This window comes from Panicum hallii, chromosome 5, assembly GCF_002211085.1.
Source record: "Panicum hallii strain FIL2 chromosome 5, PHallii_v3.1, whole genome shotgun sequence".
Classification (NCBI taxonomy): Eukaryota; Viridiplantae; Streptophyta; class Magnoliopsida; order Poales; family Poaceae; genus Panicum; species Panicum hallii.
In genome coordinates, this window is record NC_038046.1 from 11,246,055 (window position 1) to 11,314,551 (window position 68,497).

At 45.5% G+C, this 68,497-nt stretch overlaps 8 protein-coding genes across 12 annotated transcripts; 4 read left to right on the forward strand and 4 right to left on the reverse strand.

The window, feature by feature from the left end:
- The first annotated feature begins 7,203 nt into the window (after positions 1-7,203).
- Positions 7,204-9,170, forward strand: LOC112894347. 4 transcript variants are annotated; one of them, XM_025962021.1, is made up of 3 exons: positions 7,204-7,553; positions 7,761-7,904; positions 8,426-9,170. In XM_025962021.1, exons 1-3 carry the CDS (start codon positions 7,320-7,322, stop codon positions 8,987-8,989), a joined length of 942 nt encoding a protein of 313 aa, XP_025817806.1. In that variant the 5' UTR covers positions 7,204-7,319; the 3' UTR covers positions 8,990-9,170. The 4 variants fall into 4 exon arrangements, with proteins under 4 accessions (XP_025817806.1, XP_025817807.1, XP_025817808.1 ...); XM_025962022.1 differs by having other exon boundaries at positions 7,761-7,892; XM_025962023.1 differs by having other exon boundaries at positions 7,204-7,532; positions 7,764-7,904.
- A 6,138-nt stretch (positions 9,171-15,308) lies between these two features.
- LOC112892411 lies at positions 15,309-16,332 on the forward strand. Its single transcript, XM_025959586.1, has 3 exons — positions 15,309-15,422; positions 15,508-15,837; positions 15,919-16,332. Exons 1-3 carry the CDS (start codon positions 15,309-15,311, stop codon positions 16,330-16,332), a joined length of 858 nt encoding a protein of 285 aa, XP_025815371.1.
- On the reverse strand, positions 16,233-21,243 carry LOC112894963 (mitochondrial carrier protein CoAc1-like). The gene is made up of 8 exons (XM_025962816.1): positions 20,851-21,243; positions 20,113-20,198; positions 19,811-20,018; positions 19,009-19,138; positions 18,656-18,840; positions 18,412-18,543; positions 16,980-17,745; positions 16,233-16,430 (listed from the first exon to the last, which is right to left on the reverse strand). Exons 1-7 carry the CDS (start codon positions 21,016-21,018, stop codon positions 17,665-17,667), a joined length of 990 nt encoding a protein of 329 aa, XP_025818601.1. The 5' UTR covers positions 21,019-21,243; the 3' UTR covers positions 16,233-16,430; positions 16,980-17,664.
- Positions 21,244-24,307: 3,064 nt separating this feature from the next.
- On the forward strand, positions 24,308-27,001 carry LOC112895006 (protein IQ-DOMAIN 1-like). The gene is made up of 4 exons (XM_025962864.1): positions 24,308-24,604; positions 24,719-24,946; positions 25,690-25,803; positions 25,887-27,001. The coding sequence occupies exons 1-4, from the start codon at positions 24,308-24,310 to the stop codon at positions 26,556-26,558; spliced, it is 1,311 nt and encodes a 436-aa protein (XP_025818649.1). The 3' UTR covers positions 26,559-27,001.
- Positions 27,002-29,511: 2,510 nt separating this feature from the next.
- LOC112895407 (probable cytokinin riboside 5'-monophosphate phosphoribohydrolase LOGL1) lies at positions 29,512-31,941 on the forward strand. The gene is made up of 7 exons (XM_025963354.1): positions 29,512-29,729; positions 29,844-29,941; positions 30,071-30,101; positions 30,956-31,055; positions 31,160-31,230; positions 31,307-31,450; positions 31,549-31,941. Exons 1-7 carry the CDS (start codon positions 29,601-29,603, stop codon positions 31,633-31,635), a joined length of 660 nt encoding a protein of 219 aa, XP_025819139.1. The 5' UTR covers positions 29,512-29,600; the 3' UTR covers positions 31,636-31,941.
- Positions 31,942-32,945: 1,004 nt separating this feature from the next.
- On the reverse strand, positions 32,946-38,181 carry LOC112892945 (casein kinase 1-like protein 2). Of its 2 annotated transcripts, none has more exons than XM_025960058.1 (14): positions 37,766-38,181; positions 37,611-37,651; positions 36,909-36,978; positions 36,682-36,830; positions 36,248-36,343; positions 36,073-36,143; positions 35,622-35,683; positions 35,440-35,503; positions 35,287-35,371; positions 35,086-35,212; positions 34,900-34,979; positions 34,740-34,797; positions 34,523-34,659; positions 32,946-33,668 (listed from the first exon to the last, which is right to left on the reverse strand). In XM_025960058.1, the coding sequence occupies exons 1-14, from the start codon at positions 37,839-37,841 to the stop codon at positions 33,366-33,368; spliced, it is 1,419 nt and encodes a 472-aa protein (XP_025815843.1). In that variant the 5' UTR covers positions 37,842-38,181; the 3' UTR covers positions 32,946-33,365. The 2 variants fall into 2 exon arrangements, with proteins under 2 accessions (XP_025815843.1, XP_025815842.1); XM_025960057.1 differs by having other exon boundaries at positions 34,897-34,979.
- A 3,474-nt stretch (positions 38,182-41,655) lies between these two features.
- LOC112892118 (probable magnesium transporter NIPA9) lies at positions 41,656-45,322 on the reverse strand. The gene is made up of 9 exons (XM_025959198.1): positions 44,904-45,322; positions 44,707-44,805; positions 44,487-44,616; positions 44,254-44,342; positions 43,989-44,045; positions 43,863-43,921; positions 43,587-43,707; positions 42,739-42,887; positions 41,656-42,156 (listed from the first exon to the last, which is right to left on the reverse strand). Exons 1-9 carry the CDS (start codon positions 45,012-45,014, stop codon positions 41,940-41,942), a joined length of 1,032 nt encoding a protein of 343 aa, XP_025814983.1. The 5' UTR covers positions 45,015-45,322; the 3' UTR covers positions 41,656-41,939.
- A 1,336-nt stretch (positions 45,323-46,658) lies between these two features.
- LOC112892412 (glycylpeptide N-tetradecanoyltransferase 1) lies at positions 46,659-55,728 on the reverse strand. The gene is made up of 9 exons (XM_025959587.1): positions 55,461-55,728; positions 52,752-52,945; positions 52,162-52,246; positions 50,417-50,500; positions 49,648-49,948; positions 49,508-49,550; positions 49,403-49,412; positions 47,078-48,563; positions 46,659-46,993 (listed from the first exon to the last, which is right to left on the reverse strand). The coding sequence occupies exons 1-8, from the start codon at positions 55,608-55,610 to the stop codon at positions 47,127-47,129; spliced, it is 2,304 nt and encodes a 767-aa protein (XP_025815372.1). The 5' UTR covers positions 55,611-55,728; the 3' UTR covers positions 46,659-46,993; positions 47,078-47,126.
- Between the last annotated feature and the right edge of the window lie 12,769 nt (positions 55,729-68,497).

Sequence of the window (68,497 nt, forward strand, 5' to 3'; positions counted from 1 at the left end):
CGGTGGAGGGAGGCACACGGCTTTAACTCGAACTTGGAGTCTCGTCGTGTCAACCTGCAGGGGACGACGTGCCCGGCGACCTACCTGCCTACTAGTACTGCGCATGATGATCTGACGGCTGAAGTGATCCTGCCGGTCCGGGGACGAGCGTGGACGGGCGTGCGACTTGTCGAATTCGCGAGATCGATGGCAACGCCCGATGGATGGAACGGAATCCCGGCCCGTGATCCGTGCGATCCTCGTCATCCCGCCGCGCGGCCCGCCGGCCAAAAGCCGAAAGAAACTGACGATGGAGTCGCTCGATAATCTCCGCGAAGCTTTCCCGATCGGCTGACCATGCGAGAGCCGGTGCGCGTACGGGGCGGGTCGCCATCTCCGTTCTCCGATGTGGCCCCCAGTGCCACATCGGATGTGGCCCGTTCTCCGATGTGGCCCGCGCGTGTGCGTCGCTTTTGAGGGGCCGGGGGAAGCCGCTGCCGTTACCCGGCTACCCGGCGCCGGGAAGAGGACAAGCCGAATCCCCCCCGATATCGCCGCCCGCGTCGCCACCCGGCCCGGCCGGACCGGCTGCATGCCCCTGCTGAAAAAGCACAGCACGTACGCGCGCGAGAGAGAGAGCGCTACACACATACCGCGCCATGCGCTCATCGAGCTCCAGACTCGAAGCAGCAACCCATCTGAGGCTTAGCTACCACACAATCCAGGAACGAAGCAACGGCGGCGCCCCGGGGGGGGGGGGGGGGGGGGGGGGTGGGGGCGGCGGCGTTAAGTAACAGAAACCTTGATGATCTCACATTCTCACTAGTCTTAAACCAAATGAAATTAAGGTAAAATGTTAAGCAACATACAAATAAGTATTCTGGATACATAAATACCAAATGGAGAAGATTTGTTCCATTGGAACATCATGACGGCATTACATGATTATACCATTTTGACAACCATCTGCATGGAAATATTAAAATTACTATAGTAGCTCACATATACAAGATATTATTATGCAAAATTAAGAAATACATAACATACCACTAATTTTGGTTACGGGATAATTTTATCTTTCAATTACCAATGGCTTGAAAACACTCCAAAATGACTTTGTCTTCTATGGACGCAAACAGCTCTCGCTCAATATAGCATAAATGCTATGATTCATCCAATCATCACCTATTTTGTTTCTTCACTCCGTCTTAATAATATTCATAACATAAAAGACTCGCTCAACAGTAGCTGTTGCCACAAGCAAAATCAATGCAAGTTCGATGCAAGTTCAATGAGGTGATACACCAAGTGGTAACTGTCGGTGTTTTATCGCACACCCACCGAGTGATACCCCCGAGGTGATGAGTTTGTAGGTAGGGTGTCGCCGAGATCAGAAACTCGAAGGTGCAAAGGAACATAAGATTTAGACAGGTTCGGGCCGCCGAGCGTAATACCCTACGTCCTGTATGATTTGTATTGCCTTTGGTGGTGATTGGGTGATCTCCTGGGTAATTCCCTGGACGATGGGTTCTCCCCTGGAGGGGGTTGTGTCGCCCTTATATAGTCCGGGGGGACAGGTTTACATAGAAATTCTAGTCGGATACATGCCGTATAGTCCTACCCAAATATTTTTTTGGTAGTTCTTTACTACTATAGGAGCAGTTCTACTAGGCTACAAGTAGTTACAACAAATATAGGACGTGGGACATGTCCCATCCCTCCTAGGAAAAGTACACCACGTGCACAGTCCCGTGTACCCGGGTCTGACAAGCCCCCGAGCTCTTCGTAGCCGAGTACTGCAGGCGTCCGAGTACTTCTGAAGGCGTCTTCGATTTCTCCCGAACTTCATCTTGAAGATATCCTTCGAGTACTTACTTGGCTGCGTCGAGGCTGTGAGGTGCTCATGCCCCAAGTAGTTGTCCAGTCTTTTTTATATGGGGTGTGATTAAACCCGCACTCCATATGGAGTAGCCCCTGAGCCTTAGGTTGACGCGTAGAATCTCGAGCCTTTCCTAGTACTCTTATCATAGGATGCAATATGAATATATATTCAAATGTCTCCATCCTTTCAATTAAACCGGATGCTTGTGTTTTCTTATCCCCATCATTTGCATCTTCACTAATAAATGTCTCCAATGCTAGCTTTAGTGAAGGTGATGTAGTATCAGAAACATGCTGAATGCCAAGGAACCTCTCAATCACATACCCTTTATCATTGACATACCTACAAGACAAAAGTCAAAAGGAATGCTATTAATAATTGATAATGGAAAGAGAAAAATGTATGAAACATGCAGATTAAATGATAATACAGACCTCAAAACCACAGCCATTTGTTCCTTTATTGACGCATCACGAGACTCATCAACAAGCACAGAAAAAAGACTATCTCTGATTTCAGCTTTAATTGCATCACTTGTCATCTCTGCACAAGCCCTAACCATATCTTTTTGTATTTCTGGGCAAGTCATTTGATTATTCCCGGGAGCATTTTCAACAGTCATACTAGCAACTTGAGGATCCTTTTTCTAGTACCATCGAGCATCTCTAAAAAATTTCCCTTATTGCTTGATGTTGCAGACTCATCGTGTCCACGGAAGGCAAGAGCTTGCAAAAGGAGAAATATAACAATACCTAACATGATGGTAATGCGAGCTTTATATTTCTCCTCATCCTCCGTGCTCCACGCTGACCACACATGAGCTACACTTTGCCTTTAATTTTTGAAATCAATGGCACGCTTTCTTGCAATATTGTGACAACCATCAATTGATTGTAAATGCTCCCTGAAAAACTTCTTTTCCATTCTTCCAGTTTCTAAATCCTACTTTGGTGAATGCATCATTACAAAAATTGTTGGCTCTTGGCGGCTTAAAGAGGTAGCAATAAAAACAGTAAGCTGCATCTTTGTTCACACTGTACTCTAGCCAATCAAATTGCTCAAACCATTTTTGAACAAAACCCCTAGTCTGACCTTTTCCTTGTGTCCGTGGAAACTTATGACCAGCTGGCTGAAATGGACCCATTTTCGAAAATGCTCTCTTGGCATCATCCCTAATGTCATGATGGAAGTCATCAACTGGCTTTCGAAGTCCCAAATCAGCAACTATGTCATTCACAATCAATTCAATACGTGGTCTTTTGGCCTGAGCACAACATTTTTTCCGCCATCAAGTGGGACTCATCATTTACTGGGTTTGAATTGAATTAGACAGTTCGCTGGAGGAAAAATATGGATGATCGTTCCCCACTTGGAGATATTATGAATACATGCAAAAATCGTAATAAACGAGCAAGCCGTGATGAGTCTAATCCATATAATGGTAATAAGTATCGTATTTTTTTCTTATTGTACCGTTACTATACTTTGTATACCTTGTATCATCAGCTTAATGTGATTCTGCTGAAGGAAATAATGATCTGAGGGAGGCGAAACGGTAAAGGGCAAGGGAAAAGTATGCGGCCATGCCAGCTGAGAAAAAAGCTGAGTTGAATGCTAAGAAGAGGGAAAAATACCATTGGAGAAAGGCTAAGAGAGAAGCTGTTAGCATGGTTGTGGAGATGCCAGGTAAAATTTGATATTTACCGCTCAAATTTCAGTATATATATATGTGAGGATGCTAATTGAAAATACACTGCATGTGGATGTCAACAGTTATCAACCAAACAGATGGAAACAGTATTGTTCTAAACACACAAGGTATTCAGTTGTAATCTATTTGGTAATTGTATGTTTTTCTATATTTTATGATCACCTTTTTTCTGAATGGCTTTTCATTAGTGACCATTGGAACAACGGCAACTCCTATCACAGGTTTGCATGTCACTTTTCTAGCAATTAGATGATATTTACCATATAATAATTTATCAATACATACAAATGGACCAGCAACAAACAATCTTGACGATAGTTGGCTGCACCGCAATTGTTCTTATCCAAGAACAGTAATGGATGATATCGATGCTACAAATGTCTTACATGGTATGAGTTTAACATTACCAGTGTATGTTATCATCACTACATTATTGCTATGCTAATTTGCATGCAGATACCAATCCTGAAATGTCTCTTTTAGAGCGTCGGAAGGATAAAGATAGGTAGAGGGCGATCAAAAAGTACCATGGGATGACTAATGAGCAGAAGGCTGATCAGAATGCTAGAAAACGAGCAAATAGATATCGAAGTATAACCGATACTGGTGCAACTATTGTTAACAATAAAGGTTTTTTTAATAACCAATCATCATATTGAACAATGTTGTCAGTTGAATTTTTTATAACTTTAAATTTTACAGATGCAGATACGATATGTGGTGTATACATTACATCTTTTGGTACTTGCACATCAGCAATTGAAGATGAAGTCACCCTAGAGGAGCAGAAAAGCGAGAATGAAAGGAAAAGATACTATGATATGGGCTGTTTGGCAAGGAATGAAAAGATAATTAAAATTATTGAATCCCGCAAGTAGAGAAACATAGAAAATCAAGGTATGATATGCTATCTTTACAAGTCTTGAATATAGTAATATTGAACATTGAAAGGACGTTGAATCTATTGAATGTCGTAAGACAAAAAATACCCAACCAAGGTACTCTGTGGCAGCATCACCCTGTTCTTATGAAAAAAGGATAATAAGTGCTTGTTTGCATTTGATCTATATAGAATAGACTATCACATTTGATCTAAAATTTCATGTAAACAGGTAGATACACCTGTCACAGGGATCTTACAATCTGCATTAACGCAGCAGCAATCACTTTGAGTAACTAGGGTGAACACAAGAAATGTGGATCAAGAAGACCAGTTTGACTCGGATTTATGGGAACCAGATGACCCGATGCATGGAGTTGAAGGTATGATTATTGCTTTAGCATGTATGTCTATTCTTATTTGACAGTTAATGAGCAATGAAGTGATTTACTATTTGTATTTATGTAACAGAAAATGATTTAGATCAACTGAACCTAGAAGATTATGGGCCGCTGATATAGAAGACGATGAGGCGCGTGTATTTCATCACCAGAGTTAGTTACTAATCCGAATGAACTAACTAATATTAACATATTTTGATTGATAAATAATAAATTCCCTCATTTCACTATACACACAGATTTTCAGTACGAGTATGTTGTGATCCTAATATTGGATATAAAGGTTCGGATCCTTATGATGCAGTGTACAAAGATCTTCCAAAGAAACATCATGTTTTGAAAAAGGTAAAAAACTGCGAATTCTACCATGCAAAGAGGTTCCCAGGTGAAGGGTCTACCTTCCGTTGCAAAGAGGTTCCCAGGTGAAAGTTCTACCTTCCGTTGCAGGAAAGGGAAGGTTAATATATATATTCCAAAGACTGCTGTCTATGGTGGGTCTGCTCCTGCACCAGGGCTGACGGAGGGTCCTCCGTGACGTTCGGATGAATGCTGTTGCACCTTAATATAACTCTGTACTCTACTTCCAAATTCCGATGTGATGCTATATACATTTCTTGCACCTTGTCATGCACCCAACAGACATGTTCGGAGCAGGTTATGTTAATCCTATCAGATTCAAATGCAGTAGAATACTAAGAGTCTAAGAGTTTTTTAGCGATGAAATTCTGAGATTCAGGTTATTGAAATTGTTTGTACTCTGGTTGAGGTAATTGATGTGTTTAATTGATTTGTACATCTGATACTGGATGATAAATCTATGGCTACTTCCAGGTTATATGCTCTAATCTGAAAGCGTACCCTTTTTTTTACACAGAAGGAGGCACTTCCATTAACCACTGGCTCTAGGCACATCGCCAAGCTAGTACAAAGTCTGGGGCCTGGCTCATATACTCATACGAGCCGGCCTGCAAATTACAAACCCCGTGAGCAGCTAAACTGTGTGATACGCAGTTGCACATTCTAGAGCAGATAGAAATGATACAATGCACAAAATGAGAAGACATATACTCTCATATCTGCTTAAACAGACAACCATTCATGCTTCGATCCATCTCTGTCGATATTAGAGCAGTCCCCAAGGTTGCTACATCTGTCTCCAACAAAATGACTCATGACATGCCCAGTTGCGCCGCCCGTTCCAGGCTGCGAAGGATCGCCAGCGTTTCTGCTTTGCAAAGTACATGAAACTTGATTGAAATTTCCTGCACCTGCTTCAAGGAACTCACCATTACATCCCTGGCCACGAATCACCATTCTCCTCGCATTGTGTCGGCATAAAAGGAGGCATCAACACCCACTTTCTAGTATCCTGCAGGAGGGTGCCTTCAATCTAGGAATCGGCCTCTCATGTGTCGGCTTTTCTGAATTGGCCAATTTTTTCAAACTCGATCAGGTGATAGTTAACTGAATTGCATATCTCTGCTGCTCTTGGCATTTTATTTTACGTGCATTTGCTTTGTTTCGCTCAGATCACCATCTCCATAGTAGCACCAAAACCTTTTCCTGTTCCTTCTGTTCTAGTTTCCAAATCTTCATGATGGTCTCCTTCCATAAACAGCATGACTCCAGAATCCATATCAGTCTGAATGCTGCCAATGTTCAGTGTCTCAAACATATTTGAATTTTTACATTTGAAAAAAAAAAGATGGCCGCAGTCCTCATCCAATCTTTTGCGCACCAGGGATGCAGTATCAACTTTGACCCCCTCTTCTCTTCAGATTCCGGCGCACCGGGAGACTGTTATGAGCGAGGCGCCGTACAAACATCTTTACTTTGTTTGGTACTTTGAGTTGCCGTATCTTGTGCCATCTGAAGGCGTTACTATAATTTGAGTTACTGAAGAATGCATCGTTGCCCATTATGTGATCTCTAATCTGGACAGCAAGCTTATAAGCTGACTTCACCGAAAATTTACCCGCAGGGTCATAGTGCAAAGGCCGGCCAATCATTTGAATTCTCGTCAGTTGGGATTGTGAGAATGATTTCAGCATCTTCCGGCCAAAAGGTGCCGGTTACCAATTGAGCATCCCAATTACCGGTGGCAGGATATGGTTATGCTCTTATCTGAAAGCCAACAAGAAATATGTCTTCTTTTTTCGAACTGGAAAAGAAATATGTCATTTGCCTCTCTTCTTTCCCGTAGGGCCATAGTTGGTCCATGGCCCATGATTCTCAAGAGACGATTGCAGGCTTTTAGCCCAAATATAGCACGATCGAGTTCACCGGCCCATATTCTCCCAAATATAGTAAGAGGGCTTCTCAACACATAACAGGTCGTTGCTTCGTCCTCATCGCTCCTGTTTTGGCGAGTAATTCGTGTTGTGTTATACAATAATACTTTATTCCCCATTCTATTTGTTTCACGGATTTAGGGTTTGGAGGCCGACGGTCGCGCTCTCGTAACTCATGGCGGACGACGTCTTCGACGGGCTTCCCATGTACGTTGAGGAGGACCAGGAGGAGAATGAGGCGGAGAAGCCGAAGCGTCGGCAGCAGAGCCGGAAGCCGCCGCCGCCGCGCGTTACGCCGGAGGAATTGGCAAGGAGGGAGTTCAATGAAGCTATGGGCCGTAAGCTTTTTGAGTACGACCCCAAGTTGGGAGGCAGCTACTACACCCGAGTTTGGTTCCTCGACTCCACCACCCCACCCCCAATTTAGATATGTCCATTAAATGTCTGAAATAACAATCTTTTGTCAATATTCGTCCTTCTGGTAGCATATTGTTACTTTTTGCTATGAAATAACACCATCCCCTATTTCCCAGCACAATATTGTCCGATGCGTTATACCGATTCACTTATCAGAGAGGGCCATGAGTTGACTGACTCATTAAACATGCTCTGTGTGAAGATAATCTCCTCAGATGTTGGATCTCCAATCGGTGTGTATGGGACTGTGATAATCAGAGACAGCCTGGATATGAAATGTAACTACATCTTCCGCCGTGACAGAGACAACTGCCAACACATCAGCTCACATGTATGTGCAAGGGTAAATGGCTTCAAATGTTACATCCCCCTTTTTGCATATGCAAATAATTTCTGCACCAGCCCTCCCTATTGGAATCCTGTTGTTAAAAGGTGTTATAATGTTTGATCATGTAGTTTCTTTTATATGCAATGTTGCCATTTTGTATCTGTATGACTAGATGTCAATGTTACTAATGCTTCTATCACGTTATTTACTCATTGTTTGCGTGACTTAATGTAGTACTAAGGAATACATTGCTGATACTACCTACAAACCTGTAGGAATTTCTGGTTCTGACTGGCCCTAACATGTGATGCTATATTTTATTTCTGACACATGAGACCTACTATGTTCTTCCACTGAGTTATCATTTGTTGCGACTTGCTGTAGTATGTAGGATTATATTGCTGAAATTCTGTGTAACTTGTAGAGTGAATCTTTGATTCTGACTGGCCCGAGTAGAGCAGTTTGTTTTTTCTGTGTTGCTATATGTTATTTCGGACACATGAGACCTATGTTTGACATTCTCTTTAAACTTGTAGGGTGAATCGCTGATTCTGACTGGCCCGAGTAGAGGGGTTGTTTTTCTTGGTAATGCCTTTTTCGAGATAGATCTGAAGATCAGGGAAGGCAGAGAGTGTGATGACAAGCAGTTCAACGAAGCATTGATTGATGTGGTTGGAAGCAGAATTAGCTCTGTAGTTCAAAGGGAAACTGTTGATAGCTGGCGTAGTGAAGTGGAGCTGATATTTGCATATGTTGAGAAAGCATTGGAGGGCACTATTGAGATAAAGATTTTGTCAGGGCCTGAATCTTTTTGTGGGAAAATAACTGCTCGCACAACCGATGTTTCGAGTCATATGCTGTTATATGACAGTGATGTTCATGGTGCCATTACTGTTGGTGATGACAGGGTTATCCAACTACTTCGTCGTGTGGTTTCAGTCTCAGAGGATAAAATGCTGGAGTTCAATATCTGGACTACCAGCAGTGATCAGAATGCCAACACCACCCATCGCCACATTGAGTTCACTCCACTTATGAAAGGTTCAGAGAGGGATGCTATTACCTGTGGTCTTTACAATCTGCAAATCAAGGTCGTTTAGTCGACAATGTTTAAATGATGTTCTTGTTCACTTTTCAAGCACCTGCTATGTCGGTTATGCTGGTACATACGTTTCAAGCACCTGTTAGGTTATGTTAGTACCTATGCATGTAAACTTGGGATGTCTCTGTGTTTAAGCATGTACCTTATGCTTAAGTTATATGACCAGTGCTCGTTTTCTTTGTTTCGTTACTGTATACATTCCGGTGATTGCTGGTGCATTCGAAGTATGCACCACACAGAAGCTTTTCTTCAGCCTGCCCCTTTGGTCACCTTGAGCGAGAAGATCTCCAAGGCGCTGTCGGGGATGCCGCCGCAGCAAGGCGGCCCTGAATCCATGTAGCGCATGGGGCCGACGTCCGGCTCGGCTGCAGTGGAGAAACACGGGACTCACCGATGGAGATTGGGGTTGGGAAGGGGGGGGGGGGGGTGATTATATGTCACTTTAGGTGATAAAATCGCGCGTCGTCATTTGAAGCGAGCGGCCCATGACCGAGGGAGCTTCGTCTTCTTCTCCCACGCCACCGGCCACCTCCGCCTCCGGTCCTGCCGCCACCACTGATGTTCCTGCTTGCCCCCGCGCCGTCTCTAATCTGCTGCCGTTGAATCTGCCACCACGAATCCTGCTGCCGTAACCGAAGTTCGCCGGACGTCAAGAGCTCTCTATGAATCCCCCTCTGCCTCCATAGGCCACCGGTTGTCTTCCACAACCCGCGGCCAGCGACGTCTCACTGCCCCGCCCACAACCCGCCTCCAGCGCCCGCTACCTTGCTTCGCCGGACGTCAAGAGCTCGCCGCGAATCCCCCTTCGCCTCCATAGGCCACCGGTTGTCTTGCACAACCCGCGGCCAGCACCGTATTGCTGCTCCGCCCACAACCCACCTTCAGCGCCCGCTACCTTGCTGCCGGCGACCTCCCTCTATATCCGGCCACGCCAGAGCAACCCCACCTGGCAACCCAGAACCCCGAAGCCCCAAAGCGGTGGCGGCGACGCCGCGGCGCAAGGTGGAGGAGGAAGACGGTGCGTGGGCTGGACCGTAAAAGGTCGGAATGAACTCGGGGCACGCTTCAGGTGATGCATCACGTGCTTTGTTGTGTGCATGATGTATAGTCTCCCTGTTGGGAACATGACGCGCACCTGCCACCTGCGTAGAGCAGGTTGGTGTCCTCTAGGAACCGAGGAACGGGGACATGTTCTCGATCCAGACCTTCGAGTTCTTGCTCCTCATCTTCTACGTGCAGCCTCTTCGCCGTGATGTCCTCTTCCTCCTCCCACTTATCGGTGCCACGGCCCTCGTCTTCCCTAGCGGATGAGGGCTCCATTTGCCGCCGCCGCTATTGCTGCAGCCGGCAGAAAAAGAGTAAGGCCCTGTTTGTTTCCGATCATAATCGGCTTATTGGTGAAAATAAGCGATAATCCCACCAAATGTCCCGCTTATTTTCGCTTTTGTGATAAGCCGCTTCAGAGATTTGAACTACAAAAAGCGAAAAGCTATAAGCGAGAAAATTTTTACTTAGCTTATAATCTAAGCGTGACTGAGAGAAGTGGAAACAAACAGGGCCTAACTCGTGCCAATGATGGATCGGTTCGTTTATAGGGCCGGCTGGACGGTTTATGGGCCTAAGTAGTTCCAGCCTTTTGGCACAACCATCGGTTGTGTAGTTTGCGACAGAAAATTGAAATATTATTTGAATTTATTTTAATTGTGGAAATTTCTAATACTCTATGGACGTCATAAACTATTTCAAAATTGAAATATTTGAATTTTCATTCTAGCATTTTTTGTTTCTATCATAATTTTGAACTAATTAGTTCAACTTATGACGTTATGAACCTTATTACCATATTTGTATTATACTTCCTGCAAATTTGTACTCGTGTACAGAATTTATGGTATTATGAAAATTCATTGTGTCGAATGGGCACACGCCCAACGTTAAAATGTTGGTTACGCACCTATGCCTCTGCTCATATGTGGAAATTTCAGCTCCATTCAGTGCTAGGCTACTTGCTCGACTCTGCAAGTCTGAACTTACAATTCATAGCCAAAACACGGCAATGAATTAGTATGTGTTTGGATGGTGCATCGAAGTGGGTTGGGACGGATTCGACCCACTTCAACCCGTGTTTGGTTGGAGTTTCGTCTAGGTTGGGATGGACCCAGGTCGGAATAGTCCCTTAGATGCTGGTTGGGATGATTCCACCAAAACGCAGGGACCATCCAACCCATTTCGTCCCCATATGCTTCTGTCAATGTGGGCAAAAAGACAATGCAGGCTGGTGGCGCGAGCACCGGGCGGTGCGAGCAGGGGGGCGGGGGGGTGGAGGGGGGGCCAGCGGCCAGCTGCAGGCGGGGTGAGGCCCGCGGCGGTGGCGGGTGGTGCGGAGCCTAGGCACGTAGGCTGGGGGCGCGTGACGCCAAGCCTTGGCGCGCAGGGCGGGGGCACATGTGTCAGGCAATGGTAGGCCTGGTAGTATTCTTTAGAAGAATTGAGTCATCAGAGGAGAATCGGCGACAAAGGAGGCAATTGGATGACTTCAACTAACGGCATCGATCTACCATCCAACGATCGTCATTCAATAAAGGGGTTGTTTAGCACCTAAGTCATGTTGTCAAGTATTAAATAGTATATTACTGAATGTTAAACTGATCTTGTAACTTAATCGTTTTGGCCATGGGTTATAGGCGTTGGACCAAGTCTGGTCAGGTCATTCAGATCTTGATCTCCTCAAAGACCTAGCTAGGGAGTAGTTTAGCTGTAGTTGGCCATCTCATTGTTGGTCGAGGAGATCGAGCTGTATCTGAATCTCAGTTTATCCCTAGTAATACAGCTACATGTTCCCTGCTATTGCTGTTCTTGCTTGTTTCTTTCCCTTTTTGCCTCGAGCTTGTTCTGTTCCTCACGATTGGTACTCAGAGCAAGTTTTTCTTCCTTGGAATACCTTCAATCCAGAGCCAAACTCCCAGGTTCAGTCCGATCGGCATGGTGGTTGGTGGCTGCAGCTCACCTGCGTGAAATCCCACCCACCCACCAGGATCTGTGGAGAACACCCCTTTTCTTCCCCAAAATTAGCGGAGGAAACGACAGCGGCTAAGGTTGCAAGGCAGTGTTCTTGCGTAAAATTCCGGCAACCAAAGCTGATTTGGATCCGTGGTGGCGCAGGAGGAAGTTCACTATTTGGTTCGGGTTATATGACATTCCAAGACCAATCCGTGAACTTGGCGGCGGTAGACAGGTTTGTGGATCTATTGGGGAAGGTTTTCCCAAACCGAATTCACAAACAAAAGGATGATGAATGTTGATGATGAATTGGGAGGAGAGATTCAGTATGCAACACCTGTCGAAGTGGATGGAATTAGAAGAACACATGATTCTTTTACGAAGAAGCAAGACGAGAAAAATAAAATGATCTGTTGGCCACAAGCTTGGACCAGATTACGACCTATACGACTAAGGTTGGAAGTCGAGTGTGAGTTGCTCCAATAGAAGACCAGGGCTCCAATGTTAAAGGTAAAAACATTCCCACTGAGACACCTCCTTTACATGAGCATGACATTCCTGGCAAGGTTTATAAATCAGTTTATGAGGGTTTTAGTTCTTATATGGCAAACAATCAGTTTTACACACCTCCACCAGTGGGTAGAGTACACCATAATCACCAGAATCTCATGAATTGGAGTAGAGAAGCTCACTTTTCTCACAGTCAAATGCCTGAATATTATTTCAATGAGGATGATTGGGCTGGATGCCCTTAGGATTTCAATGCTTATGATTACTGTGTTGAGCCACCACATTGGAGCAAAGAGAAGATAACAAATTTAGAAGACAGGACACTTCCAGGGAACAATCCAAACAATGGCAACAAGAGGGTGACAGGCCACAATGCCCAAGAAATATGGGTCCGCCACCCAGGGATCAGCAGCCTTATTTCAGTAACCACATTTATCTTTGAATGTGACACCCTTTCAAGCTTTATATGGTTTCCCCCCTCCATCGGTGGCTGAGGTTATTTTGCCGGATTGCACTAATGACAGACCTAGGGATATTCTGGAAAACAGACAATTGGCCCAGTAAATTATTAAAGATAATCTTCTCAAAGCTCAAGCAAGAATTAAACATCAAGCTGATAAAAATAGGTCGGAGAGAATATTACAGGTGGAAGATATGGTATACTTGAAGGTCCAACCTTATAGACACACGTCTCTCAGCATTCATCATTCTCTGAAACTACATTCAAAGTTTTATGGCCCTTTCAGAATCTTGGAGAAGATTGGCAAAGTAGCATACAAACTCTTGTTACCTGAGGGTTGTCAACTGCACCCTGTTTTTCATGTGAGCTAATTGTAAAAGCATCTTGGTCCAACTGCTGTTCCAACTCGTGACTTACCATTAATTGATGAAAAGGGTAACATCAAAGTAGCACCTGAAGCTATACTAAACAAGAGGCTCATTCCACGTAATAATGAGCAATGGTACAATGGCTTAATGGATGAATCTACCTGCATCCGAAGCAAGTTGGGAAGATGCAGATTTCATAAGAAAAGTTTTTCCTTCATTTCATCCTTGAGGGCAAGGATCTCAAGAGGGGGGCATTGTTAGGCAATGATAGGCGTGGTAGTATTTTTCAGAAGAAGGGAGTCATCAGAGCAGAATTGGCGACAAGGGAGGTGATTGGATGACTTCAACTAACGGTGTCGATCTGCCATCCAATGATCGTCATTCAATAAGGGGCTGTTTAGCACCTAAGTCATGTTGTTGGGTATTAAACAATATATTACTGAATGTTAAACTGATCTTGTAACTTAATCGTTTTGGCCATCACGTTATAGGCGTTGGACTGAGTCTGGTTGGGCCATTCATCTTGATCTCGTCAAAGACCTAGCTAGGGAGTAGTCTAGGGAGTCATTTAGCTGTAGTTGGCCATCTCGTTGTTAATCGAGGAGATCGAACTGTATCTGAATCTCAGTTTATCCCTAATAATACAGCTATCTGTTCCCTGCTATTGTTCCCTGCTATTTCTCGTTTCTTTCCCTTTTTGCCTCGAGCTTGTTATGTTCCTCGCAGCGTGGCGGGTAGCGCCGAGCCTTGGCAGTTGGCGTGCAGGCCGGTGGCGCATGGCGAGCCGGGGCAGATGCGCGTCCTGGAGAAGGAAGAGTTAAGGAAAAAAATGAGAATAACTACATGGGACATTGACATTCGGGTCCCACATGTAAGACCAGCGAAGACGGTCATCAATCCAGATTCATGTTCCTTGAACCAAACAAAAAATTAGATTGGACCCGACCTCTCAACCAAACACCAGGTGGCTTGAACCCGGACTGAACCCAACCCAAAAAATAGAGATAGATATAACCCATCTCCAAACCAAACACATGTGGACAGATAGCCTAGCTGTAAGCTATAAGAACCCCTATACGCTTAATTCAGTTCCCACTACCGGCAGGCACGCGTTGACAAGATGCACGGTCTAGCGAATAGCTTAGACTGACTCCAACAGGTGATCTATTTGATCCTTTAGACCTAAAATGGGCCGAGAAACAAGTTTGTAGGCCTCCAACAGCTGACCGAAACACGCGATCCAAAAATAGAGCAGCTCCCGGCGCGACCCAGAAATAGATCGCCTTCGGCCGCGACCCAGTACCAACGGCCCACCCTCGGAATAGAGAGAGAAAGTGGATCGAGCGGCACCAACACCGACGGGTGAGCTCTGGCGGCGACGACCGCCCCTATCCTGCGTTTGCGTCGGCGGCGAGGTACCTCCAGACTTGATTCCTCTTTCCTGATTCGATCCCCTCGTCTTGTCTGAGTTGACCTGGTGATGAGGAGAGATTCACGGGCAGGGGCGGACTCAGGGCCGTAGTCGCCGGGCGGCCAGGCTGGTGCCCCGGCGCTCCGCCCCCAGGTAGCTCACTTGCCTCTCAACTACTTCGGTTCTCCGATGTCTCTACAGACCGGCACCGCTTCTGCAGATTAACTCTAGTCCCGGCGAGCCCCCAACCAATCCTGCAGCAGCAGGCAGTGGGCAGTGACCACCGCGGATGGCCACCGCCCGGCCAGGCTGCAGCGTGCGTGTGCCAAGTTTGTTCTGAACTTTAGGCTATGCCAGCGACAAAGCATGAGTGACAAAAACTACGGATTACTTTTATTGGTTTGCATGACTAATGACTTCTTGTTTAAATTGCAAAATTGTTACGTTTATGCAGTTTAAATGGCTTCTTGTTTACTTGCATCCTTTAGTGAGCCAATGATACGGTCTATGCAGTTTAGGCTGGATTTTTTTTGTTTGTTTGATTCAAAGTTTATTTGCTATGATTAGAATGGAGTATGGTCAGTCAGGAGAGGAGGATTTACAAGAATTGTTTCACCACAATGATGGAGCCTCCTCACATGGTGTTCCAATGGATGATGTAGATATTGCTACTGCTGCACAGGTAGGATTGTGAGGCTATTTGTTAGTTAATCTTCTTGTCCTGATCTTGCATTTGCTAGAAATTACTAGTGCTCTTGCCTATGCAGTGCAACAACATGCAAAAAGGGAAGAAACGAGTTGTGCAGAAAAATGTTGCTCGGAGGGGGTTTGCATTCACAAAGGAAGAGGACGCCGTTCTTTGTTCGGCCTACCTGAACATAAGTGAGGATGCTATTGTAGGTGTTAATCAAAATATGGGTGCCTACTGGAAGAGAATATATGATTATTATTCTGAGCACAAACCAAATGGCTCAATAAGAAGTCAGATTGGTTTACAAAAAAGATGGGGTGCCATACAGAAGGCTGTTTCTACATTTTCTGCATGCAAAAGTAAAGTGGATAGGAGAAACGAAAGTGGAAAGAATGAATATGATAGGGTAAGTACTTTGTTGATTTCTACAAAACTGTTTGTTGTTTGGGTATACGATCTAAAAAAATGTACCATTTTTAAATTTCAGATTGAGGATGCTGTGAAGATGTATGAGCAAAAGGAACCATTTCAGTTTATGCATTGTTGGAAGATTCTTCGCTACGAGGCAAAATGGAACGATAAACTGCTGGAAGTGAACAGCACGCGAAATGTTCGTAAAGAACCTGCAGCATCCGAGCCAGTAGTTACACAAGGTGCAAATGATCCAGTAGGTGATCAAGGTGCAAATGATCCACTGGGTCAACAAGGTGCAAGTGATCCAAGAAGAAGGGCCAAGGAAGAATCTGCATCCTCAAATGCAGCTGTTGAAGTGTTGCTCGGCATTGAACAATGGCCTCTCAATAAAGTAATCATTGTTCAATTGAATGTTGCCACCAATACGGTCACGATTTTTTGTCTTGTGGCCAACAACAGAGCCTCCCCAGCGCCGTTTCTTCCTTAATGTTGAAACGACAACAGCACATGCTTCGATTTCATCATAATTAGTAGTAGCGGCAGCAGATCCACACCATGTGCGTTGATAGTAGTTAAAGGCCATGGCTGCATGAAAAATCATATCAAATTGTCACAGAGCAGCAGACAGAGTCATACACAGAGCATGAGGCGCAAGTAGGGCGCTCAGCAACAGCACATAAGGGAATAAAAGAAAGAAAGAAAAAACAGATAACACGCTTAGGAGCAAACAAGGATAGCTGAACTGATAAGAGAAAAGAAAGGCAACTCGGACGACGCACGGCCCGCTCTGCACCAAAGCACTACTTCACCTTTCAATCTTGCCAAGAGCTAAGTAGTTGATTTTCTGTAGAATTGAAATCTTCTTCTGCAATACTAACAAATAGGATGACTAATTTGATTGATCAATCCTTGTGTCTCATTTACTCAGGTAGGGTAGTAAAAATAATGGATCTGTACAGATAATGGAGTTGAGAGCAGAAACAGCATGCCATGTGTTCTCTCAAACACTAACCTACTCCTAATTTGGTTGTTTTTTGGCTGTGCGTGCCCTCAAAAAGACCCAAGTCCAGAGAGTTGCTGGACGGAGAGATGAACAACAACATTGCCTTGAAGGAGAGGAGAAAACAAAGGTACCTTCAAGCAGCTGGATGAGTGGGCGACCAGGCTGACAGCGATCGGTGCCGGGCGAGGGGCGAGGAGCGATCGGTGCCGAGCGAGGGGCGAGGAGCGATCGGTGCCGGGCGAGGGGCGACGGGTTCCTCGTTTCTGGGCGGGAGGAGACGGGACAGAATATTGGCTTCCCGCCTCTTGACGCTAAAACAGTTGACGGAGGCCCATTCTCTTCCGTCTGTTGGAGAAGCGAGCTTTTGGGTCTTGTTTCCATGAGCCCGTTATGACCGATTTCGGGTATTGGTCGTGGATTTGAGTCTCCATTGTTGGAGTCAGTCTTAGAAGCACAAGCCAAGGTGCACATAGGAAACAAAATTTATGCAAAAAAAATGGAACACCTCTTCTGCAATCAAAGTAATTGTTTGCCATTACAGGGAACTCAAGCAGAAGACTACAAGTAATGGTTAAGGCTAAGCTTCTGTAATCATGTTACCAGATGTAAATGAATGGGGAACATTAGAATGAAAGAATATATCGGGTAGCTGTTACGTGAAACAATTAGTATTTGGTAACAGAGTTGCGGACGAGGCTGCTTCATTGGGTTGCAGCTTCATACGGCATTTCCAAGCCTCGGAAATAGTCCTTGTTCTGCTAGATGTCCGCCTGGAGAAGAGATCAACCAAAACTAAGCAGGGCCATGGCCAGAGCTTCACTTCTCTCGCGGAGGTATCTTCAGAAAATGCTTCACGGTGTCATATGCGGTGAAACCAATAGCCACTGAGGGCACCACCTATAAAAGGACCCATGTTTTAAGATTACACATAATAACATGACGATCATAGTAACCATCTAAATATAAGTCGGAAGCAGTATTCAAGTAAACAGACGAATTCTCTACATCTGACACCACCAAGATAAAGCACTAAAATATTCTCTTCAGTAGGGAGAATATAGTTATTTCAGTTTAACAAGATGAATTTGCTGCATCCAACACAGATACAAGCAAACTCGCAAATTACTAACAAGAACCAGGTCTACTAATAAAAGGTGTTCAAGCTCCAAATAAGGTTATAGAGGATTCCTGACTAAGGGTTTTTAAAAAGAACATAAAGCACCAAAACGAAAAGGTACAAACTGATAAGGATCCCACAGAAATAAGAAGTTGCTAGTCTACTTTTGCTTTCCAATCACGGATATTAAAAGAAATGTCTTACAATTTCATGCAGACAGGAAAAATATGCAGCAGTATTAACAACGAAGGAACTGAATACAAGTTCTTCAAACCAAGAATGCAAGACTTTCACACTGTTATAGTGGCCCCAGTTGCAATAGGTTTTGTTCAGTGTTTTTGTAATCATGCCACTTAGGAGTTGGGATAGAACAATCAAGGTAAACAACTAAGCATGCCAAGTCAAAACATCTGAACCTAAATATCAAGGATTATCTTCATAAATACCTTGATGTAATTGAGGCTCAAGCCAGCAAATAATTGTCTCCATCCCTGTGTTTGTTTAATGGCTATAAGACCCTGGAATGTGCCTGTTATTCGTGGGCCGCCAAATTGTCCATGTTGTTGCTGATTTTGAACCTACAAAAAGGGAAGCAAATACAAAACAGTCAGAATGCTAAAAATAACAATCAGGAAAAGTAATATCTTCTTACAATGATAATCATAAACATAGACTGTCCAAATATTGTACCTGCATCTGTCTCCTGACAACATCTAACGGATAGGTCAGAGTCTGTCCAAATAAACCAGCAGCAGCACCACATGACAGCTTCAATGTTACCGAATTTTTGTAATCATCTGGTACATGTGCCTTCAGTCCTTCATATATGTAGAATTTAAGACCAGCATAAGGAAGTATTCCCATGAGCGTTGGACCTGATGGAGAATATTTCACATGAGCCCCGACACTAAACAGAATCCAGACAATAATTAAAATATGGCTGGGCCCAAATCTAAACTGCTTAGCACTTTAATGACCTCACCTGACTAGAGATCTTCCAAGTGCTTGAATAGGCATTAATGATAATATGAATGAAAACATACCTACACCTCGGTAAAGAGCTCGCACTCCACCTTCTGAGTAAACACCTCTAAAGACATCCATTATTCCTCCATATGTTGGCTGAGGACTTGCTCTTTTCAAAGCTCTGTTGAGTTGGTCTGAACTATTGACCTATGATCAAAGATAATCATACCATTATTCAGCGCTGAAAGCTGCTTCTGTTTGGTGTCCGGAATAGATACCACAGGCAATTCTAAGAACTTTGATGTCGAAGATGATCTAATAGGATGGTGGGTACCAGAGTGAGAATTTCAGTTACCCACCAGTTTAGCCAAAAGAACTACAGTTACCGCCAGTTACATTACATGAACCCAATACGGTCCTAACAAGGATCTTGGACACAGTTTTGAGTTTAGCTAGCATTTACATGCAGTACGGGTGTAAATATTACTACCTTATTTGACAAATTAGTCTTACTATGGACATTGACATGAACTTTGACATAAAAATTTAAGCAGCAATGTGTCTTAGAAAAATAGAAAAAGACACACATCACAAATAATCTAACATCTCACATCACAAATAATCTAACATCTTTTTTATTTAACCAATTCAGATGCTCACATAAAAATTAATCATGATGCAATGTGATTGTCAGAGATTAAAATTTAGTTGAGCAATTTACCCATCACTGCTACATGAAGCAACTTATCTTATCACTAAATCCTTGCTCCAAAATGAAGTATAGATGTTGTAAATACTTAGACAGTAATCCAGAATGACAAAAGCATGGTAATATAGGAGTTGCCATCAAGAAGGCATAATAACTGGTGAAGTAAAAACCTGGAAAGCAAGCTTAGTCCGGGCCAAATCCAAGGGATAAGTACACAACACAGCAGTTCCCCCTGATGCTGAGCCAGCTAAAAGATCTACTAAAGGCCCTGTCCCCAGTGAGGGACAGTTAATCAAGATCCAACACCGGTACCGCTCATATGCCATGAAATGTAGTGCAGCATAAGGAATAATTCTCAGCACACTGGCACCATTTCCCCTGAAGGTAGCATCAGTACAAGGTTAGCAAACAACATTATATCATACCTCAATGATTCAACCCAAATACTATATTGGTTCGAATTGCTACGTACTTGTAAAATCCCTTGATTCCATCATGTTGTCTCACTTTCTTCAATGATTTGAGAACTCCAAGAGATCCAAACTCATTTGTTCTAGTCTACAAAAGCAGAATAATATGACTGAGAACCAACAAGCACTAGCCTCAAAATAACATCAGACCTAGAACAAATGTTCAAAACTAATCATGCAATTGGGTAATTTCCATAGCATGCAGCATCTACAAGGGCACAACAAGAAGAATTTTCACTGAACACCATCAATATCAGGGCACAAATATAATCTTCTATATGATATTAATTATCTCCTGGTGGCACCAATTTCATTGATACAGAATACATGGTTATGCTCCAGCATCCTAAAACTATCAGCACTGAGTGCTTACGCGGCAAAATCAATCTAACTCTTCACAAAGGGAGCTGCGATTACCATAGTTTCAGACTAAGAAAAAGCACCTCGTTCTCAACATTTAAGACTGAGATGTGACAGGATTCGAAATAATATTTTGACTAGGAATCTCGAAACCAAGTCCTGTCTAAAGCCGCTCACATTCAGCGACTACATCGGCAAACTAGTTTTAGTTGCGCATACAAACATTTTTTTAGGATCCCCACATCATTAGGAAATAAAAAATCTAAACCCAGGAAATTTATCTACTAAACGATGCGCTCACGCAGCGAGACGACAAACCGACGTACTAGTATTACGCGGGTTTATCCATTCCAGGGTACGAGCGAGAGGACCGCACGAACCTGCAGCAGTATCTTGACGCGCTCGAGTGGCGCGATGGCGGTCTTGGAGAAGGCTCCGGCGACGCCGCCGGCGATCATCTCCTTAGCGAAGACGGGCATGAGGTCGAGCGCGCAGAGGTCGACCCGGGCCGCCGCCACGGCCGTCGAGCCCTGCGAGGAGGAGCCCATCCCGCCGCCGGCCTCCTCTCATCCAAATCGAAACACCCCCCCGCGCGGGAATCTGCGGAGGTCCGAAGGGATCCCACCAGACCGGGCGCGCCCCGCGGCCCGGCCACCCCGCCGGCCCCCGCCGCCGACGAATTTGACCGCGCGAGCCGGCGACGACCTGCGCGAGGCGGCTTGCGGGTTTCTCTTTGCTTGTGCGTGTTTTCCTCCCGAGGGAAGGGCGCGGTCGCGGACGAGTAATATTAATATGCGGGGGAATCTTCGTTATCCTTAAATATCCCGACCACGTTGCTAGGGAAGCATGAGATCGCGGAACTTCACCCGACGCCGGAACGGACTCGGCTTGAGGTCGTGTGAGTGTGACTCCAATGTTCGCTTTCACTTTTTTCACACCTCAACCGGAAAATCAACTTACGTGTCTGGTCGATACTTCTTCTATGGATAAATGCCAGAACAAATGAATGAGTTTTGCGGATGGAACTATGAAATTTATAGGTGCAACGTAAATATGGTAAAAAATGGCCTGTGTTGTTTTTGTAACTGAGAGTAAACTAAAAATGTAGCTCTTAATTCCAAATAATCCTTTGATGCAATGTCATTTCAGGAAATCTGCTGGCCAAACTTTTCTAACTTTCAAAAATTTGTAATTACCTTTCTTTGAAATGTCATATTTCTATAAAAAAATTATTGGTCAAATCTTCAGCTTGCAGAGCATTCTCTAAATGTAAGACTCTTCTAGGTTTTCTAGGCTTATATATAAGACTCTTTCTATTTTTCCTTTTTGTCCTGCTTAATAAATGTTGCCACTATCACATCTTTACGAAAGTATCACTCCCTCTAGTCACAAATAAGTGGCATTTTTAGAGCTGTTTAAGTCAACCAATTCAAATTTATTCAAATATATCCTATCACCATTGTTGTCTTCGGCCCTGAGGTTGTCTAAGTTCTTACTCCTTTTAAAAATCAACCCTTAAACTTGATTTTAGTTGAATCACACCTCAAGGCAAAAATGGTACACTACGCCATGGGTTTGAACCACACATATGCCTCCTTTCGAGTAAATGGTTTGATCCTCTCTTATTTTTAGTTATGTAACATAAAGAAAACCACTCAATTCACGAAGAAAATCTATGTTGCACGAGCGGTCCGTAAAAAACTGAAGAGGATGTTGGTTCGTAGTTTTCTTTCTACTCAAGCCCTGTTTGTTTCAGCTTATTTTGGATTTTGAAGCCTCGATTTTAAAAAATCCAAAAGTCGGATGACTCCCAGAATCGAGAATCCATAATCAGTTGGGAGTCTCGATTCTCGATTCTGGGAGTCATCCAACTTTTGGATTTTTTAAAATCAAGCCTTCAAAATCCAAAATAATCGGAACCAAACAGGGCCTCAATGGTGTAGCGGTCGTTGGTTGCGTCCAAGGCCAAGGTTTGAACCTGGTATTTGCACCAAAAAAAATCCCCCTTGCTGTGCTGGCTGGCTTGGGCTGCCGCGTCACCAGCCCAGGTTACAGTGCGCTGCGCCAGCCTGCGTGTTACAGTGGTCGCCGGCCCAAATTCACTTTGGCCCTTGTGGGCATGAACTAGGGTTCGGAGGTTTTCTCGACTGGGATCATACGGTCCCTTCTTAATGCAATGCCGTGAGGGCGGTTCTTCCCCTACCGGCCGAGTTTTTTTTGTATGATCTTAATAATTGTTCTTATAAGGTTCCAACATTAGCAATTTGCCCTACATGGGGAAGAGAATGAATGGAGAGAGAGAGCAAGCTAGCTATCAATAATAATTCTATAATTCATTCCCATAAATACTTAACATGTTTATATGGTTAGCTTTAGGAGGTCAGACACACTTATGATTGTGGTGGCAATGGATTAGGCCAAGTTGATTAATGGAGGCCCTAAGGATAAGATGTTGGATTGGAGCTGCACCTAGAAGAGAACAAGCGTGAAACTAGGAGGAATAGAATTCGGTCAATACTTTTATCCATATGGTTGCATGCTATGTAAAAATATATACAGTGCATGGCAAACACATTCCAGCTTGTAGGCCCGCATCAGTCTCCGGCCATCTTGGGCTGCCGCCGTGCCATCGTGCTGGGCAAGTGGGCATAGCTGGGCTCGGGCGGCTGTCGGCCTGGGGTGCTGCGCCCCCGCCGGTTTTGCAAGGTGCCCAAGCAAGAGATGTGCTCAGTGCACCAGACAGAAAACCGAGCAGCCGCACGGTCATCCGCAGAGTCGCGGAACTGCCCAGTCCGCTCTCAGTCTGTCCTCACAAGTCAGGCACGATCGCTGAATCACGCCATGCTCGTTACGGCCGTTTCACCGGTGTCTCCACTGTTTTCGCATGATCAGAGTGCACAACTTTTTAAACAGCTTTAAAAACAGTTTCCAGCAACTTCATCCGTGAAATATCTGATAAAACTATTTCCAGCAGCTTATACTGAGAAGGAGAAACTGGAGATAGTAGTTTTGTGCAGCTTGTCATACAGCTCCACATTTTGTTAAATGATTTTAAAAACAGTTTCAGCTTTATTATAAAGCTGCTTTAGAAATTATTTTAGAAGAAACTGCACTTATAGTACACACGGAACCTCAATCACCGCCGGTCCGACGCGCTGCCGCCTGCCCCCGTGCTCTCCAGTGCTACACTCGAGTCTGGAGTGACCGCTGACCAAGGCACCGAGCTGCCGACGGACGAAAATGCGTTCGGACAGAAGCCGAAATTTTGAGCAATCACACGTCCTCCGGCGCCGCGCCCGCCTTTTCGAGAAAAGCCCGGCCAGCAGTCGTGCCCGTCCCGCGAGAAAAGCCCCGACCCGTCTTTCTCGAAGCCCGACACGACGAGGGGGGAAACGTCAGCGCGCGAGCCGCAAATTTCGCCTTTTCGACGGCGCGCCTGCGCTGTTTGCCCTTCCTTTGGCTGGCCGCCTCGGCACAACTGCCCGTGACATGACACAGCCCACCGCTCGCTGGGGCCACACGCCAGCGTCATAGACGGGGAGGAAAGCCTGACAGGGTGGGGCCCCAGTGTCCACTCGGCAAAGGCTCTCTCTCTCTCTCCGGCTTCGTGTGTTCGTCCCGGTTTCAAAATTTGAACCGCGCGTGCCCCAAACGGCTCTCCTCCCCGCCCCGGGACTCGTAACCGAAGCGCACAACGGCCAAGGCACGCCGCCCGGCCTCACGTTCCCTACGTCTCCTCGAGTCCTCGCCCATTTGGCCGTTTCCCCCCGGCCTCGTCGTGGGAGTAGCGAGAGAGTCAGAGAGGGGAAAAGTTTGGAGTTTGGCGTCGCGGCGTCGATGGGGGCGTCGGGCAAGTGGATCCGGACGCTGGTGGGGCTCCGGCCGGCGGCGGAGAGGGAGAGGCCCGGCGGCGCCGGCAAGGGGCGGAAGTGGAGCCGGCTGTGGCGGAGCTCGTCGTCGCAGCGGGGGAGCAGCGCGGCGCCGTCGGAGGCGCCGTCCGAGGCGTCCTCCGCCGCCGACGCGCTCACCAGCTCCGTCGTCGCGGCCGTCGTGCGCGCGCCGCCCAGGGACTTCCGCGTCATCAGGCAGGAGTGGGCCGCCGTACGCATCCAGTCCGCCTTCCGCGCCTTCCTGGTACGTAGGCTAACCCGCCGCCGCCGCCGCGCGCGCGGCGTGATTCTTGGTGCTAAAAGGAAAAATGTTGCCTTCTCCCCCTCACTGTTTCTTGTCGGTGCTCGCGCGGCGCAGGCACGGAGGGCGTTGAGGGCGCTGCGGGGGATCGTGCGGCTGCAGGCGCTGGTGCGCGGCCGCCGCGTGCGCAAGCAGCTCGCCGTCACGCTCAAGTGCATGAACGCACTCGTCCGGGTGCAGGAGCGCGCCCGGGACCGCCGTGCCAGGATCTCGGCGGACGGCCGTGACTCGCAGGACATCCTCGACGACCGGACCGGCCGCGCCGATCCCGTCAAGGAAGCCGAGGTATAAACTGGAAGTCCTTCAGAACTTGCTTTATGCGGGCTTAAGAGATCTTGCACGTTTCTTTCGTGCGCCAGTTTTGCGAGTGCAGCAGGGTTGCCTTGTGCATTTTGCTTAGTTCTTAGTATTGACTATAAACTGCAAAACCTACAGAAATTGCTTTAGACTGACCTAAGCGGACCTGCACGTTTGTTTTATACGTGAATTTTGCGAGTGCGGCCTGGTTGCCTTGTGCCGTTGTGCTTAGTTCTAAGTATTGACTATGGAGTCGATTTGCCCTATACCTGCATTATGCGTCATATTCTTATGCAGTTGTACAAATGCTCATATTACTTGCATCAGCAAAATTAGAATTTGTCATTTGGTGTAGTCGGTTGGTTTTGCTGCAGGTTTGCAGCAGTAAAATCACTATCTCCATGATGTAGGAATGATTTTGATATTGAGCTCTCATTTAGTAATGATGATGATTTGATATATTGTTTGCTATTGACCAGATATGTTTGAATTAATCTTGGTAGTGTCATTCCTAGGTAAGCCTTCCTAGGATGATGCCACCATTTATGCATCCCTGCAACTTTGTTTATGCCATGCTTGATGACCAACAAACTTTTAGTTCATTGCAGAGCATTAACTAGGACAATGGGCCTGCACACTTGTTTAGTTTCAAACATTTAAATCATAGTACAGTCCTGCAAAAGATAAGATAATATGTGATGATGATGTATGGACGTTTGGATGACATGCAGGCTGGATGGTGTAATAGTCAAGGCACTGTGGATGACTTAAAATCAAAGCTACATATGAGGCATGAGGGTGCAGTAAAGAGAGAAAGGGCAATTGCTTATGCTCTCTCTCACCAGGTATAATTTCTTGCAGCAATAATCTGGATTTGAAAAAAAATCATTGATTTTCCTCTTGTATGTCCTAATATTTGTTTCTGCAGCGGAGTTCAAGCCACAGTGATAGGCCTAGCTCTCCAGCTGTATCTCTCAGAAATCATGGAAGTAACAGGACCAATCAAAATTGGAGCTATTTTGATGGGTGGACGACAGCAAAACCGTGGGAGAGCCGCCTTATGGAGCAAACCCATACTGAACACTCCACCAATTCTCGGTGTTCAGAGAGCAATGAGGAGATGAATGCAGTCAGTTCAAAACTTTTAGATGTAAGCTCAGTCAAGATCAGAAGAAACAATATGACGACCAGGGTGGCAGCTAGACCTCCTTCCACAATATCTGCTTCTTCATCAGATTTTGTTTGTGATGCAAGCTCTCCATCGACTTCCTCAGTCACCCCAGTGTCTGGCACTAATTTCATGACATCAGAGAGAAGATCTGATTGTGGACACGGAGGTGGACCAAACTACATGAACTGGACTAAATCGGCCAAAGCAAAGTTGAATGGTTCTGGCACCCATAAGCCACCGCTTCAAAGGCAACGTTCTTCTGATCTGCATTGTAACAGCAGGACAGCATTATCTTCCGTAGATGTTCAAAGCACAGCTGGCTCCGAAGTTTCAGTTACTTCAAAGAGGTTGAACAGTTTGACCTTGAAAGGTCGAGGCACTAGAAGTTTGGACAAGGAGAATGATGGCCAGCCTATTGCCTTGTTTTAGAACTTAGGGTGTGTTCGTTTCCCCTCAGAGGGCTCTAAAAAATATTAGAGTGCTCGCTCTCTCTAAAGAATCGCGGTCTCTAAACGAAGGACACTCGCGCGATTAGAGGCCGGACACTCGCGCGATTAGAGGCCGGTTCAGTGCCGGGCCTCTAAACTTTAGATGTTTCAGGCTTTAGACCCCGGAAACGAATGGACCCTTAGTACTTTTATTTTCCATAATGCTATATTTTAGGCATATTGATGTTGACTTGTATGTATGCTCTGATTTCAATGCCTCGTTGCTCGTTTTGGCACCATCTGCATTTCTGATGTACAAAAGGCTGAACTGCCTCTACCTGCTACTTCGGGGGTTCTAAACCACTGTTTTGGAGTCATGCAGGATGGTGATAACTAGTTAACGTACTTTTGTGCTGGATCAGCAGCAATGAATTGACAATTTCAGATGGGATAAGTCATAAGTGATGCAAACTTCTTTCTTGTTTGCTTTAAAAAAGCATAAGTCCTCTTGCCTTGCAGATTTCAAATATTTTCTTTTGGAAATAATATATATTTGAGACTTGTCAAATTGCTTCTTTGTCCACTCCTCTCGTTCAAAATACCTAACTAGACCAAATTTCAGATTAAAGATACAGAATTTGTTAGCGACTATTTTGACATATATATTACTGCTGTTCTGGTGAATCGTTGACTTGTTTAACTGTAATCACTTGATAGCAGAATATTTTTTTCTGAATTAGATATCCACAAACCTTCGGAGCGCATGATGCATGTCAGAGTTTATGCTTTTGTAAAGCATTACTATAGAGGATCCAATCTGCTGGGTATCATAGAATACGGTAAAGATATCTTTGGAGAATATTTTGTAGAGTGGCTGCAATCAGGATGCAGGAAGAGAAGCAGAAAAATGAAGAATGCAGAGTGCAGTCAATCTGATATATTCTTTGATCCACCCCCAGTTTGCTATCATCCACTGACCTGCGCTCTAGTGCTCTACGCGCACGGCACTAGTGGCATTTTTCTCTGATCGAGTGGCAGTACAGCAGTTACCATCACTTTGCCAAAAATACCGAATCATTTTATCTTCTGCAGACTGCAATACCTTACCTGGTGTCGGCAGACGGCGACACATGTCTCTAGATCCACCGCAGAATCCTTCAGAATCTCCCATGGCCAATACTGTAATGGTGCCTGTGCGTGGTGCTTGGAGACAGAGGGCATCTACCATTTGGTGGACCTGGATCCTACGGTGTATTCAGGTCGGAAGATGTGTGTGTGCTCCGTGTGCTCGCGAGTCGCAACATCTCCAGCCATGATGAGCCCCTAGCGACTAAACAATTCACTGATGGCCTCCCTAATCCCTCGCAACCCCAGGCCGCTCGCAGTATGTTAATCTGACTGACGCGTTCCGCCTCTTGTCTTGTGCCGGCGCCCGGCCCCTGTACGCATCAGGAAGAAAGAGCGCCGCGGCGTCGTCGGACACCCTCGTGCTAAACAAAAACGGGGCGGTCGGTCCCGTGCTACGAGGACGAAGACGACAACGTCTCGTCCCAGAACAAGCTGCGATCCGTGTCAGGACGTGCCGTCTCCGGCACCCGCAGCACGGCAGGTTCGCCGAAGCTTCACCGGTGCCGTGCCGGTGGCGTCAGGCAACGACCGCCGCCGCCGTGTCGCGCTCATGCCAGCAGGGACTGCAGGAATGTGGAGTGGATTTTGTGCAGCAGGCTGCTAGAGCATGTTTGATTAAGCAGCGGTGTCGGGAGGACGAGCCGAGGCTGAGAAGCGCGCGGAGAGCCTGCCCCAGGAAGGCAGGAACAGTCGTGGTCGGCCAAGCCAAGGCTCGAGGCAGATGCGGCAGGTTTGATGAACAACTCGATCGGGCCGGTGAAACTGCCTGCTGGTCCGAGTCTTCGTGTTCCGACTGGTGATTGCTGCTGATGAAACCCTGGCACCACACTTGACAAATGAAAACATAAGCTCGCTCGACCTGTTGCCATGGTCAAGGTCATCAACAGGCTGATGTCAGTGACGGGGCCCTCGCATCCTTGTTCCTGAATAATAAGCAATCGCAGGATAAGCAGCAGGTAAGAATTTACAGTGGCAAGTTTACTACGGGGTATGCCAAACATCTTTCAGCGAGGAAGAACTTTTCTAGAGCATCTCCATTAGATTATTCATCTCTCATACTCTATATATTTTCTCTCTCCATCAGCAATAACACCTTTTGTATTTTTGACAGTTAATGCTATAGCAGATTACTCAATGGATAGAGTGGAGGAATGAATCTCCGGAAGAGGGAGGTATGTTTTGATGATCACCAAAAATATTTCGGTATTAGCGATGGATTTGGTAATATGTTGGAGCATCATCTACTACCAAAAGGATAATTTTTTATATTAGGGAGAGACATAATTAATCTGCTCTTACATATCTGATCTCGAGTGCACCAGTCAATCCTCCGGGATATATGCTTCCATTAAAGAAAGTCACCGCATGTAATTTCGGATGCCTCTATCATAGTGTGGCACTTGGCTCTTATCCTAGAAATTGCTGTTGTGTTGTGCCGGTTCTATCCAGGGGGAAAGCATTCAAGATTCCCTTTGAATGCTTTCACGCGCACCATGCTGTATGTAGAGTGTGCTTGGAGCACAGCACATTGACGTATTCGTGGATGAAAGAACCTGCCAAAGCCCGATTTTTCCTAAGCGAAAAGAGGAAGACAACTTGTGAAGCCCAAGGACTCCGTTCTGAGAGGGGGCAGGTGGCAGGGACCAAACTGCAAGATCTGCACCCTGACATGTGGGCTCCCCGTGGTGCAATCTGTGGCCCGTTCGGGTTGACCCGGCAAATTAATTACGCGATTAATAAACAGCCGCGATCGCGTCGCGTGACAACTGACAAGAGAAGCCTCGATGGATGCCGCCTTCATTTGAAGCTCACCCCCCCCCCCCCCCCCCAAAAGCGGATAGCACGCGCACGCAGAGGCGAAGCCGAACACCCCTTCCCCGCCCCGCCGCCGCCGCCCGCCCCGCGCTTCTACGCCATGGGCGACACCAGCGCGGCGGACGCGCCGGCGGCGAGCAGGTTCGGCAGGATCTGCGTCTTCTGCGGCAGCAACCCCGGCAACCGCGCGGTCTTCGGGGACGCCGCGCTCGGCCTCGGGAAAGAGCTGGTAATGCGCCGCCAGTGGCGACCGCGGCCGGTTCAGAATTTCGATTGCTTCGCTTGCTTCCTTTCTAGCTCACGCTCGCCGTGGCGGGATTCCGCGGGTTCATTCCCTTTGCAGGTGGCGAGGGGGATCGATTTGGTCTACGGCGGCGGCAGCGTCGGGCTCATGGGCCTGATCGCGCAGACGGTTCTTGATGGAGGCTGCAGTGTCCTCGGGTACCCACTTACCTGCTGCACCTTGAGAATTCTGCCTCTCTTCAGTTCTCCAACACCAACACATGAATACTTCATGTTCGAATCTGTAATCTGTCTCACGTGCTGCTGTTCTGTTTGATCCGTTTGCAGGGTGATTCCAAGAGCACTCATGCCGCTTGAGGTGTGAATTAAATATTAACCGTCCCTTTTGGTTGTTCTTTCTTTGTGGACGCCTAGAAATATCAATTCCAGTATAATTCTGCTCTAGCGGCTAACTGGTTCATAAGATTGAATGATCTTTAACTAACTGCAAAACAATTCTCAGTTAAGAAACAGAGTTTGTTTCGCGTTCGGTTTTGTACTTGCTGACAGATGGTTCATTTGAATCATATCTATGCATTTGACCGTGGATGCCTGTTTTACGAAATTTTCGTCAATCTGCTGTAGCAGCTCATGTAGTGCTATGTCAGTAGTGCTCTCCAAGTCACCATTTGATTCCTGAGGTTTGTTGGCCCAGATTGATTCACCTTTGCTTCGGGGGTTAGCAATAGGTGAATAGGTGATCACTAAGGAGATGGAACTAGGATTTAGGGGAGGCGAGTTGGAGTTGCAGCCGATCAATTTAGACTTTAGAGCTGTACAACTTAGAATTTTAATGTCTGCCACTGGGTAGATGTAATTATAGAATGTGTAACTTGCCAACAAAACATCTCAAGTTGAGAGGGGGAAAAGTGAGAGGCATAAAATTTCTTTTAGGCGGTAGAGGATAGGTTTTGAATGATTGTCTATATGTAGCTCAAAAACTAAACACTGGAGTTAGGAACTTGGCAAAGGCAATTAGGCAAACAAGCACGCTATTTCTAGGTTCTTGTTCCAACTTGAACCTGGAGTCCTGGACAGCATTTTTAAACATGTCTTGCTGTGGAAGTGCTAGATATACCTGAGGAATGGAGATAGAAGAGATCTGAAACTATGGCCTACTTTCAGTACTCTGTATAACCCATTTGGAACAACAAATTTTCCCCCTCAAACTAGATATCCGGTGCTAGCGTTGGAGAAGTAAAGATTGTCTCCGACATGCACGAAAGGAAAGCTGAGATGGCACGGCAAGCTGATGCCTTCATTGCTCTTCCTGGTACACAATTTTCATCTTTTTCTCTAGTACATACTGACAGAGTGACAGGGACTTCAATTTAATTTGATATGTTCACATGACAATGACAACTTTCTGGACATCAGGAGGGTATGGAACAATGGAAGAGTTGTTAGAGATGATAACATGGTCACAACTTGGAATTCATGACAAACCAGTGAGTATTACTACATGGCTGTGAACAAATAACTTAAGGGCCACTGAACAAGTTAACTTATCTTGACATACTGCAGGTTGGATTGCTAAATGTTGACGGTTACTATGACCCATTGCTCATGCTATTTGATAAAGGGGCGACGGAAGGTTTTATTAAGCAAGATTGCAGAGATATAATTGTCTCAGCGCCGACCGCCCATGAATTGCTGAAGAAAATGGAGGTGAAGTGACCTCATCTGCTTATTATACAGTTTGAACACTCGCTATTGTGCCTCATTGACTTAATCAGTGTTTCGATGATTCCATTGTTTGTGCTCAGCAATATACTCGATCACACCAGGAGGTCGCCCCGCGGACAAGCTGGGAGATGTCAGAGCTGGGCTATGGAAAAGCACCGGAGTCGTAGCATACACTTGCCCAAGATGACATCGTTCTTGAAGGATGTTCTTCGTCTAGCGTTTAGTGTTACTGGGCATTGGCTCTCAAGTATCATCTTTTGACATATCTTTTTAGTAGCCATTCATGCTACTTGTGCGCTCAAAATTCTTATTTCATCTGGGAAAAAGAGTATAAGAATTATATGTTCTTCAACAGTAACAGTGTTGGCGAATGGATAGGTGGCTACAATAGTACTTTGTTCGCGGTGGTTACAATAATACACGTTGTACAATGAGAAATATAATGTTACTGTTGTTATGTGTGGTTACCATTACGTTTTGTTCAAGAATCCGAAACATTTCCTTCATTCGATGAACTAGATGAATTCCTTTATTTTACATCGCTTAAGTTTGATCTGATGAAGAAACAGAACGACGTGTTTTCCTTTCAAAATTTTCACTGTCTTGGAATGCAACCTGTTGCGGCTATACTTTGCTTTATGGGTACAGGTTGCCCCACTTGCACTTGTATCCACACATCCCTAGACCCTAGTGATTGTTGAGAGAATTTACACTTTCACAGGGCTTCCCTTCCTCAAGTTGTGTTGAGTGCTGCAGTAACATGGTAAGAGCACAGTGCACAAACACTTCTCCATCAAAACATGGTCCTGCTTTGATGCAATTAAGTGCTAAATTTTGCAAAGCAGAGGGTGAAGAAATTTTGCAGAAGTTATTCGGAACACCACAATGCTGAACTGCTGATCACCATTTAACAGATAAAGATAGAAAAAGCAGACTCAGAACCCTGATAGATCAACCTACTGCTGATCCACATGCGACGATCAGAATTCATAACTATATGAGCAAAGAGGGCACGGGGCCATGACCATTTCGAGCACGAGGAGCAGCAGCGCGGACCAGAGACGGATCTCCAATCGGAGGACCCGCTCCCGATCTTGCACCCAGCACCTGGCCCTATGAGGCTATGACATTGCCAGCTTTACACTGCCTGGGCAATGCTATACTTGCCAGCTTGGAAGACTTCCAATATTCCTTTGGCTTCCAGGAATTTTAGGGTTTATTTAGATTTTGGACCAGATCACACGAATTTGGGTCGATGTCCCTACCACTAAAAACTATAGTAAATCAATGTAGCTGCAGACTTAGGCCCCATCACTGAACATGGATGCTCCTGCAGTAATCCGGGCGAATGCTACAATATTTTATCAAACAGGCCGTGAAGAAATGGATGAATTGTTAAGCGCCAGCATTGAGACTCTAAATGGTGATTGCTCTTTAGAGCACACAGATGCAAATAACATTTGTCTTCACAGATCAATTTACTAGTCAGAAACATGATCAGACAAATTTGCTCAATTGAGTGATTAGAATTCTACATGCTCGAATTTCAGTTTTCCAAATACAAGTTCTACCAGTGGAGTTTTCCTTGTCCCAAGACTCAGCAAGTCGAAATGGAACATCCAAAGGAATAGAATAATAAAACAGACTGATGAACTCATAGGGGCGCCTGACAGACCAACTATAAGACATTTACATAACATTATGAGCTAGGTTTCAAGCGCCTCAAGACAGACCATTTATTTACCTTGCCCAGAAGACCACCTGATAAACCACACTTCACGTGATCACATCCTCCTCCCAGCACTTTATTTCCTGTTGATCCAAAACTCAACAGGAAATGCAATGCTAACCACCTGATTATGATTTTTACAGAGTGGATGTAGAATTTCTTGCAGCTCTAGTACTGAACCCTCTCGTCACCATCAAAGTTAAGACCTTCAATGCCTTTGAGGGTAGAATCATAGTTCTTCACATTAGATGGATGCCGGCCTGATGATGACCGCTTTTGTTCTGCAGAATGAACAGGTGAGCTTCTCTGAGGACCTGAGGCTCTGCGGAGCGCCCCAGGGCTTGCATCAGTTGTACGTGCTCGAGAAGGCTCAGAACTATCAGTGGCCACCGCATCGCGGCTACTCGAAACAACAGGTCTCCTTGAAGATCCACTTGACCTTCCCAAAAAGTTTATTCCCGATGCTGATATCTAAAAAGAAGCAGAGACCAAAGTTAGTCCAAAAATGAGGAGCATCTTTTCTGCTGTTTAATTTTTTAGAAAAGACTGTTAATTATGCTTAAAAGTTATGAATCAAAGAAATACAACGTGAAGAAGCAAATGCAAAATCAATGTGGTTATACTACTTTTACCAAATCAAAACAACAACAATGAGCATTCATCTAAACCAGCATTGGTTGACCAAGAAAGTAGTTGAGTACTCAGCACACACTGATATACAGGGCTGAATAAAATTGGAAATAGCAGGTTATATTCCCTCGTGGCTGCAAAATTTCAGAAAACAGGTAAACAGAGCTCTCCTAGTCTTCATATTCTTGTTCAAGATAACTTATCCAAAATTTCAGACAACTTTCAGAGAACTGACCAGGATCTTGTAATGGTAACTAGGTCATGTGTATATGAATGCCGCTATAAAATTTCCCATCCCAAAGACCTCAACAACCACCACATTAAGCTTTTGTAGTGGCTTCGGCACTGACAACGATTTTCAAGCCAGTTTTGACAATGCCCTCCAGTCACACAAGAGAGCCGTCATGCAGTTTGACTGCCAGTTTCTATTATAATGTTTATAAAACCTTGTATAATATCATGAAAATACTGTCCACAATAAATGTACCATATGATTTTCATATGTTCATTATCGAATACACAAAGAAAAGTTTAGACAAACTAAAAAGTTTGATTATTCGCACCCCAAAAGAACAGTTTGTGTACATTGTGCAATGGAAGAACTATATCACACTAGGTCTAGAGGATGAAAATCTTATCTTGCACACATTTTTTAAGTCCCATTACAAACAACGGACAATATGCTGACAACTTACCACAGCACCATTAGAAGTAGTAACATCATTCCCCACAGGTGCTTTCTGCTTAGATAGTGTCCCCACGCTTGTGATGGGGGGTGGGGTACGACGTCGATCCATTGATGACCAACCACTAGTCCTTGCTTCCTCATGGCCTGAAAGATAAACGATGAGCCTAACTTGATCAAATGCTAAAATACGAACATAGCAAATTAAGGAGAGTGCACCAAATTACCTGATTGCCTGTCATTCTGTAATGCAGGTGCCAATCCAGAAGGTCCCGCACCATGACCCTGTACCAAAGGCAAGGCATCAGAATTCCCCTACAGATGGTTACATAACATGTGCATGTTTGGTGGGTAAGTCATGAAGGGAGAGTTGGAGAGGCTTACTACCGCACGGGGTGGAGCAGTGGCAATTTGAGATTGTTGGTACTTCAATATTGTCCAGTCAAAAACATAGTCAAACTGAAAACCTGCAAAACAGAGTTTAATAATGAACATGGACACACAATACAATTTTTTTCCTCAAAAAGGGTATTAATATTTCCTTAAAACTTAAAGCAAAGCAAACAAACTGACCTTCGCGAATAAAAAGGTCACGGAACAGTCGCTTAAGGTATGAATAGTCAGGCTTGTCATCAAACCGCAGTGAGCGGCAATAATGGAAATATGATGCAAACTCAGTAGGATAACCACGGCATAGAGCCTGAAATAGATCAACAATTTAATGACATTCCCAGGGAGAAGTTCCAATTCCAGCTAAAGATGTACCAAACATACCTCAATTGATGTTGCAACTTTCTTCTCGCTGATTTTCTCATACTTTTGCTTCTTTGTTCCTGCTTTAAGACCTTGCCAAGGAAGGCTGCAAAGAAAAGAAATGTTAACTGAAGTAAGGGCACATAGAAGGAGCAGATGACCAATCAAACTCACCTGCCCCTCAGGAAGTACATAAGTACATATCCAAGAGATTCCAGATCATCTCTTCGGCTTTGTTCTGGCCATTAAAACAAGAGCAAAATTTAGCCGACAATATGCATCAGTGCATGGATTAAAGAACAGTGTAAGGTATACCAAGAAAAAAAGAACATGAACTGACACACTATAATTCTCACCAATGCCAAGATGGGTGTTCACACTAGCATATCTTGCAGTTCCTGTCAAGTTCTTGTTCTCCCTGCAGCATTTACTAGCTAGTTAAGATTTCATGTAAGTAGCCCAAGAAAAAGGTAAAGAAACAACTAAAGATGTCTGCATGATACAACTATCAGATTGGTGTGGCTGGCATGTGTTCATTAATCAGTTTTTTCTTCCATTCAAACTCATGTGAGGACTGGGATGTGACTATTCACTATTATAATTACATTCATTAAGCATTATAGTACTAGCCAGATACAACTTATGCTACCAACGAGTTAAGTCAGGATGAAAATTTCCGGCTCTAGCTCAACAAATGATAGAAGACAAAAATGGGAAGTTTGAGCTGATTAGAAGAACACTAAACATGATTATTCCAGGAAGAACAGAAAGCATATACATCTCAGAAATGCTTAGATTATTATATACCTGTATGGGATGTGCTGATGAGTTGAGGTATCCCTGTATTTTTTAGCAAGGCCAAAGTCTATAATGTAGACCTGGATGAAAACACAGAAGAAAACAGGAAGCTTCCTGTTTAATAATCCAACAAAAATTTAAAAAGCAATTGAAAGCACACACTAAAGATGGCATTGCCACTCACCTGATTAGCTCGCCTGCCAAGACCCATGAGGAAATTATCTGGCTTGATGTCTCGATGTAGGAAAGACTTGGAGTGGACAAATTCCACTCGGTTTATCTACAAGTGGGGAGGGCAGATTACACATCTGTTATAGGTGGAAAAAAAAAAGAATAATGCATACAAACAAGAAAAACAGAGGTGCTCAGCACTCAGGAGGTAGAGGGTTTAATGTGGGAACCACACAGGCACACTATATAAATGATTAACAAGGATTTGTGTGCCTGTGTGCAAGTGCAAGGGGCCAATGTGCTATTGGATAGCACACAGTATGGGGTCATAGGCCATCAAAAAGGTCAATCGCAGACACATCTCATGAGTTGATTCATCAAAATATGGAAAAATAAATGTTTCTAATACTTTGAGAAGTAAGCATTCAACGATGGCACCGTGCATACCATCTGATCAGCGAGCATAAGTACAGTCTTCAGAGATAATTTCCTGCTGCAGAAATTAAATAGATCTTCAAGGCTTGGCCCAAGCAAATCCATAACCAAGACATTGTAGTCTCCTTCTACACCAAACCATCTGACGTTTGGGATTCCAGCTGTCAGAACGAAGAGTGTCAATCCACACATGCCCCAACACACATTCTTACATCACAAAGAGTCAAAAGCTTCCATACTTCCTCCTTGCAGAATCCTATAGATCTTTGATTCATAGAGCAACTGAGGATGCTTTGTCTTCACATTTTCCTGCAAATATAAACAAAGGCAATCAAAAGTCGAGTTCATAAGCTGATGCTACCAATCAAGCCTAATAGCCTAGCATTTATGAAGTAAATAATTCATGAAAGCACTGATCACTGCAAGTAACTCTACATTGCATATCTAAGGACTGTAATCTATTCCTTGACTTCATACTCCAAAGTATAAAATTGAAGGGACCAACTCCCAATTCTCATTTATACCAGTTAATTTGCAGAGTGCTCAAAGATGCAAACATTTTCCAAGTCCTACCAAGTGAGCCACAAGTCCACTCAAAGCCACAATAACCAGCAAACTACTACCCCAGAAGATTGATCCATTGAGAAGCAGAGCATCTAGTGCGAGCAGTTGCAAGCAGACCCAAAATTGAAAGCCAAATCAGAGAGCTCGAATTGTTCCTACATGGCTACAGTAACATGGTATAACTACTAATTGACACACACAAGGTCCCGAACCCAAACCTCAGCTAACAACTAGAACTAAACATGCTGCTGTACCCAACAGTGGTCGCAGGATAAGATGCACTACAAAGAGCTGCACTACACAGCAGGAAGCATCGCAGCGAAACTGGAGTGTAACAAAGATCCGAGCAGTCAATCCAGCAGGGAGAGAGCACGGACCAGCTTAATCGCGACCTCCTCGTTCGTCTGGATATTGGTGCCTGCATCCACAAGCGGCACACACAGAACAATCTCATCATCACTCATTAGCGAGAAGAAAGCACGGACGCAACCAAAAAAAAAAACTCCTCCGAGCACGAGCCGCGGCTGCTCACCGAGGTAGATCTCTCCGAAGGAGCCGCTCCCGATCTTGCGGCCGAGCCGGAACTTGTTCCCGACCCTGGGCTCCATTACTCCAGCCCTCTCCTTCCCAAAACCGACCGAATGAAAAGAAGAAGAAAAAACTGCTGAAAAAACGCGCCCTTTTCGCCGCGGAAATCTAGCTAGGAAGCTCAGATCGGCGCGGGACTCGGGGATCTGGCGGCGTGGGGCTCTCGTGCTACCTAGGGCTTGTGGATAGGGGCGGGGACGAGGAGGTGGCGGCGGCGGCGGCGGCTGCTGCCATGGCCGTGCGGGGGCGGGCAGGCGCGCGTGCGTACACACGCTTCGGGGGTGGAGCGAGTCCAATCCTCTTCGGTTTTTCAGGGGGGGAGTTGGGAAGTAGACGAAGCTAAGCAACCAGGCGAAGCGAGAGGAGGGCGAATGCGAAAGGGAAAAAATAAAAGAAACTGTGGCAGTTTGGCCTTCGATTCCATCCACGTCGGCTATCTGCGGGGGTTTGGCCGTTTTGCCTTTTGGTCCCTCCATTTCGTCGCTTTCGCTGCCCCCATCGACCATGGTGTACTGTTCCTCGAGGGTTATTGCTCGGTGCACGCAACGGGGTGCCGTACTATATTATCCTGGCCGGCTCATGAGGTGGCAGCACTCTTGCTGCTACTCTAATAAACCTTGGTGTGAGATTTTTTTTTATCTCCTCTGGATTTATTTTTTCGTAGAAACGTGCGGTGGATTTATTTCGGTTCGTGAATATACCTGGCACCTGGGCGATGATTGAAATTTGGTCGGCGGATTTTTGTATTTGACTCATTTAAACGGAAGAGTTTTAGATTCGCTCTTAGTCTTAGTTGTGTTTACCAAAAAAAAAATGTGCCATGCCAAGTTAGCCAGCAAGAACAATTTTGCTTGGAAACCTTATCGCTTCACCATAAAGCTTGTATATTTATTTTCTTTTTATAACCAATAAAGCCAAATGCTATCTTTTGTATTTAGTCCTTTCATTTCCTTCTAGTGCTTTCATATTTTTTGCATTTCTTGCGTACACGAGCTAGTGCTATATATGGAAAAAGTATGATATGCCTCTACCAATTCATCATTACACCTACACATCATTAGTATGCGAGACTTCTTTTGATTTTCGACGGAGCTGTTGTCATTGACAGCTACACAGGCTAGTATGTCTGCGAGGATTCTGGTCAACACCAAATTATTTGTCCACTAGGGAAAAAAAATATGATCTTATAGTATTACCACCTCACGCTTCGGAAGCTAGCACGACTGTGTAGACAACCTAAATAGCATGATGATGACAAAACAATGCTAAGCTGGAAATTAAAGATAACGTTCCTGGTAGGAAACCTATAATTCCCATGAATATTGAATAAGCTGAATCTTGCGGATGGAGCGAAATATTTATGTGCAGTCGTCACATCACTCTACTTGTATGCAGAGAAGGTTCGGCGCGCGCCCTACAGCCCTAGTGCCCTACCAGATGGAAGATGAATAACAATACAAGTTTTTTTTCTTTGGAAACCCATAATAACAATACGAGTTTGGTCAGAAAAATTAAACATTTATTAGTGTTCACTAATAATGAAAAAACACATGACAAAGTCTGGCTTAACCATGAAGTCAGAGAAAAGAGAGATTTGGCTCGGCAACCTTATCGCTTCACCGTAAAGCATGCAAGCACACCTTTCAATTTTCCTTCTTAACACAGTACAGCCTGCCTAAAGGCCATCTCTTGGATTTTGTTTCTTTGGTTCTAATCCCTCGCTTTTCATCAATTTCCTTGTTTTTTGGTGTAGGATAATTTTCTTGCTCAACTAACTGATAACCGTCACCAAATACGATTAGTCGATCTTTAACTAGCAATTTTCCTTTCTGTAGTACTATCTAACGTGACAAAGATATTGCCATATTTGAATGAGTCTTTTTCCCGAGAAAATGAAATCACGAGCTTCTTTCAAGAGGGAGCTCTGTTCCCACTACACTGGCCTGGTCAAAACATCATGATGGGCATTATTTGACCTTTTTGTTACTACTTTTCATAAACCAAAGCAAACCAGGGACATCCATATCATATTTTATGCATGACATTTCAGCGTCCGGTCCATGATATCTTCAAATGCTAATCTAAGGAAATACAAGTAGTGACAAGCTTATAATAAAGTTGTTTACTCAAGAGTATTCACTTGAAGTAGTATGAAGCGGTGATGTGAACGTTCCTGCAGCCTTTGGCAGCATTGCCGTAGTAGCCGGTTTTCGGGGCTAGTAGATTAAAAAGAAGAAAAAACTCTGCAAGTTTGCTGCTCCAGAGTTATACCTGCCGCATACTCGCATGTCCTGTGCAGCTAGAGGGAGCCTTAATTTGGGGTCTTTTCTCAGTCCTGTATATGTTTTTTAATATCGAGCGGCGATACCACGAGACTTTGTCAGTGAAAATGTTAGTCAACACAATGGTGCTTTGTCCACCAAGAAAAAAAAAAGTTTGTAGTGTTGCCACCGCACTCTTAAGAGCCGGTACCATGACTATGCAAGCAACCAAGACAGCATAAAAGTGGCAAAGCAATGCTAGCTGGAAACACTACGTTAGGAGAACCACGCAATTCCCATCAATAATACGAATCTTGATCAAATGAAATCCTGTGGTACGGTCACATCACAAAGAAGGTTTGGCGCCCTACCAGGCTGAAGACGAGTAATATAAGCTGCACGAGGCTTAGTCCAAGCCCAGAACCTTTTACCCTTCTAGCCCTGGACGGCAGAAACGTCGTAGCGTTCTAGATGCTGGCCAAGGCGATGGGTACGCATGACGTGCACTGACACCAGTCCATCACCACGTGACAGGCGTCTATTTGCTGATCCAACTGAATTAGATAAACAAAAATGCCTGGACAAACAAAACCATGTTTGTTATCTAGCATATACTACCTAACCCAACACAAGGAACGCCCTTATTCAATTGTGATAGGCCTGGGCAGTTTCAGGATAACGCTTGTAGCTTATGTCACAAGGGGAACAAGAAGGAAGCATCTGCAAGCTAATCCCTTTTTTTTATAAAGCATCTTCTTCAGGTTGATCCGAAATTCCTAACACACTTGTAATGCATTCGGATTTGGACCAAGTCGCCATTGGCCACTTTGTTTGGCAGCATGGAAAATGGAGACGCTGAGAGCAACCATTCAACTTTTACTACTCCGTCCACTTGTTCTTTTTTTAGTTGATGGTTTAGGACCAGGAAAATATCTTTTCTATAGATTATTAAAGGTCGTTGGTTACAAACTTACAATACAACACAGTGGTTATTTGAGGCAAACAAAAATCTTATGCTTCGTTTTTTTTTCTCCTCGGTGAATTCAATCCTGAAAACTCAAAAGAGGGTGAATGAAGAGAGTGGTATAGAACCTTTGTAATGAGGACTCGTCGAAATCGGCCAACGCTCACATGCACCGTGAAAGTTTTACGCTGAAATGGTTAGACAGAGCATCAAATGCCCCATACAGATTTTGTTTTTATGCAAACATGGACGACAGCCTGGTTCCCTCTGGTTCAAGGCACCATCCAGGAACCGGCTGGTTTGCCGCTGGTTTTTGGCCAAGCTGGTGGGACTGTGGGAGTTTGGGACGTGGAGTGGCCAAGTGGGGTAGTAGTTACTCGGCCACTTCGTCCTCAAAAGGCTCCCGTAAGATTCTCTCCCTTATCACAATACTTCTAATTTGCAGCCCAAATTGAAATCAGAAAAATTCTAAATTCAAATTTTGAAGCAAAAGGGGGCAGCCGGACAGGGACCCTGGAGCTGTTGAAAAATGAAGGGTTAGTGCTCATTGATTCAATATTCTGCCAAATTTGCCAAATCCAACGCGTACAAAGTGATTTGACAAAGAGATGATGCTTCCAATCGGTAATCTTTTAGGAGAATAGGTAGTACTGAACAGAACCAGCCATGAATTTAGCACTGGGCAACCAGACAAACGACGAGATGAGACGTGATAAAAATTTGCGGCAATTTTTTTTTTCCAAACTTCTGTTAGACCTATAAAGGGCAGTACGATGAGTAACCGACCCAAACTTTAAATGCTACTCTAGATTTATAAATTCACGTAACCATTCAATCAATGACATGACACATGTGAGGTGCTGAAACAGATTTTCCACAGCAGCAATATTTTGCTAGGCCTTCTCCTTTGTTGGAGAAGTAAGAAGATGTAGTGACGATGTATGGATCGTTGTGGTTGGGATGGGGTCCTTCCCTCGTGCTGAACCGGGCCTCCTAATGCTGTGGGTGCGCTCCATGTTGCTCTTCAAAAACTTCTGCACAGGCCTAGGTAGACGTGCAATCAATCTGGTTGAACTAACAAGTAGTATCACTCCTGTGATAATGAAGAACCTGCAGGATACAGCTAATTTGTTAGATTCTCCAGCAGTAGGCCATCCTTGTAAACTGTATTATCCAAATTGAAACACAAAGCAGAAAGAGAGAACAAGATTGTTCAACGAGAATACTCCGACAAGGTATCCCTTCAGTCCTATGCTGACATCATTGTATATTTTGCAACAGTCAGCATAAGACATTAGTTACTTTGGCTATCGGTAATCTTAATGGACTAGCAATATCATCATATAAAATTAAAGTAAAAATGTGACAGGGACAGCTGTAAAAAACTCCTCATCAATTCCAAGATAGCCCACCTCACAACTGGCAATTTTGTTGACCTGTGTGTAATGCATGAACATCTGTAATGCATGAAACTATTGAATTCTAGCAAGAACAGGGAAACCTTACACCATCTGAAAGCAGGCGTAGTAGGCTAGTACTGCCCTTTGAATCAGCATTAGATGAAATTGCTATCCATAACTCAATCATGAAATGCAGTAGCGAAGCATTGAAGCCAGGGAGGACAGAACCAAATCAAGCAGTGCAAGATCATACAGTACAGAAGGAGAATACAATGCAGCATAAAACTATTACCATCCAAGTAAGAGAAAAAACCGAGCCGTCGGAGCTTTAGGTAGATGTTCGTCAAGTGCAATCATGCCAGCTACCACACCAGACACTATAGATGCCACCGATGTACATGTAGATACAACAATTGCCCTCCCATGCTTGAGGCCTCGCGTCTGCAGAAACAAAAAAAAAAACCATTAGAGGAGAATACAAATGAAATCAGAACAATATAAGAAAACTATTGGACTAGTCCCTGTGTCTGATCCTAAAAAGTACAAAAGTTTCATAAAATAGGTCCAATTGTTTGATAAAAAAATAAAATAGGTCCAATAAACTAGTGCAATTTATAATAGACATAACAATGAGTAAACGTCTGCAGTGAGGCAAGCAACTCAAATTTGCAAATAATCCATGTCCTTGAAATTTCAATTTCAGGCTAAGTGTCCATGGAATTTCAATTTACACATAAAAGCAGTACATATTTTTGCCAGAGGAAAAAATAATAGTCACTCAGTCTCACTGAAAAACTAATTATACAATTTTCAGTGAATTGTTGCACCACTATACCCGCAAACTTAATATAGTGAAAGCTTATATAGGTCATACTTTTAAGAATTATATATATTTTTTCAATTCTCATCTGCCCAACCACTTTGCAGCCCCACTTCACAATTACACCCCCCTGGGCCTTGGTCCTGCTTCACAAAACCCTGCTTTTCAAGGTGTGGGCCCACAATTCAAAAATTGGTACAAGAGAAAAATTAATGGCTGCATGTCTTCTATAAACACTACAGACACATAGCATACATTCTGTGAAGGTAACATTGAATGACACAAACCAGGTAGGCACATCTCCAGAAAGCTAGACATACCTGATACACAAATCCGATGGCACTACAGCAAACACTACAAGAAATGGCAGCAGGCACAACAAGCTTTGGAAAACCCATCTCGGACATCACAAATCCCATCTTAGAGATCACTGAAGAAATGCTATATATGTAATAATGTTGTTAGTCACATGATCTCTTCACTGATTCACAGGAATTGCTTGCAAGTGATGAAGGGGAACCATCATACTAGTCACATCTCAGTGACAAAAGGCTATAATACAGAATGATAAAAGGAAACTGGCAGTAGTAAATTACCCAAACAAGATGCCTGATTCTAAACCATATATGATCTCCTCAATCACTTCAGGTCCAGTCTGCAAGGGATGTGCTGCGTTATTACTTGCAATAAGCAAACAAGCGTTAGAGTTTTAAAGTACTCACCAACTCTTGCTCACGCCTTTGCTTTTTATACATATGAAGCCAAGTGTTGAGCAGTACCTGAGATGGTAATTGACTATGGTAAGTTATATATGGAGGTTACAGGAAGCATTGGCCTAACACAACTAGGCATGCACATATAACTGTTAACTCTTGTTGGTATGAAAAAAAAACTGAAGCAGAACAAGCCTAGTTAATTGCATATCAACATATTTAAGTGCCTGTCGTGTAATACTAGAACTTATGCAGCACAGAGTATGGTACCTACAAACAAGATGACAACGGAGAGCACTAGCCAGGGTATATTGAGAAGAGGTATCTGATCAACTTTCTGTTCCTCTCCTCCAACACCAACTCCTGAAGCAAGAGAACACACAATCAACCAAATGCATGCGCACCAGCCAGTGAAATCATCGTGAAGCATTGGAGCCTATAAAGGTCTGTTTGAATTCCATTTGTACTAGTTCAAATTGCAAAGCTTCCAAGTCGTGAACATCTCACCTATGGTGCCGAGACCAGCTAGCGTGATGGCAACCCAATCGAGGCCATTCATGACCTCCTTGAGGTAAAAGTGGGAGAAGACGCAGAGTATCGCGAGCCCGCAGCCGGCAATGGGCTGCACAACGGAGACCTGCAATGCAAAGCGGTCAGCAAGGCAGCATAAGCAATCGAACCGCTCGAGGGGCCTCATAAGGGCGCACAGGAACAGCGGCAGACGTACCGGGGCCTGGGAGAGCGCTGTGAGCATGAGCGCGGCGCCGCACATGTCCATAAGGAACCCGCTGATCCAGAGCTGGTTAAACGCGTACGCCTTGACCACCTGCGCGCACGTACAGGAACGCCACGGTTCGTAAGGGGCCCGGCGGCGCGATCTGGAGCAAAAGCAATCTGGCGAAGGAAGGGGGCGGGGGCGAATACCTTGAGCTTGAGGGAGAGGGGAGGGAGGATGTGGGTGCCCTTCTTCTGGAGGACCTTGCCGATGTTGTTGCCGGCGGTGCCCGCCAGCGTCAGCGCCACCGACTCCCACATCTCGCCGCCGCCGGCGCCGATCCGATCCAACGCCTCCGTGCGCCGTGCGTCTTGGGGGAGGGATTGGGGGTCGCCTCCCTTCTATTTTACTAGACTTTTTGGAGCGGTGGAGAAGCAGGAGCAAGTGCCTAGGAGGAGAAGGAGACCACGAGGGAGGGAGGGAGGGAGGGAGGTGGCCGTGTCGTGGCAGGGCTGCGCTTTTCTCGGCCGCGCGCCCGTGCTCGCAGCTGCTGCCGCGGCCGCTGTTGGGTGGCTGGCTCGTTGCTGCTGGTGCTGGCGGCGGGTCGCGTGTGCGGGACGGGACGGCAAGTTCGCGGCTCGAGTATATTCTCTCTTCCATGTTCTATCGCATACATTTCCCGCTGCTTGGGCTTTCGGGATTTGGAATGGAAGGGACCGATTGGCAGATTTTAGCCGGTGCCAGTTCAGATTTCACGAATTTTGGCGAATGTGGTCATACGATTTCAACGAATCCAGTGACTCAACACGTGTTGTGTTGAGTCATGCGCATGCAGCAAGTAGCAAGTCACTTCGCAATGGCTGATCAGTAAGAGCTAACCAGACAAGCCACTGGGATTGAACAAACGAAAAACAAGTACCAGCATAAGCGACATCATCTTTGACGCCGGGGCAGCGGAGATACTAAAACTGTCAATGGAGAATTTCCGTGAACAACAGCTGACAAGGGTAACACAGCCATAGCTACGCGAATCAAACGAGGAATCCCTGGAACATAACCCCAAGTTGACAATCCTCAAAACCATATAAAATCACGACCACCTTGCAAGAGCTGTGCCCAGCTGAGGTTACAGAACTGATGCTGACGTTTTGCAAGTGTGCTGCAGGATAGGTCCAGCATCATCTGTTGTTCTAGCACACAAATTGGATCATGATGAATTAAGAACGAGACCTACTGCTTTTCAAGCTTTGCTTCTTGAATCACCATAAAGTCTTAAAACACGGGTAAAACAGGTTGCTAAGCACATAAATTTTCGCACAAATACATCAGATTAAGCAAAAAAAAACATCACATAGATTTGCAGATTAGGATGGTCACTTACAAATGTATACTTCTATCTGCAATTGTATAGCCAGCTTGACAAAGCGGTGCATCAAAGGCCAATCACAAATCATAACTAGAACTCTAGAAGTATGCAGCAAATAAAGTTCTAGGTTTTTTCTGAACCAATGTGACAACGAAATGGAGCTACAATTCCACACAAGAGAATGCTTGCAACTTCAAGCGACTCTTGCATGCATCGGAAGTAGAATAGTTAGGTAGGCCATCTAGTTGGACATGGGTACAAGTATGAGCTAAGCTATTTTTAACCAGCTAATGTTATCCAAATGCATTGATGCCCACCACAAGACAATGATGCGTACTCCAAACTGAGAAAGCTAGAACATCAATTTGTAGAAAGGAGGATAAGCAGACTAAGTTGGAAAAGTGCCTCAGTGCTGCAACCAATGAGGCATTGAGTATTACTGTCGGAAACATGTCACAACCTAGAGGACAAATGAGTAATGACATTCCACAAGCCCAAAGTCGGTCCATTTCTGGTAATGCACAATGTGGACGAAGCATATTACTGAATCACAAAACATCAAAAACCAAAACGAAAATAATCAAAATTAGGGGCAGCGTTGAAAGAACAGGGGCATCAAGACATATACATGGGCAACCATAACACCACAGCACACAAATGACATTGATAACACAAGTTCTATCAAACATTGATAACACGAGTTCTATCAAAATTTCTTGGTAAACTCAGTGCCAGCATACATGTTTTGGACCACGCACACAAAATGTCACTAATGGGGAACAATAATCTTAAATGAAGAAAAGGATTTCTAATTCAAGACTCCTCGTTTGCAAATCATCTTGGACTCCCATCAATGGCCATGGTAATCATATCAAGGAGAATCACTAGCACGATAAACAAAATGAGAAACCACCGGATTGCACAGTGAACAACCTACAGCATGCAGAGGACCATAAATCATCACCTGGGTATTGCAATCACAAAACACACATACTAAACCAGCAACACAAGGAGTACCTGCTGCGGAAGTACAGGTGTAAACTGAGGACTGTCCTGATTAGACTGCCTATAGCAGTACAAGGCCAAGCTCCGAGGGCTTGATGCCGTTTCGAATCCGGTAGTTGTAGAGGTAATAGTGGAGCTGCCCATCTCCAGGACCAAACTTGAGCTCCTTGAGGAATGACTCATTCTCCATGACATCAAGAGCATTGAAGACATCATAGTTCTTCTGCTTGGCAACGATCAGCGCGTCGTTCATCAGCTGCTGCAATGGGGTTTTGGTGGAAACATTGTAATACGAGTATGCAGCCTTGAGCGTCGCATAGTTTGCATTGTTCAGCACGGATGACGGCAGCGTGTAAAAGCTGCAGAAATCTGTGACCTCATGCGTCTCAGGGCTCTCAACAAGGTAGCTGTCCACCACATCCTCCTGGGGCAGCAGCCAGTGCTCCACATCCACCTCATCGAAATCCGGCGCCACAACAAACTTTGCAAGGTAGGCCCTCAGCAGCCTTGTGACCGCAGCAACATCCCGGAGCTCCATCCGGCGGAATCCAGGGGTGAGCGGCGCATCAGGCAGCTTGTAGAGCCGGACAGTGCGGCTCATGGTCATGCGTGGACCAAGGCGAGAAAACCCAACATCGATGAGCTTCTTGGGGTTGAGGGATCGGTGCCAGTAGCGGCAGGTGGTGATGGGGGTTGGGAGGACGACCCCCGCGGTGTATGCAGCCTGCCAGATGTTCTCCTGGTGGACGCGGCGGGTGACCTCGCGGATGAGCACGGGCGCGAGGCGCTTGGATCGGAGCTTCTTGTGGACGCAGAGGAAGTTGATCTCGGCCATGCGGACGACGTCATCGCGGGCGCGGATGCGCGCGGGGACGCCCGAGATGAAGGCGACGAGCTTCTTGGACTCCTTGGCGCGGACGCCGATGTGCCAGGCGCGGAAGAAGGACGGCGGCTTGAGCGCCCAGCGGAGGAAGGCCGGGGAGTAGTTGAAGCGGAACATGTTCTCGTCGTCCTCGACGTAGTTGTGGGCGAGCAGCGAGTAGAGGTCGGCGAGGAGCGCGTCGTCGTCGAGATCGCAGGTGAGCCACTCGAAGGCGGCGGGGAGCGGGTAGGGGTCGGCGCGCACCTCGGAGAGCGGCGTGGGTGGCTCGATGGGGCCATCCGGGAGCGACGTGTCGGCGGCGTCGCGGAACTGGCCGACGGGCTGAGTCTCCCAGAACTTGTGGCGGCGGGCGGTGGGGTTGGAGGCGAGGGTCATGTGCTCCTGCACGCGCCGCGCCAGCGCCTCGATGGAGGTATCCTCCTCGCCGGCGGGGGCGGTGCCGCTGGCGCTGGCGTTGGCGGCATCGTTGCTGTTGGGGGCGGCCATGGCGATCTGGGCCCGGATCGGCGGTAGGGTTTGGGGGGATTTGGGGGGAGAAGAGACGACGACGCGGGGGAGGGGAACGCGAGGGGGCAGCGGGCAGATCTCTCGTCTTGTGGGCTCCTCCCTCCGTCCCTCGTCAGCGTAGTAATTAGCAAAGCCCCAGCCAAAAGATGCGTCTTAATTTTTTTCCCCTAGTAGAGCCTTCAGCTTCACCAAACTAATAATAAGTAAGGCACTTTGTTAACTACGACAATGAAGATTTACATAATATAGGTTACAAAAAATATCGTACCGTAGCATTTTAGCCGGTAACTGTGCATTTGTGCTGATGTTTTTTTTTTGAGAGGGAGAGAGTCTGTGCTGATGATCGATTGATAAAAACACCAGATCTACGCTGTTCAAACACCAGCTTTTTAATAGTGAAACGGGACTTCCTCATAGGAAGAAATATCCAGATCCATTTATAGTCGAGTTACGCAGAAGCCCTAGACTCCTAGCACATATTCGTAAGTAATTCGAAAGTCGAAACCAACATATATCAAAAGCGAATTGCAGGGCACAAGGCAGTTATGGGCGAATCTGCTTTATAGGAGCTTTCTTTTGGCAAAGGCCATCAACCACGTCACAGGTTTCAGGTTAAGCATCAGTGAAAAGAACAATTCCCACATTCGTGTAGAACGAGGGTCAAACAGCACACAGGCACACAGAATTGTCGAACAAACAAGGAAACCCTTGCCTTCCTACTTTAATTCATTGGTACTCTTTACTAATAAAATTCCTCAGCATAATTCACCCTTTCACTCCCTGTTCTCTGATCATGTCAACAAAAAAAAAAGTGCCATCAAGATTCACGGTCACTGTATGAAGTGACGCAGGCATGGTAAGATGCGAGTACATCTCTACATATCATTAAAAAATTGATGTCAGGCGGTGCACTGGTGTTATTTAGTTTAACCCGATATACCAAGTACAGCACAAACACTTAAATTATACAACACAGGAGCAGCACAAACCCGATAATCCAGGACAACCTATCCATGTACAAGAGAACAGAGGTCTCCAGTAGGTTTCAGAGCTCCCTTTGCGCCGGATTTAATGTGGTTATCTCTCCCCTCGAACCTGAACCATCAGCATGAAGTCAGATGACAGAAGAAACAAAAAAAGAGAAGTCATAGTGAAAGGCGACATATGATGGGCAACGAAGAAGATGAAGTACATCGATCATAGATCTCTGCTGCAATCGTGAGGAGAGACTCCGTCTCCTCAGCCATCTTGAGGATCCTTTCTGCCTCCATCATCTGATCATGTGCATCATGTGCTTTCACCTCTGCATCAGCTACTTTGGCTGCTGCTGCGATGGCTGCCTCTAGTGCAGGGCTGGAGGTGGCAAACAATCCTAGGTTCTTTGACACCTTCGATGGCTTGGATGGATCCTTCTGCTTTGGAGCCGATGCTTTTATTGGAGCTGGAGCTCTTGTCGCAAAGGAATCGGTGAGCCTATAGGACTTAGTATCAACCTGTATTTAGATAAGAGGATGTAATTGGATTAGCACTAGTTGCATACAGCTTTAGAAGCCTGGGAGATTATATTATGGATTCCAGAATATTGCATGTGCTCCATATACAGTATAAAGAAATACATTTTGAATCCAAATTCCAAAGTAAATATCTGCTGTGAAGATTAATCAATGAGGTTTCCCTATTCTCCCATCGTATTCTTACAAATATTCTCCCTAGATGAAATGCAGCCCCATTGTCAACTAAGCGAGAAGGCCAATGGGACACCGAGGGTTCATTTGGATCTGTTCACAACATGTAGGATTTCAGCCCAATCTATGGGATAAATTATAACATGCATATGGTGGGAACCGTGCCATCCTTGGCCATCCAACCCGATTGTAAAGGTGAACAGGTAAACCACACTCAGATGAAAAGAAAATGATAAGGGGGGAATCTATAGTCTAAGTTAAGGAAGGAAGATTCACCTTTTCAATTTTTTTTGAATCTACAAGTCGCCGAAACTTTGTACCGATCAATCTTCTAAAGTTTGTTGGCACTACATGTCTTTGCTGCATATGGTACCAATGATAGCATAAGCAATTTATCATCATTCTAGGAATATACTAAGCGGTATCTAAATACAGCATAAAAACAAGATATACATGTACATCAAGTATGGAAAGGAAATAACAGAGCCTGATTGCCATATTGCTCCTAATGATAGTACAGAATAAAGCACTTCCACCATATACTACAAAATCCAAAGTGCAAAACAGATCCTGTAGAAACACGGGACTTCAAAAGGCTTCCATGGAGCTCAAATAAAAAAAATGGCATGTGCATGGCATCTATCGAATGTGTCATCAGAATTGGGAAAAAGTCTACCTAACCCCCCCAACTATTCATGGTGGACTACTTCACTCCCCAAACTATAAAACTGGATATTCTGCCCCCTGAACTTTCCAAAACCGGTCAAATAACACCCCCCCAAGTGGTTTTGCTACAGTGGCGCGGTTTTGTCTTTTTCTTTTTTATTTATTTCCGCTGAATCTTTGAAAAATCATAGTAAATCACAGAAAAAATCATAAAATGGAAAATCCAATTTTGTTGGACTCCACATGAGTAGATCTAAACAGTGAAGATATAATATGGTATGCTTTAGTAAAAAGTTTTTCTGTAGCTTTAGATCTATGCTTTTTTATAATTAATTGAAATAATTCATAGCTGCAGCTTCTATGGTCCAATTATGGTAAAATTTTTATGGTTGGCAAATTATTGTATGCTTGAACTGTAATAAAAATTTCATACTCATTGGATCATGTATAACTTAGTTATAGATAAAGCATAGATTCGGATCATAGATTTAACAAGCATAAACCTTCGGAGCATAGATTCAACAAGCATAAACCTAAATAAATCTATAACTAAGTTATACATGATCCAATGAGTATGAAATTTTTACTACAGTTCAAGCATACAATAATTTTCCCACCATAAAAATTTCACCACAATTGTACCATAGAAGCTGCAGTTATGAATTATTCCAATTAATTATAGAAAAGCATAGATCTAAAGCTACAGCAAAAACTTTGTACTAAAGAATGCCATAGTATATATTCACTGTGTAGATCTACTCATGTGGAGTCCAACAAAATTGGATTTTCCATTTTATGATTTTTCTGTGATTTACTATGATTTTTCAAAGATTCAGCGGAAATAAATAAAAAAGAAAAAGACAACTGCGCCACTGTAGCAAAACCACCATCCAAACCACTTTGGGGGGTTATTTGACCGGTTTTGGAAAGTTCAGGGGGTAGAATATCCGGTTTTATAGTTTTGGGGGTGAAGTAGTCCACCATGAATAGTTGGGGGGTTTAATTGAGCACACATTTCACACGTACTGAAGATCAGGTGATGACAAACTTTTTTCTTAAATATTTATGATCCATGTGCGTAAAAAAAAGTAAGCGCTTTGTTTCATCCAAGTTAGCTATTATAACAAACAAAATCCTCTGAAAAGAAGAGGCTTCAAAACTAAACAGATTTTTTCCCTACAGTCAAATCATGCAGTACATAGTTGTGGTTCTTATTATATCGAGTCAGTTGTATATCAGAGTCATAAGCAGTACATAGTTAGGAGCAACTAAAACTTGAATGCACTCAAACAGACGACAAATAACTGCTGCAAAACAATGAAATCAAATGAGAATAATTAGTGCAGATACCCAACCTCTATGAAGCTGCAGATTTCAGTCATTTCTGTACCATTTGGCTCATTCAACTCCGAAAGAGCTTCCAGGATCATGGCACCATACCTAGCAGACAAATTGGACACCGTAATCAGAACCATAACTTAAATCAAATGGAATGGGAATCCTTGCTACATTCGTCAACTCTCCCACCATAGGGTTGGCTTATATCTTGTCAGTCTCATTTAAGTCCTCTCTACATATTGGTCGGTTTGTCCACAAATATTCCTGCTAAACCATGTCCACTCTTATGTTTGCATTTCCAATGCACAAGTGCTTTGTTTAACCCAGATGTTCTTCAATCTAATGGAAGTTCAAGTGACATATCATTCAAAAACATATAGAGTTATATTCCTCCTAAAGACAGAGAGTAGAGGCAACTATCTGGCATGGGGTGATTAGAGACATCCTTGATTTCACTCAGAAGTATAACCAACATGCGATCATGCAATCACCCCTGAATCAAGGCATTTTTAATCAGAACTTTTATCTATGGTACAGAATAACTAGGCATTTAAAGATAAGATTGCAGATTAACTAGACTTCAGTGTGAAAATGATGAGAGACCAACTTTGGTTGAGTTTTCACATCCTGTGGCTTTTTCTCAGCATCTGGTGGAGCTTCAGCAACTTTATTTGCCACAGAAACAACCAAAGCCTGTGAGGTAGACGATGGGGAAGATGACGGTCCAGTTATCTTTGGAACCCTCGTTTTATCCCTTGAACCCATTCCACTTGCACTGAAACTTAGATTCCTCCATTTGTCCTGAAAATACAAAACAGAATATCACATAGAGAACCAAAACAAAGACCTACAACCATGGTGATAGCTGCACAGTATAACTGAACTGACACGCTTTTTTAATGTACATCAAATGATAGCATTGCTACAACAAATTATCTTACTTCTCGCAGATACTTTTTGTCGGGTTGTAGATGGAAAACAGTTATAATGTTTATCCATATTTCTTCTATGCGAAACCACAAGAAATATGCCGTGTTTCTGTAACTTGCTTCAATGCACATGAAAATCGTGCTGGTCGATTGACTAAAAAAGGTCCCAAAATACCTATATCATGTGATTTCAGTCTTTAGAAGCATATTTGCAGACGGAACAGTTTTAATCATTTGATCAACACATGCTGCTGTGCTTTGTTCCCATTATGAACTCAGGGAAGAACAAAAAAACAAGAGGTGTACAAAATTGTATTTCCAAATCCACTCTAGTGTGAAGATGTTGCTATAAGAAAATAAATGCTGGTTTTGATTTGTGTAAAAATTTGCAGCACCACTAATAATACTGTGTGAGGGGGAAATAACCAGACCAGCAATACACAAAGTTCTTCAGCCCAAAAATGCTACTAGTCCTGGATCTGGAGAATAAAGATATGACTTAATAATCAGAATAACAATCATATAATCTGCACATGGCAGGATTGCTACATTTAATGGATGAAGAACATTTTCTAAACAAGGTCTATGAAAGGTAGCACCATCAAGTGTAGCACTCAACTTCTTTTCACTACTGTAGTTTATGTTATCCCAAGTACATTGCCATCATACAAAAGTATGGTTCAGGGAAAAGAAACGAATTGTTCTGGCAAAACTACCTAAAAATGGTTACTTGAGAGCAATTTAGAATGGTAACTCTGTTACTAAGAGCAAATTCATTTTTCAAGCATAAAAGGGAACATTTCTCCATCTTACGAGATGGATGAAGTTTTAGATGAAATTCTTGTTGCGAAAAGTGATGATGTTTCAGATGTTCAAGTAATACGTCTTCATGTAGTTGGTTAACAGGATTGCTATTCTTACTAGAGTTATTGAGAAGAGGAGTCAACACAAGCAAGAGATGTGAATTACATACCAAGGAGAAGGATACCATTCAATGTTTTTTCTATTGTATGGAGCGCAGTGATTCTGTGGTTCAAACATATGTATTCACCTAAGGAATATGGGGTGATTGAAGAGATGACTCTTCCATTCGTTCCAGGAGACAAAGAAATTCATATCAGTTATCTGGCAACAGTTTCATGGCCTATGTGAGCATAAGAATTCACATCTTGAAGGCAAGGTGTTGCAAGTTGCAACATTCGTTTGATGTTATCGCTAAAATTGATGTACTCTTGTGCACTGTTGGGCTATCTGCACGAGGAGGAACACAAGGGAGTACTGCAGGAGGATCAAGGTGACGAGATGTGCAATGACCAATCAGTACATATTCAAGCTGGACACACCTGAGCGATTGGTCAGGCTAGATTGGTGGATTTCTTATATTTCTTAACGTGCGTGCAACAATGGAGGGGTTAGAGGATAATGTAAATGCCACGTAGCAGAGAATGAAAGTATTACCAGATTCCAACTAAGATATCAAAGGCCTTAATTGCAAAGGTTGGAAACTCTAATCCCTGGAAAAAAACAATGTGGTACCGTTACCAGGATATCCATCGAATTTATCACAGTCCTTATTCCCAAGAGCTAGAGTGCCTCTGCGCTCGTATGCTTGAATTCCCATAAAACAGAGTGAATCAGATATATGAAATCACGTGGGAAAATAAGTCAATTATCACATGATCAGGAACACGAACAAATCAAAATAACGTTGAGAAGCAAGAAAATGGTTCCCAGTCAATAAAGTAGATTCCTAATAAGCAATGGCATAAAGACTGCATTGATGGGCAGGAGGCAATCACAAGTAATCTGTCTCGTGATTTGCTTCTTCCTGAAAATCTGTTTCATCCTGTGACCAGCAACACTACTGAATTCGTCTGTAGGATTATCAACTGTTCATGAATATGATGACAGCTCAAATTTGTGTAATACAGCCCAGATCATAAAACATTCATACTGCCATATGTAATCCCACACCGCTCATCCACTACCGCCACAACATCATTGTCCTTGGGCACAATATCACATCACAGCATCCAATCGGCAAACGCAGCAGAGGGCCACCATTTCAACCTTCGCTTACATTTATCAGTTCCCAAAACCCAAAATCTCATCTTCGATGCCCCAAATCTGCTACCAACGAAACTGCACCAGGGGAACTCCCATGCGTCCTAAAACCACCACACAGCTAACAGAGCGGCCGAGATGCAGGGGAAAAGCACCACACGATCAGAAACCAGACGACGCACGAAACATCACGAGGGCCATAGGCACGAGTCAGGACTCAGGAGCAAAGGATTCGGGGGGTTAAGATCTGGAGGACGCGGGTGGGTAGCTCCATCGCAGCAGGGTACAGGGGGAAACGGCGGCAGAGATGCAGGGGAAGGTACCTTGAGGTCGATGTTGGAGCGGGACGAGAGGACCGGGCTGAACTCGGGGTCCTTCTGGATGGTTCGCCACTTGCCGGCTCCGTGCTTGAGCACGCCGCGGCGGAGCGCATCCTCCTCCTCCGACGTCCACTTCTGCTTCGGCGCGCCCATCGCCCGTGCTGCTCCTCGCCTCTCCCCTGTGGTCTCCTGCGTCCAAACTAGCCGACGCAGAAACCCTAATCTAACAAACAGGTTTTTCTATTTCCCCCCTAGTTTTTTTCTTTTATTTGTTGTGTACTTGTAGCAGGCATCTGTGTTCATATCATATCCTTGAGAAGCTCCAGTTCATAATATTAAAAGAGCGCGCTCAACGCCAAAAATGCATTAATGAAAAAAATGTGGTTTGTGAGATTTTCTGAAAATAGAAGTCTCATCCTACTAAACATCAAGTAAATACAGTGTTCAAGCTCAGAAATTGCTTAAGTTAAAAGTGTAAATTTATGATATTTTGACAAAACTAGCACGTTTGTGAAACATACATAAAATCCAAATGAAATTTGCACAATAATTTTTTAGCAATAAAACAAAACGTCCACTTTGCTAACACTTTCACTCGGGAGAATGTGCAGGGTTTGACTTTGGAAAAAACAAAAAAATAGGGCTATCTCTTCAAGTTAAATTTGTAAATTTACATTGCAAATAGTTGTATGAACTCGGCCATCGACCGTGTACCAAAGATGAGACACAAAGTAGCTTTTTCTCTCCGCTTGCATTCCCTCTCTTTCTTTATTGTTGTCTTTAATTGAAAGTGGTTCATCAGCATCCCACGAGGCCAGCACATGTGGCCCATAACTAGTACTCCACCATTTAAGGAATCAATACAAACTCATATGCATAATGTTTTGTTTCATATACATAATTTTGTAACAGACTCATATAATTTTCTCCTTAGTGTACAAACTTTTTTTCTATGTGTACAAATATTTGTTGCTAGATAAACTTCATGTTCCATAGTTGTATAATTTCAGCTGAATAATTCTTGTCATTGTCAACGAGGCCAATCTATAATCTTTTTCTGTTACTTCTTGTGCACAAATTTTTTATTCCATTTGAACAAACATTTCATCTTGATGGAATAATTCTTACTAAGCAGGCTAAGCGTAGAAACAAGTTCCCTTTCCATGTGTATTTTTTTCATGTATAAACTTTCATTTAAACATCTTGTGTGTTTTTCATTTGAATTTGAGTCAGTATGGAGCCAAAAGCCAGAATACCTGGCATCAATACAAATTGTTGTGTATTTGCGGCTGAACTAAGAAGGTGGAGCACTGATGGGCCAAAGGCCCATCATGTAGGAAGCCGTGTAAATGTCCAAAATGCAACAATTTGGGCCGATCTCTAACGCTCCCACGCACACGTTGTAACCAACCGATGAGGCCCTTATCCCCAGCGCCAAGAGCCCAAGACCTTCCCAGGGCAGCTTATCTTATTTATATTTGACAGCTGGCTCGCGAAGACAACGCAAACAGTAGCTTTCTCTTTAGCCCCTCCACCGTGATGGATTCTCGCATGCAAGGCTGCCCCGGGGAGTCCCGGCCGCGACACGTCGAGTGTGCACCGGGGAGGGAGCACGTACTGGGCGCCCAATTAAAACCGTGCGCGTACGCGTGTGAATGCGTGATCCGCCGTGAGAAACAACGCTCCGTTAGATCATGGCTCCATCTCCACCATTAGATCATAGCTGTGATTTTGGTGATTACACGACGACACAGTCAATACAACTAACGAATTTGTAAGTTTAAGATTGTAGGATTTCTAGATTCCATAGATGAAATCCAATCCATATACAAAATGATCTTATTCACTGCTAAGATGTCCAAATGATTGCAGCGACGAATTGGACAAGTGCCAGCCGAAATCAGTCGACCGGTTGAACCGACGGTCCCAGAATATAACGAGTCGGTGCATTGGTAGTTAAAACAACGATTAAGTACAGAAAAACCCAGTTGCACCGGTTAAACCGACACTACAATAATGGAGACGTTGGTGCAATGAGGAGATAACATGATGATCAAGTAGAGAAATGATAGGGGCACCGGTTAAACCGATAGTGCAAAAGAAGACGTCGGTGCAAGCGTGTTGTGGTTACTCAGTATGCATATTTTGATTCTAGAAGGGTTTCCAAGCAACCGTACCGGTTGAACCGACGATGCATCGGTGCATGCATCGGCGCAATAACGGAATCAAAAGCAGGTGTGGCAGATAGGAGAGCTAGTATGCAAGTTCAGAGTGATCGGTTAAACCGATGGTTGTGACCGGTTTAACCGACGCTTTAACCTTTTTGCCAGAAAAGCAAGTAACGGTTAGGAGTGGATCTCTATCTTATATAAGACCTCATCCCGAGTTATTTGATACTGCTGAAGTTCGTGAGAAGCTACCCACACTCTGAAGAAGTTCTCCAAGCTATCCAAGAGCTTATTGATCATATCCTTAGATTTAGCACAAGCTTTGAGAGTGTTAGTATCAGAATTAGCTCTAGAAAGAGTGAGAGAGCAAGACGTTGCTGCCTTGTGTGCTGGTTCTTGAGTGAACCACAAGTTGTATCTCGGTGTGCCGGCACCTTGGAGTCTTGGTGGCTCGCCGGCAAGTCATCGACCCTCCGGCTTGGTGTGGAGCGGCGACGACGGCTTTGCGCGGGGGACGTGAAGACCCCTTCCTTCGTAGAGAAGCTCCTTAGTGGAGATAGCATCGAGGTGACCGGCGACTTGGCGAGAGCCTTGGTGGCGAGTCAAGAAGAGTCCCGGAAGAGACTCGGTGATCGGAAAGCAATACTCTTAGTGAGTGCTTCAACAATGTATAATAGGGATGGCCTTGTGCCTACCGATACCACAAGATAAATCTTCGTATCGAGAGTTTGCTTCCCCTTATTCTCTTTCTTAAACTTGCGTATTTCTTATTGCAATCTTACGTGCCTTTGCATTCTTAGTGTAGTATCTTATTAGGATTGACTATATATTGCAAAACTTTTTGGGATGAGATTTTCAAATTAGTTTAACTCTAATTGCACATTTAGATAATATATTCTTATATTTTGTGCTAACTAGTTTAAGCCATAGGTTAAAATTTTAGAATTATCTAATTCACCTCTCTTGGACCACGAGCACCGATTCCTTTTTATGCACGCCATCGATGACGCGGCGCGCTCGCTTGCTCCCGTTGGGAGTTTCACCAGGATCACCTCCACCGATCAGCTGCTGGCTGGCCGGCGGCCAAGCCGCCGAGGCCAGGGCGCGCGCCACCGAACAAGCGCCGCTGCCCCGGGTAGGCGTAGCGGCACGGCGAAAGCTCCAGCCAGGAGGACATCGGTTTCAGCGACCGGCGGGGCAGTGGCGGCGGTGGAGCGAGCGAGCTAGATCGAGCAAGCGATCTGGCCGGATTCCGGGGGGGGGGGGGGGGCATGTGAGGGATGACAGGTTCGATGGTCACGTTCAACGCGCACGGCCGGCGGGGCAGGCAGCGGACGTAAAGTAGGTGGCGAGGTGGTCTCACCGGCTAGCGTGGCTATCTACGCTAGCAATGTGGCCTGCTGGTCTTTGATGCCACCATTATCAGTTGTGGCGAGGTCGCCACCTGGACCACCTTCGGACTGTAGGCCGTTGATGGTGTGGTACACAGGGGCTATCTTGACGGGATATACTCTTGCCGATTCTGGTCAGAGCTTGCTGCGGTGCGGGCGATCGTTCGGGACCAACTCGATCGAAGTTAACGTACGTTTCGGTGCAAGTGAACTGGCAAAGGCGTCTCTGAATGCTGTTCCGGGATGCTACGTGCTAACCATAATCAACTTGTCCATTAGAGATATCTTCCCAAGTAACCTACTAGTAAGTAGCAACACCAAGCCGCAAAGGGGTTCACCCGGCCTGAACCCGTCAGATGAATATTAGGTCAAGCCTGTGGCGCAAGTCCCTGTTGAACCTGTCCTCCAAGTGCAGTGATCCTGTTCCTGTTCGACTGTTTTCGTAGAGGAAATAAAAAAGCAGTCCACGGGGGGCGTTTATTGCTAGGTCGGCACCACGCGTCTCGTTTGCTCACACGAGCAAGTCCACAGCACATGGCACGGATGAAGAATGGAACGGATGCTTCGGCCTCCCATCCTATTCCTTGATGGCTACGTTGCGGCCGTACACAGGGGCATGCAAGGCAACAGATCGAGCCTGCTGACCACGTCTCCTTTTACCTCATTGTCCAACGACGCTGTATTTTCAGACCACGGTTGCAATACCGATCGATGTGTTAGTATGCTGGCTGTCATTGCACTTGGTGCTACACATCTGCCGATGCCGTTGACAATGCACACGAGTTCAACGCAGCATACATCACCAGGAAAGAGGGAGCAGGCTATGACGACCTATGACCACCGGGAGATCCATTCCACTGGTTACTGAGTGGTAGTACCACTCTCAGCAGTTGTCGAGTAACTAGAAAGCTAGGACGACCAGGCCAGCAGCCAAGTTAGCTAGCTAGCTCCTAGCTTTTTTTTTTCTCGAAAGCGCAGGAGCTGCTGCGCTTAAAATATAGTTTTACAACATGTAGTGCCTCGTACTTACTCCCTCCATCCTAAAAAAACAAATCATTTTAGAACCAATCGATCACGTGGTTGTAATTTACGCGGTACAAAAGACAGCTGGAGAAGGGGAAGAAGAAACGTGGATACAACTAAGACTCCACCATCCCACCGAGGTGCTTGGCACCTGCAAAGTAGCCAGGCCGCAGCTTCTTGTAAAATCAAGCCTTGCAATTGTAGCTAGCTCGTAGGCCGCTCTGACCCGTGCAAGCATGTGGCGCCATCAAGCTAGCTAGCTATCCCGATAGCCAGTGGCAAGCCCATCGAACTGCATGCATCAGAGTCCATTCCCAGTTTAAGTTCCCCACCTACAAAAGAAGATGATAGAAAAAGAAGTGTGATCTTGGACAGGCAAGTGTCAGTGCAGTGGCATGGGTGGCCGCAATGGCAGGAAGAAACCACCCGAGCTGGCCGCCCAGCTACATTCCGAGGCTTGGTACTGTAGCTCGCTCGCTCCGCACCTATCAATGGAGAGAAATCAATGGCTCGCTGGGCTCAGCGGGAGGTTGGTGCATCAATTCGCGCGCGTCCCGGCCACGGACACGCCCCGATGCCGACGCGCCGATCGGTCGCTGTCGTAACAAAAGGAGCCAGCGCCCCCTCTCCGGACGCACCCGCGCGCCTCCCGATCGCCAAACCTGTGGCGCCGAAGCCCCCCGCCGGCAGCGGGGTTTCCGCTCCGGCGACGGCGACGGCCGGCGACCAATGCATGCGAGAGCGACGGCGCCGCGGCCGGGAGCCCTGCCAGCGAGATAAGCCGGGACAGCGGCGCGTGCATGCACAGGGCCCGGTTTTGGAGGCTAGGTGGCCGGGCGCGGCAGGGTCGCGCGTACGTTGAACTGACGGGTCGGGGGGCATAATTGTGGGGTCTGACCTGCGGCCAGCCGGGCCGGCCGGTGGTCCGGGCGCGCGCGCACGGGGAGGAAAGGGACGTGACGCGGGCGCGGGGCGGCCGCGACCGCGCCCGCGACCTCGCCCGCGCGGCGTGCGCCCATCTCCCGCAGCCCGCCGGCGCGCGGACACGGCACCGGCACGCGATCGGCAGGGGCAGCGGCAGAGGCCCCGGGGGGCCGGGCCGGGCAGCGGGGGCGTGCGTCGTCCATGCCGAGTAAATGGGGGCAGACGGCAGAGTGGCTGTGCCGTGCCCGTGTGCCCCTGCCCCGGCCGATGCGTCCACCTCTCCCAGCCTAGCTCAGCCGGCCTGCCGGCGTGCTACAGGGGCAGGGAGAGATGTGTCGGGCCGGATGAGATAAGATCTGCCGGCCCGGCCGGGGATCTCGCCGAGACCCCCCGAGCGGGGGTTTCTGCTGCCCGTCGTCAGATGATGCCTGCGCGCGCTTGCTCGGCGCGTTCGTGCGCCGACGCCGAGTGGCATGGCGGCATGTGTCGTGGCGGAGCGTGCTTGGCTCGCAACGCCTCCTGGTCCGCCCCGTGTGGTCCACGCCGTTGTATCAATGCACCTCGGTGGATTACTGTTGCCACTCCCCGGATCAGTGTCAGTCCGGTGGGTAATAGTCGGGCGGATGGATCACCGGCGATCCTGATAAGATTTTGTCTCACTGATGCTCCAATCCGTCCGTTACTACTAGCAGCTAGAGCTAGCCTTGAGCCAGCTTGTTTCTAGTGACTGAGAGAGAGTGCAGCCGGGACCATGCGTGACAGCGAGAGCATCTGGCCGGATGGCCTCCGCCCTCCGAGCCAGCAGCCTAGCCGGCATGGTGACACGCGCAGGACACCTGCTCCGATCGAACCGGTCGGTGCGCCACAGCCGGGTGCTAGTAATTACGGGTTGCGATCGCAGGATCAGCAAGCATAAATGGCGGAGATCCGGACGCTTGGTGCACCGAACCACCATGAAACGCCCCTATTTTCCAATCCGGGTTGGCGAAACCGGCGCAAATGGTTGTACTTTTCTCTGGCCAAACCTTCTCGGAGGAACAAATTGCAGTATACAATGTAAGCTAGACGGGTGATGGAGATGAGTACGAAGAGCGAGACTATAATAGTCCGGCCCTCCCATGTTGCATCCTCGGATCGACGCAGCAGGAACGCACGGATCTTATAAACTATGGCCACCTGCTGGCTGGGAGCCAAGTGGCTCCGGCACTCTTGATCAAACCGTCATCTGAAACCGCGACCACGAACCAATTAACAAACCCGATCAGTCCCGAGCTCCTGACGCGCGCGTTACACGCATGCGATCTTCTCTTCTTCGGGCCGCCCGCCCGGTCAACCGAGGAAGATTGGGGGGCGACCCGGCCGGGGCATCGCAGCGAGTGATGACAAGCTGCCGATCGATCGATCGCGATCGAGCCCACCTAACAACCACCCCCCCTCTCCCCGATAGGCGACGGATTAGGCGAAATTCGTCTGCGCGCCAGAGATGTGGAGGGGAGGAATTAGGGAGCCTGATTACGGCATCACTCTCGTACTTGCCTCCGTTAATCTACTACCGCTCGCGACCAAAACTCTAAAAGTTGATCTGCTCGTGACCCAGGCAGGTACCAGCCTTGACTTAGGTGAGCTGATAATGGCGCTCGCGCGTCCACATTGTTCATCGCCCCCGGCCGCGCGCGCGTGCCTGGATCGATCGAGCCATCTGGTGTCACTGTTCCGATTCCGATTCCGATCCCATCAGACGCAGATCGCGCGACGTGTGTCCGGATGCGAGCGCCCGCCCGGTGCAGTGAACGTACCTGAACTGTCGCGGGCGGAGCGGTTGGGCTGATGAGGCTGTACCTGGAGACTGTAGTGCAGTGGCACGGCGTACGTACGTATACATACGTACGTCAGTACGCCGACGGCGGTTCTTCGACCGGTCGCCGTCGTCCGAGCTGCCAGCAGCCTCCGGCCTCGCTCGCCAATCAGTCGCCGGGAACCGATCAAACACAGCGTCCTTGCCGCCGCCGGGTGCACCGGCCGGTCGAGCTCGGCACGGCAGATCGCCAGATCGATCCATATCCGCGCCCGTGCTCGATCAGCTGCAGGTTTTAATTTCTCACTGTTCCGCTGTAAGCCCCGTGATCGGGCGTGCAGTGCCGCGATCAGGACGCTGATTGTTAACCGAGATCGATCGAGGGAGAGAGCGGATCATGCGTGGGCTATGTGCTCGCGCGCGTGATGGCTGCTGGTGGTGAGCACAGGGCCGGGCGTTGTCCGCATCAGGAACTGCGATGATCATCGGCGCGGGGAATTAAGAACGAGGATCGGCCGGATCTCCAGCCGTGCCGCGGCCGCGGTTTGTGACTGTGGAGGATCTGACCCACGGATGCCAACATGTTGTCGTCTACTGCGGCATCAACTCCCTCCTCGGGGAAAATGTGGCTGCACCTCAATTTTGGTTTAGTGCCATTTTTTATTCATGACTTTATTTGTATGCATTCATTTTGTTTAGCATTTTCCCTCTTTTTTTTTCATCTTTCTAACATTTTCTGTTTACTGTACTCATCAGCACAATTCTCTCTGCACAAATATAAATCTATCACATAACAATTGTGTTGTGTGTCAGTTGAAGGTGAAGAACCATGGTTAGAGTACAATTTGATTCCTTCGCAGACTTTCTGATCTAATTAACCTAGTGCTTTGTATATGTTTGTGGAGCCTATATCCTTAAGGATGATCATGATCCACAATTGGAATCGTACATGTCGAAATAAGCAAGCCTTCTAAGAAATGACTTGCAACGATCAAATCTGCAGTAAACTTATAACATTTATGCAACAATGCAACATCACGTAACAGGGAAACAGAATCATGCTCCTTTATAGCAATGTCTGGCTAATAAGATAGAGCATAATTAAATTTACACCCATCGCGATCACTACCTTAATTTCGAGACGCAACCTTTATCCGCCAAACTACAAAAAGTGGGCCAACATCTTCCACGACATTGTATAGGACAACATCCAATCAAACAAATTTACAGAACAAGCATACAACGACAAACAGATATAGTCTCTGAATAACAAGCACTGAAAGAGAAGGTAGTTGATAGAACTTACAGGATACACATGACGAACAAAATTAGAAAAATGCTGTGCCAATGGATACACATGACGATTTAAATGCAGCTTAATATCAGACCGGTAAAAATCAACTCCAATATATAGTGAACCACTAACACGACAAAATGATGATTTAGGAACAAGTACCAATAAGATAGAATGATAAAACCAGTACAAAAATATTGCAGGCTATTTCTGCTCCTACAATATTGAAATAATTACCAGTAACGTTTAAATAGTAAAGTCCATAATCCGTGTTTAGCAAACATTTTTTGGGCTGATATAATCAGGCAAGATTTCAGATGGTTAGGCTCCCATTGATCTAATTCAACCAAATCTAGTTCTCATACAGCTCGAGATCCAAGTATACACACAAACACACACCTCAGTCCTGATACGCTGGTACACATGTCCTGGTGTGTCCAACCACCCTATACATATACGTACAAAACAGGAAATGGAGAACAAATCAAGGCACAACTAACGAGGATCCTTGCTCGGCTCCAATCATTGTAAGATGCCTCAAAACATCATCACGGGACAGAGAAATCTAGTACTGGCAAGTACGAACAGGAAACCCATGCGAGAGATCATGATGCGTATAACTCGAGTGTCTGACAAAGTGGGTCGTCGATCCCATGAGACAGAAAATTTAGTACGGCGGAGATAATTGAGTAGCTATATATGCACCGAACCAACGGTTCATCTGAATTTCCCTTTACTTAAGCTATCCGGTCCGCGGTTATGTTTGTGGTTGATGGTCCAAATTCAAAACTTACAGTATTCATTTCCTATAGCCAAGTAGTAGGATCTAATAAGTGAAATACTAGTAAATTTAAACACATTGGGGTGGGTGTATATATATATATATATATATATATATATATATATATAGAGAGAGAGAGAGAGAGAGAGAGAGAGAGAGAGAGAGAATCCATGTAGTCTATATTTATAACAATTTCGAAAAAATAATGCTACTCCTGATACAAAATTTTGGGAGCTAGCCAATCATATAATCTACCATAATATAGATTCCTTGACGGTGCGCAGCAGAGACAAAGTTTTCCAAGAAAACAGAACTCGTCAATATATAGGATTTCTTACGTTGGACTTTTCTTGAGCTCACATATATCGAAGTCAAATTTTGTTTCCTCAGAAAAAGAAAGAAGTCAAATTTTGTTAGAATCTTTGCAGCATAAGGATTTGACCTCCAGTTCCTAGCAGATCGAGATACATACAATGTCAACACACGCCATAACTCCAGAGCCTGTGCCGACATGGATGGTTGTTTTCCGCAACTTATTGCCCTGTCGTTTGTACGATCAGAAAAATTAATCCAAGGAATATAAATATGACGTAGCTTTCAACTGAGCACAATAATCTAAATGCTAAACATATATACATATAGCTAATTATTGTTTCGCAAAATATACGTAGCTAATTCACTAAAACGACCTACATGCATATATTGCTTCCAAAAAAAATCTACATGCCTGCTCAAAAAAAAAATCTACGTACATGCATATATATATATATATATATATATAAAACACAGGAACACATCCATGTTTTTTAGATCCCTACATATATATACCATCGGAAGTAAAGCAAAAAAATATGCCGTTGCCCTGCGGCGTGATGAGCATGCAAGGGAAGCTAGCTAGCTAGCTACTTTTACCAGCTAGCTGCCCCCGGCCGTCGCCGTCGTCGTCATCCCGGCCGGTGTGCCGTGCGGTTCAACGTCCTCCTCACGTACGCCCCTCCTCGAAACTGTGGATTTCGGTGCCGCTGACGAAATCTCGAAACCGGGTAGCTCCAGCGCGGCCGACGTGCCCGCGCCCTGGCCGTTTCCCCGCCGGCCGGGCGCGCGCGCGATTACTTTTCTCGCTCTGCGCCGCCGATCGAGCGGAATAGGCGCCTTGTTTTCTAGCTAGCAGCTGCTGGTCTGATGAGTTCGCCGAGAGCTTCGATCGATTCCTATCCGGTCCTCTTCTGCAGCAGAGCCGTGGTAGAGTCTGCAATGACGCAACGAATCCTCCTCGACCAAGACGGAGGTGCCGAAGCGACGCAACTTGCAGAAAACAAAGCTGCAGAGGGAGCGCAGGTGGTTGGACCTACACCGCAGTTAGTTACCGCGAGTGCGATTTGCTCACGTCGGCTTTATTGATTCAGGGCCGGGGAGAATATTATTTAACCAACTCTCTCTCGCTGCTCTCCACTGATCTTATAATAATCCGCGCTCGTCTGGTAATAAACGACAGCGCATTTGCTCGTCGGAACTGTTAGGAGCTGGCGCGTTCAGGTTTTGGAGCAGTCCATGTGAGGGCACTCACTGGGAGGTTGTGTATGAACATTTGTATATAATGCGTACCCTGGCTGGTGATTTTATACTGTTATTATTAATTAAGGACCTGATTGCATATTATTGATGATTAAATGTTGCGCAACGAAGTTTGATGGATTGGGGGAAACAAGATAAGCATCAAGGGGTACGATGAAAGGTCTAATCACTGAATTGAAATGCTTCTTGTGTCTTGGTCTCTTGGATGATTACAGCACATAGTATATAATTGTGATTTTTTTTTTTGCACATGAGTGCTGATATATAGATGTAATCATATAGTGCTTCTATCTGCACTTTATTGCGTTCCATGTCTAATCACAATTATAGGCTCCCTCGAAAAAGAAAATCGTATTGATATCCAAAATAAACCTGCAGAATAGCTAGCAAACTGCTAAAGCGGATGGATGGCGTTAACCATGTGAAGACAAAGCTAGGCATGTGCCTCCCAATACAATGATGAGACAGTACGTACACTAGAGCTCCATTACAAACACAATACTATATTCTTGGAGCAAGTGGAGTTACTTGTCCTTAGACAATGTTACTTTCTTAGGACATTCCCCCGAGTTCTATATATATCTACATGTTCGCCCCCATCTTATCATTACAGACAACTCCCTAGAAAACAAGATGCAGATCCTGTCAGCACCTCTTTTTTACTCGCCCCAGTGTACTTTTCCTTTGGTGATTATTGTATACTATATAGTATGGGAGTAAGTTTGCCATGATATTAGGGCCTAAGCGCCATGTGCACAAAATCTATAAACCAGGCTACCACCAGTTTGTCCCTCTATGCTATACTGTGGGCTGAGGGCTATATACCAGCATCTTGCACTGTCACTGCTCACACGTAGCTAGCTCACCAGTGGGTTCCCCAAAAGAAAAAGGAAACTGATCAGTGGTACTGTGATCCAAACTAGTAGCAAACGTCTCCATTTGGTGGGGGAAAAAATACATGTAAGTTAACAATCTCTCCAATTAATAAAGCCCAGCTAGCCTTTGTAAAATTGGTTTCCTCTCATCATCAATGTGGTCCAGATCTCCATCACCTATCATACACTCTGAAGATTTGGCGTGGTCTCCTATCTCGTCTGAATTGAAGAAAAAACAGACAGACCAGTATGTGCACCAAATAAACCATTGAAATTTGCCTCTGTTTCTGTAAGCTTGGCATGGTCTTTCTTTTGCTCTCCTCGCTTTGCATCGCCTTCATCATATCACCACGAACCTGCTGCAGCTTCCTTGTCCTCTTGCTCTGCGCTCTGATCTGAGTGCTCTGAAGAAAGGTTTCACCGACTGCATGCATGTTGGTCAGTTCACTATTTCAGTAAAACCTTGTTGCCTAGCGGCCGCCTTCTACCGCTCGCAGTGAATATATATCATCGCATCAGGTCTATGCATGCCCGCATGGTCATACGACGCTGGGGCGAGGGAGGAATCATGCGTGCACGTCCAGGAATAAAGCTACAAACTTCCATGTGATGCATCAGCTGGGAGCGGTGGCGCTGCCCCCTTGCTCCTCTCAAAAATGGGCAAAAAAGGAGAGAGCGTCCAGAAAGTTACTGCGCCCGGCGCCCTGAAACGGGCAGGGCTGGAGAGGGCGGGCGTGCAGTGGGCAGCCGCGTCAATCTTTTTGATTCCTCAGCCCTGCTGCGGTGACAAAGGCGAACAAAGCTTGCAGAGCCCCCAGATCGGAGCCAGAGCAAGGAAAGTTGTGGAAACCTTTTTACGTGAAAAACCTGGTGGTATATATTCTACTAGCTAGCTACTTCGAGTGCATACACACTGATACGCTGCTGACAGTATTGTCTGGAAAATAGTATGATACTACACTGTTAATATGAGTAGTTTATACGTGTGATTATGACTACTGATGAACGGTTCTGATCATGTAGCTAGCGAGAACAAATTAAAGGGAAACATTATTGTTTTAACTGAATCTGCTAGCACTGGACGGCATCCTCACGTAACACGTAACGATTGCGCAAATATAGATAGATATATACAAAAGGATTGGAGGCTTTTTTGGCATGTATTTATGAGAGCGCGTCAACTGTAGATGGATGCATGTTCATGTGCCGCCCAC

Coding starts and splice junctions, on each gene's coding strand:
- LOC112892411 (XM_025959586.1), top strand. CDS start 15,309: ATGGAGTATGGTCAGTCAGGAGAGGAGGATTTACAAGAATTGTTTCAC. Junction 15,423..15,507: donor ATATTGCTACTGCTGCACAG/GTAGGATTGTGA, acceptor TTGCCTATGCAG/TGCAACAACATGCAAAAAGG. Junction 15,838..15,918: donor GAAAGAATGAATATGATAGG/GTAAGTACTTTG, acceptor TTTAAATTTCAG/ATTGAGGATGCTGTGAAGAT.
- LOC112894347 (XM_025962021.1), top strand. CDS start 7,320: ATGGCGGACGACGTCTTCGACGGGCTTCCCATGTACGTTGAGGAGGAC. Junction 7,554..7,760: donor TTTGGTTCCTCGACTCCACC/ACCCCACCCCCA, acceptor ATGCTCTGTGTG/AAGATAATCTCCTCAGATGT. Junction 7,905..8,425: donor GCTCACATGTATGTGCAAGG/GTAAATGGCTTC, acceptor TTAAACTTGTAG/GGTGAATCGCTGATTCTGAC.
- LOC112892118 (XM_025959198.1), bottom strand. CDS start 45,014: ATGTGGGAGTCGGTGGCGCTGACGCTGGCGGGCACCGCCGGCAACAAC. Junction 44,806..44,903: donor CCCTCTCCCTCAAGCTCAAG/GTATTCGCCCCC, acceptor ACGTGCGCGCAG/GTGGTCAAGGCGTACGCGTT. Junction 43,708..43,862: donor GAATCAGGCATCTTGTTTGG/GTAATTTACTAC, acceptor TTACATATATAG/CATTTCTTCAGTGATCTCTA.
- LOC112892412 (XM_025959587.1), bottom strand. CDS start 55,610: ATGGGCGCGCCGAAGCAGAAGTGGACGTCGGAGGAGGAGGATGCGCTC. Junction 49,949..50,416: donor ATTCAAAAAAAATTGAAAAG/GTGAATCTTCCT, acceptor ATCTAAATACAG/GTTGATACTAAGTCCTATAG. Junction 49,551..49,647: donor AGCAGAGATCTATGATCGAT/GTACTTCATCTT, acceptor CTGATGGTTCAG/GTTCGAGGGGAGAGATAACC.
- LOC112894963 (XM_025962816.1), bottom strand. CDS start 21,018: ATGGGCTCCTCCTCGCAGGGCTCGACGGCCGTGGCGGCGGCCCGGGTC. Junction 18,841..19,008: donor AGCTCTTTACCGAGGTGTAG/GTATGTTTTCAT, acceptor ATTCTCCATCAG/GTCCAACGCTCATGGGAATA. Junction 17,746..18,411: donor TGAGCCTCAATTACATCAAG/GTATTTATGAAG, acceptor GTCCTTTTATAG/GTGGTGCCCTCAGTGGCTAT.
- LOC112892945 (XM_025960057.1), bottom strand. CDS start 37,841: ATGGAGCCCAGGGTCGGGAACAAGTTCCGGCTCGGCCGCAAGATCGGG. Junction 36,344..36,681: donor TTATGCTCGCTGATCAGATG/GTATGCACGGTG, acceptor CCCCACTTGTAG/ATAAACCGAGTGGAATTTGT. Junction 35,684..36,072: donor CATCAGCACATCCCATACAG/GTATATAATAAT, acceptor TAAATGCTGCAG/GGAGAACAAGAACTTGACAG.
- LOC112895006 (XM_025962864.1), top strand. CDS start 24,308: ATGGGGGCGTCGGGCAAGTGGATCCGGACGCTGGTGGGGCTCCGGCCG. Junction 24,605..24,718: donor CCGCCTTCCGCGCCTTCCTG/GTACGTAGGCTA, acceptor CGCGCGGCGCAG/GCACGGAGGGCGTTGAGGGC. Junction 25,804..25,886: donor CTTATGCTCTCTCTCACCAG/GTATAATTTCTT, acceptor TTGTTTCTGCAG/CGGAGTTCAAGCCACAGTGA.
- LOC112895407 (XM_025963354.1), top strand. CDS start 29,601: ATGGGCGACACCAGCGCGGCGGACGCGCCGGCGGCGAGCAGGTTCGGC. Junction 30,102..30,955: donor GAGCACTCATGCCGCTTGAG/GTGTGAATTAAA, acceptor CCCTCAAACTAG/ATATCCGGTGCTAGCGTTGG. Junction 31,231..31,306: donor TTGGAATTCATGACAAACCA/GTGAGTATTACT, acceptor GACATACTGCAG/GTTGGATTGCTAAATGTTGA.